At 46.9% G+C, this 72,089-nt stretch overlaps 2 protein-coding genes across 2 annotated transcripts; one reads left to right on the top strand and one right to left on the bottom strand.

The window, feature by feature from the left end:
• The first annotated feature begins 24,654 nt into the window (after positions 1–24,654).
• LRRC47 (leucine rich repeat containing 47) lies at positions 24,655–41,989 on the top strand. The gene is made up of 7 exons (XM_066607290.1): positions 24,655–25,254; positions 27,817–28,278; positions 31,794–31,910; positions 35,100–35,215; positions 38,322–38,424; positions 38,798–38,887; positions 40,929–41,989. Exons 1-7 carry the CDS (start codon positions 24,691–24,693, stop codon positions 41,169–41,171), a joined length of 1,695 nt encoding a protein of 564 aa, XP_066463387.1. The 5' UTR covers positions 24,655–24,690; the 3' UTR covers positions 41,172–41,989.
• A 14,040-nt stretch (positions 41,990–56,029) lies between these two features.
• SMIM1 (small integral membrane protein 1 (Vel blood group)) lies at positions 56,030–71,285 on the bottom strand. Its single transcript, XM_066607289.1, has 3 exons — positions 71,132–71,285; positions 66,530–66,657; positions 56,030–57,524 (listed from the first exon to the last, which is right to left on the bottom strand). Exons 2-3 carry the CDS (start codon positions 66,634–66,636, stop codon positions 57,392–57,394), a joined length of 240 nt encoding a protein of 79 aa, XP_066463386.1. The 5' UTR covers positions 66,637–66,657; positions 71,132–71,285; the 3' UTR covers positions 56,030–57,391.
• Positions 71,286–72,089: the final 804 nt, after the last annotated feature.

The following is a 72,089-nucleotide window of genomic DNA, read 5'->3' as shown; positions in this document are numbered from 1 at the left end:
CACGGGGGAATCAGGCCGTGATTCACATGTCGCACTCGCCCGTGTGAAGTTGGCCGCACTCCTATGAAAACACTGCTGTGTAAAATTGTGTGCCAAACTCTGACCGATTATTGACCATGCTTTGTCTAATTTCTCTATTGCTGATACCGGTGTACCAAACCTTCCCTTTTTACAGACCGTGGCCTGTTACAGTCGAGAACTGTTAGGGCCTCTTTCCACTGGTGAGGAAATCGCATGTTTTTCGTGTGATGCAAGCGTGAGTGAAAACGCATGATTATGCAGCCAATAAATTCAATTATTTCATTCTCATTTGCGATGTGTTAAAAAAATTGCAGCATGTCCATTCTGTTTGCAATATTGCCCATTGTTTTCAATGGGGCCGGCGGTAGCAGTGCTGTCCCCATTGAAAGCAATGGGAGAGGATCGCTGTCACAGCCGCAGCAGGGGATAACTTGGAAATGAAACCCCTGGATGCTGTCACATCCAGGGGCTTCACCTTGTTGTCAATGAGGCCGGTGACCTGATTGAAAACATAGGGAGAAGATCACGTTCCTCTGCTACTGATGGGACAGGGGATTTCTTCATCCCCACGGGGAGTCCCCTCATTACTGAACACTGTGACAGCAGTCTCATCCTCCATATTCACCAGAGCTCGCTCTGTGCAAATGTTTTTACGTGTTCTTTGAGCATTAGGCCCCCTACACAGGGGCGGAAATTTCGTGGTGGGATTTTACACAGAATCTCTGCCCGTGGCTGCTGCCATAGGATTGCATTAGAAAACGCAATCCTAGGCAGACAGACGCGATTTGTCCGTGTGAAATCACACACGGAAAACAAATCGTGGCATGTTCTATTTCTGTACGGGTCTCGCAGAGGCCTGCGCAGAAATGTCAGTGGTGACGAGCCAGCTCCTCTCTGCGCATGCGCCAGCAGCCGGCACACAGCACAAAGAGGAGACGCCGGGAGCGGGCGAGCCGCAAGGCTGTGCAGGGGCACGGGTCCGCATTCCGCTGCGAGAATTCTCACAGCGGGATTCGACCCGGCCATCTGCAGGCGGCCTTAGAAAATGAAAAAAAAATTCACTGAGGTGCAGTGTGGGAACGGGAGAGCAGGTGGGTATAAAAATTTATATATACCTCGACTCTCAGTCCCCTTCTGAACCGCACAATAGGGCCCCCTGTCCACGGGCATTGCGGGAGCCGCCACCCGGGAGCAGGAGCTGCCGCCGAATCTCCGCCGGTCAGCCCTATCTGATAGATAGGCTGACCGCGGAGAATCAGTGCAATTTGCAGCATGCTGCGAATTGCCCGCCGCGAGCGGAGAATCACAGCGGACAGTGTGCCGGCGGTTTCCTTAGCAGTGCTATGGAAAGCTTCAGTGGGCATGATTCGCCAGCGGTTTACTGCCGGCAAAATCCCACCCGTGGACAGGCACCCTAACTTAGTTTATAGTGCTGTGCTGAGGTGGCAGGTTCTCTTGTACACTTAAATGCTGGACAAATAGGGCAATGGCCCTGACAAGAGTAGCCCTGTACAGGTACCCCACCATTATATTTCCCTAATACAGTCCTGTCCCTGCAACGCGTTTCTATTAGAGATGAGCGAACACCAAAATGTTCGGGTGTTCGTTATTCGGAACGAACTTCCCGCGATGCTCGAGGGTTCGTTTCGAACAACGAACCCCATTGAAGTCAATGGGCGACCAGAGCATTTTTGTATTTCGCCGATGCTCGCTAAGGTTTTCATGTGTGAAAATCTGGGCAATTCAAGAAAGTGATGGGAATGACACAGAAACGGATAGGGCAGGCGAGGGGCTACATGTTGGGCTGCATCTCAAGTTCACAGGTCCCACTATTAAGCCACAATACCGGCAAGAGTGCCCCCCCCCCCCTCCCAACAACTTTTACTTCTGAAAAGCCCTCATTAGCATGGCATACCTTTGCTAAGCACCACACTACCTCCAACAAAGCACAATCACTGCCTGCATGACACTCCACTGACACTTCTCCTGGGTTACATGCTGCCCAACCGCACCCCCTCCCCCCCACAGCGCACACCAAAGTGTCCCTGGGCAGCCTTCAGCTGCCCTCATGCCACACCACGCTCATGTCTATTTAGAATTGCGTCTGCCATGACGAGGGACCGCAGGCACACACTGCAGAGGTTGGCACGGCTAGGCAGCGACCCTCTTTAAAAGTGGCGGAGCGATAGCCCACAATGCTGTACAGAAGCAATGAGAAATAGAATCCTGTGCCACCGCCATCAGGAGCTGCACACGTGGGCATAGCAATGGGGAACCTATGTGCCACACACTATTCATTCTGTCAAGGTGTCTGCATGCCCCAGTCAGACCGGGCTTTTTAATTCATAGACACAGGCAGGTACAACTCCCTATTGTGAAGTCCCTGTCGACCCACAGCATGGGTGGCTCCCTGGAACCCACCGGCGGTACACAGAAATATCCCATTGCATTGCCCAACACAGCTGAGGTAGTAATGTCGTGCTTAATGCAGGTGGGCTTCGGCCCACACTGCATGCCCCAGTCTGACTGGGGTTCTTTATAAGTGTACAGATGTAGTAAAAACTCCGTGTGCACCTACAGCATGGGTGGGTGCCAGGAAGCCACCGGCAGTACATAGAAATATCCCATTGCATTGCCCAACACAGCTGAGGTAGTAATGTTGTGCTTAACCCTTTCCAATCCAATTTGTATATGGTTTTCCTAGGGGGCTTACTCTTTTTCTGCCGTTATACAACGGCGCTATATGCTGGCTAAAGCCAGTACTGCATGAGCTGACACGTAGGATAGGCTCCGACAGCAGAGAGGCTGGCAATATACAGTAAGAGAACCCCGACGGACGTCTACCAACAACGGAGCTGTACAGCCTTAAACCCTAATGTCTTCACAGGTCACACAGTGGACTGGAAAGGGTTAATGCAGGTGGGTTTCGGCCCACACTGCATGCCCCAGTCAGACTGGGTTTCTTTATAAGTGGAAACAGATGCATTTATAATTCCCTGTGGACCCACAGCATGGGTGGGTGCCAGGAAGCCACCGGCGGTACATAGAAATATCCCATTGCATTGCCCAACACAGCTGAGGTAGTAATGTCGTGCGTAATACAGGTGGGCTTCGGCCCACACTGCATGCCCCAGTCTGACCGGGGTTCTTTACAAGTGGACACATGTAGGTTAAACTCCCTGTGGACCCACTGCCTGGGTGGGTGCCAGGAAGCCACCGGCGGTACATAGAAATATCCCATTGCATTGCCCAACACAGCTGAGGTAGTAATGTCGTGCGTAATACAGGTGGGCTTCGGCCAACACTGCATGCCCCAGTCAGACTGGGGTTCTTTAGAAGTGGACACATGTATTAAAAACTCCGTGTGCACCTACAGCATGGGTGGCTCCCTGGAACCCACCGGCGGTACATAAAAATATCCCATTGCATTGCCCAACACAGCTGAGGTAACGTCAGCTGTAATGCAGGTGGGCTAAAAATTAATTTGATTACACTGTAGGCGAGGGCCCACAAAAATTGCTGTATCAACAGTACTAATGTACATCCCAAAAATTGGCCATGGCCAGCCAAGAGGGCAGGTGAAACCCATTAATCGCTTTGGTTAATGTGGCTTAAGTGGTAACTAGGCCTGGAGGCAGCCCAGTGTAACGAAAAATTGGTTCAAGTTAAAGTTCCAACGCTTTTAAGCGCATTGAAACTTATAAAAATTGTTCAGAAAAATTATTTGAGTGAGCCTTGTGGCCCTAAGAAAAATTGCCCGTTCAGCGTGATTACGTGAGGTTTCAGGAGGAGGAGCAGGAGGGGGAGGAGGAATATTAGACACAGATTGATGAAGCAGAAATGTCCCCGTTTTGGATGGTGAGAGAGAACGTAGCTTCCATCCGCGGGTGCAGCCTACGTATTGCTTACGTATCGCTGCTGTCCGCTGGTGGAGAACAGAAGTCTGGCGAAATCCAGCCTTTGTTCATCTTGATGAGTGTTAGCCTGTCGGCACTGTCGGTTGACAAGCGGCTACGCTTATCTGTGATGATTCCCCCAGCCGCACTAAACACCCTCTCCGACAAGACGCTAGCCGCAGGACAAGCAAGCACCTCCAGGGCATACAGCGCGAGTTCAGGCCACGTGTCCAGCTTCGACACCCAGTAGTTGTAGGGGGCAGAGGCGTCACCAAGGATGGTCGTGCGATCCGCTACGTACTCCCTCACCATCCTTTTACAGTGCTCCCGCCGACTCAGCCGTGACTGGGGAGCGGTGACACAGTCTTGGTGGGGAGCCATAAAGCTGGCCAGGCCCTTAAAGACTGTTGCACTGCCTGGGATGTACATGCTGCTCGATCTACGCACATCCCCTGCTACCTTGCCCTCGGTACTGCGCCTTCTGCCACTAGCGCTGTCGGCTGGGAATTTTACCATCAGCTTGTCCGCAAGGGTCCTGTGGTATAGCAACACTCTCGAACCCCTTTCCTCTTCGGGAATCAGAGTGGGCAGGTTCTCCTTATACCGTGGATCGAGCAGTGTGTACACCCAGTAATCCGTCGTGGCCAGAATGCGTGCAACGCGAGGGTCACGAGAAAGTCATCCTAACATGAAGTCAGCCATGTGTGCCAGGGTACCTGTACGCAACACATGGCTGTCGTCACTAGGAAGATCACTTTCAGGATCCTCCTCCTCCTCCTCCTCCTCCTCCTCAGGCCATACACGCTGAAAGGATGACAGGCAATCAGCCGGTGTACCGTCAGCAGCGGCCCAAGCTGTCTCTTCCCCCTCCTCCTCATCCTCCTCATGCTCCTCCTCCTCCTGTACGCGCTGAGAAATAGACAGGAGGGTGCCCTGACTATCCAGCGGCATACTGTCTTCCCCCGCCCCCGTTTCCGAGCGCAAAGCAGCTGCCTTTATGGTTTGCAGGGAATTTCTCAAGATGCATAGCAGAGGAATGGTGACGCTAATGATTGTAGCATCGCCGCTCACCACCTGGGTAGACTCCTCAAAATTACCAAGGACATGGCAGATGTCTGCCAACCAGGCCCACTCTTCTGAAAGGAATTGAGGAGGCTGACTCCCACTGCGCCGCCCATGTTGGAGTTGGTATTCGACTATAGCTCTACGTTGTTCATAGAGCCTGGCCAACATGTGGAGCGTAGAGTTCCACCGTGTGGGCACGTCGCACAGCAGTCGGTGCACTGGCAGCTTAAAGTGATGTTGCAGGGTGCGCAGGGTGGCAGCGTCCGTGTGGGACTTGCGAAAATGTGCACAGAGCCGGCGCGCCTTTACGAGCAGGTCTGACAAGCGTGGGTAGCTTTTCAGAAAGCGCTGAACCACCAAATTAAAGACGTGGGCCAGGCATGGCACGTGCGTGAGGCTGCCGAGCTGCAGAGCCGCCACCAGATTACGGCCGTTGTCACACACGACCATGCCCGGTTGGAGGCTCAGCGGCGCAAGCCAGCGGTCGGTCTGCTGTGTCAGACCCTGCAGCAGTTCGTGGGCCGTGTGCCTCTTATCGCCTAAGCTGAGTAGTTTCAGCACGGCCTGCTGACGCTTGCCCACCGCTGTGCTGCCACACCGCGCGACACCGACTGCTGGCGACATGCTGCTGCTAACACATCTTGATTGCGAGACAGAGGAGGAGGAGGAGGAGGGTGCTTTAGTGGAGGAAGCATACACCTCCGCAGATACCACCACCGAGCTGGGGCCCGCAATTCTGGGGGTGGGTAGGACGTGAGCGGTCCCAGGCTCTGACTCTGTCCCAGCCTCCACTAAATTCACCCAATGTGCCGTCAGGGAGATGTAGTGGCCCTGCCCGCCTGTGCTTGTCCACGTGTCCGTAGTTAAGTGGACCGTGGCAGTAACCGCGTTGGTGAGGGCGCGTACAATGTTGCGGGAGACGTGGTCGTGCAGGGCTGGGACGGCACATCGGGAAAAGTAATGGCGACTGGGAACTGAGTAGCGCGGGGCCGCCGCCTCCATGATACTTTTGAAGGACTCCGTTTCCACAACCCTATACGGCAGCATCTCAAGGCTGATGAATTTTGCGATGCGGACGGTTAACGTTTGAGCGTGCGGGTGCGTGGCGGCGTACTTGCGCTTGCGCTCCAACAGTTGCGCAAGCGACGGCTGGACGGTGCGCTGAACTACACTGCTGGATGGGGCCGAGGACAGCGGAGGTGAGGGTGTGGGTGCAGGCCAGGAGACGGTAGTGCCTGTGTCCTAAGAGGGGGGTTGCATCTCAGTGGCAGGTTGGGGCACAGGGGGAGAGGCAGGGGTGCAAACCGGAGGCGCTGAACGGCCTTCGTCCCACCTTGCGGGGTGCTTGGCCATCATATGTCTGCGCATGGTGGTGGTGGTGAGGCTGTTGGTGTTGGCTCCCCGGCTGAGCTTTGCGCAACAAAGGTTGCACACCACTGTTCGTCGGTCGTCAGGCGTCTCTGTGAAAAACTGCCAGACCTTAGAGCACCTCGGCCTCTGCAGGGTGGCATGGCGCGAGGGGGCGCTTTGGGAAACACTTGGTGGATTATTCGGTCTGGCCCTGCCTCTACCCCTGGCCACCGCACTGCCTCTTGCAACCTGCCCTGCTGATGCCCTTGACTCCCCCTCTGAAGACCTGTCCTCCTGAGTAAGCGTTGCACACCAGGTGGGGTCAGTCACCTCATCGTCCTGCTGCTCTTCCTCCGAATCCTCTGTGCGCTGCTCCCTCGGACTTACTGCCCTTACTACTACCTCACTGCAAGACAACTGTGTCTGATCGTCATCGTCCTCCTCACCCACAGAAAGTTGTTGAGACAGTTGGCGGAAGTCCCCAGCCTCTTCCCCCGGACCCCGGGAACTTTCGAATGGTTGGGCATCAGTGACGATAAACTCCTCTGGTGGGAGAGGAACCGCTGCTGCCCAATCTAAGCAGGGGCCCGAGAACAGTTCCTGGGAGTGCTCCCGCTCCTGAGCAGGTGTTATTGTAGTGGAGTGAGGAGGCTGGGAGGAAGGAGGAGCAGCAGACAGAGGATTCGGATTGGCAGCAGTGGACGGCGCAGAACTGCGGGTAGACGATAGGTTGCTCGAAGCACTTTCTGCCATCCAGGACAGGACCTGCTCACACTGCTCATTTTCTAATAACCGTCTCCCGCGTGGACCCATTAATTGGGCGATGAATGTGGGGACGCCAGAAACGTGCCTCTCTCCTAATCGCGCAGCAGTCGGCTGCGACACACCTGGATCAGGAGCTTGGCCTGTGCCCACACCCTGACTTGGCCCTCCGCGTCCTCGGCCGCGTCCACGTCCTCTAGGCCTACCCCTACCCCTCAGCATGCTGTATTACCAGTGATTTGATTTCACAGGCAGGAAATAAATTGGCGCAAGACTGCAGGCCAAATATAATTTTTTCCCTTTTTTGAAAACGAAAGGCCCCACTGCCTCTAGTGAATGAATAATCTAAGTTTAATAACTGTGCTGTTTTCCTGCTAATGTGTCACAGAACGTGAGGGTAGCAGAGTTATTAACTGTGGCAGAGCAGGTATTTTTTTTCCCAATTAAGGAAAGCAAATGGCGAAGCCAGGAGTAAAACGTAGCTGGGTGCGTATGATTTTTAAAGGTGTCACACGCAGCCGACACGTGTCCACCGCCCTTAGGACGGACAGAGGCCGGACAAATAGAATTATTTTCCGTTTTTTGGCACCAAAAGGCAGCACTGCGTATATTCTATGAACATGAGAAGTTTAATAACTGTGCTGTGTCCCTGCTAATGTGTCACAGAACGTGAGGGTAGCAGAGTTATTAACTGTGGCAGAGCAGGTATTTTTTTTCCCAATTAAGGAAAGCAAATGGCGAAGCCAGGAGTAAAACGTAGCTGGGTGCGTATGATTTTTAAAGGTGTCACACGCAGCCGACACGTGTTCACCGCCCTTAGGACGGACAGAGGCCGGACAAATAGAATTATTTTCCGTTTTTTGGCACCAAAAGGCAGCACTGCGTATATTCTATGAACATGAGAAGTTTAATAACTGTGCTGTGTCCCTGCTAATGTGTCACAGAACGTGAGGGTAGCAGAGTTATTAACTGTGGCAGAGCAGGTATTTTTTTTCCCAATTAAGGAAAGCAAATGGCGAAGCCAGGAGTAAAACGTAGCTGGGTGCGTATGATTTTTAAAGGTGTCACACGCAGCCGACACGTGTCCACCGCCCTTAGGACGGACAGAGGCCGGACAAATAGAATTATTTTCCGTTTTTTGGCACCAAAAGGCAGCACTGCGTATATTCTATGAACATGAGAAGTTTAATAACTGTGCTGTGTCCCTGCTAATGTGTCACAGAACGTGAGGGTAGCAGAGTTATTAACTGTGGCAGAGCAGGTATTTTTTTTCCCAATTAAGGAAAGCAAATGGCGAAGCCAGGAGTAAAACGTAGCTGGGTGCGTATGATTTTTAAAGGTGTCACACGCAGCCGACACGTGTCCACCGGCGTTAGGACGGACAGAGGCCGGACAAATAGAATTATTTTCACTTGTTTTACAAGCAAAAGGCAGCACTGCGTATATTCAATGAATAATAACTGTGTTGTGGCCCTGCCTATACAATTCTTTCCCTGCAGTATCAATGGAGGGTGCAATGCTCTGCAGAAGCGATTTTGAGAAGCAAAAAAAAATGCAGCACAGCTAACAGCAGCCTGGACAGTACTGCACACGGATAAATATGGCCCTAGAAAGGACCGTTGAGGTTCTTGAAGGCTACACTCACTCCTAACACTCTCCCTGCCTATGCAGCACTTCTGTCCCTAATGCCAGGTGCAACGGTCTGCAGAGGCGATTTTGAGAAAAAAAAATTTGCCACTGCTAACAGCAGCCAACACACAGCTATCAGTGGCCCTAATAAGGACCTTTGGGGGGTCTTGAAGCCTACACTAACTACCAATTCTTTCCCTACAGCAGCTCCGGTACAAACAGCACTGTCCCTCATCTAAATCACACGGCATCTGAGGCGAACCGCGGGAGGGGCCGACTTTTATGTTCGGGTGACACCTGATCTTCCCAGCCACTCACAGCAGGGGGGTGGTATAGGGCTTGAACGTCACAGGGGGAAGTTGTAATGCCTTCCCTGTCTTTCAATTGGCCAGAAAAGCGCGCTAACGTCTCAGGGAAGGAAGTGAAAATAACCAGAACACCGCATGGTGTTCGTTACGAATAACGAACATCCCGAACACCCTAATATTCGCACGAATATCAAGCTCGGAAGAACACGTTCGCTCATCTCTAGTTTCTATCACAGAGTATTCTGGATGTCTTCCTCCTAGTCTTGTCCATGTAGGCAAGAACAAATCGCCTCGTAGATAACAACAGATTCCATGTTACAAGTACTAAAATCTCTGATATCAAACCTTTCCTCTATCTACGCTTGGATTTATTGCCATGCTTTCGGCATTTATATCCGAAACAGCCAGACAAGTTCTCTCTTCAGTACTTCTGATACTGTGAATCAAGGATTTTGCTTTATTTTTGCATCATTTGCAAGTTAAACCTATTATAATAAACGTTGGGTTGAACGATCCTGTGTTTTTCCAGTCCTTACTATCTTGATTGCAGGTGTATATTAGAAATGTGGATCCTATACCTCTCCTCTCATACTTGGAGGAAGGTGCATTGACAGGACCCGTCATCAAGCTGCCGCAGGCACGCTGAGGTTGTGACTGATCAGATGGGTGAGGGAAGCCGCAAGTCAATACAAGAGCACACTATCAGAAACAAACGAAGGACCGAAGCTGACCGGCAGGGAAGCAAGAGAGGTGAGTATTGTATTTTTATTTAACAGCATAAGAGTTATTACTTGCTAAGGGCATTTATTAACAATGAGGGCATTTTTACTGTGTGGAGGGCAGTTAAAGTACTTACTGTGTGGATCATAGTTACTATTTGGGGCACTATAGCTGGGGAGATTGTGTAGAGATGTGGAAAATGTAGGGAAATTGCTAGAAAAGCAAGGAGCAAAAGATGTCAGTGTGTCAAATTCTGCAGACACAAATTATGGCCCAGAGAAGTTGTCGTGGTGGTCTGCAACGGATAGAGAAGAAATGAGAAAGTGAAGGACTCCAGTCAGAGAGGATGTCAATTGTGATCCCTGGTTGTAATGGTACTATAATCGCTTTTATGGTCTACATAGCACCTGCTTACAGCTTACCACTGTACGGTTAGTGTTTGGGAGGTAATATTGGTCTTTGTGCATTTTTTTTCCTGAACATTATTTTTCAGGTTTTTTTCTTTTGTTTATATCGTATGTCCAAGCAGGGTTTGAACTATTAGGTGTCCAGCTGCCTTGCAACTCATTAACCCTCAGCAATTGGTGGGGTGAACGGATGGACATATGTCTTAAAGCTTGTGCCCCTGATCTTTTAGGGCTATGGAAGAACCACAGCCAGCAGACATGAAGAGAAGGGGGCAGCTGAACTTTTGCACCAAGGCCTATGAGCTTTTAGCTATGTCCCTGGATGATAAACAGCGTTGGCACAGTTCAAGGATAATAAACACAGTGATGTAACGGTACAAGGATAATGTGCAAGATCATGTCACAGTACAGGGATAGTAAGCACAGTGATGTCACAGTACATGGAAAGTATATACAGTGATGTCACAGTATAAGGATAATACACATGGGGATGTCACAGTACATGGATAATGTGCAAAGTCATGTCACAGTACAGGGATAGTCAGCACAGTGATGTCACAGTACATGGCTAATACACTTGGTGATGTTACAGTACAGGGATAGTTAGCACAGTGATGTAACTGTTTAGCAATAATACACAGTGATGTCACAATACAGAAGTAATAAATGCAGTGGTCACAGTATAGGAATAGTAACAGAGTGATGTCACAGTACAGGGATAATACACAAAGTAATGTGATAGTACAGGGACAATGCACAGTAATAGCACAGTACAGGGATGATAAACACAGTGATGTCACAGTATAAGGTTAGGGGGGTTTACACAGGACATCTATCACTTGAATAGTCACTAGAATGATTTTTGTTCACATATTCCTTTTCGCAGCCACTGAAGCGCACACCTCCCTGCAAAGTTATTGGCTAGTTGTTTAAAGACAAATGATTGCCTGTTTACACCAGATAATGATAGCGACTACTAGTGAATGAATTACCAATTGTCACCCTGCTGCTGGACGCGTTTACACGGAACAATTGTTGCATTCACTCAATCAAGAGACTGTTTGGATGATAGTTGTTCCGTGTGAAGCCAATTTCAATAAACAAAGTGATACCATTGTACAGGGACAATAATAGGGATGATGTCATAATACAGGGATAATGCTCACACTGAGTCCAGCGCCAGTATGGAGCGAACACCCACCGGGCCCGTACGGTGATAACGCACACACACCGATCAGCTCTAACATTAAAAGTACCTGCCTAATAACATGCAGAACCAAAACAGCTCTGACCCACGGAGGATTCCACTATGGACTCAACTAGGCTTCGAAGAGAACTTTTATGCGGGCAGATTATTTCTGCAGCACCCAGTGGAATTCGCCATGTGCAAAGATCTGCACCAAAATCTGCATGACAGAATTGCAAATTTGATGCATGGCGGCAAATTCCACAGTGGTGTTCAGGAAAAATCCACCTGTGTAAATGGTCCCTAAGGGAATCTGGTACTAAGATGTTAGCCGCATGTCAGAAAGGCTTCTTTATTTAGACTGTACTTAGACTTGCGATTTTCCTGCATGAGTTCTGTCTGATTGCGGGATGGACAGACGTTACACAGGAAAAGAACCCATTGATTTCAATGGGTTAATACCCAAGAGTGATTTTTCTCACTGACTGATATAATTTGAGATTGAGAAAAAGCAGCGTGCACTAATCTTCTGCGATTCTGCAGCATCGGTGCGTGTTCTTCTGCATGCATGCAAAACATACAGTAAAAAACGCTGTTGCCCATCACAGATATTCAATGCCCTATATGCATGCGCTCGTGTGACACAGGACTTAGGCTGCACTGCTGTGAGATTGAATAGTAGCAGTGAAAGCAGGTGAGGACGTGCCGTCATTGTCCCTAGCCAGGGACTGGGTGGGCTTCCCATACAATACATAGGTACTTATATAGCACTCAGTAAAGTGGAGTCTCGGTGGATTATAGCTCTCCGTTGTTCTCCCTCTAATGTACACTTTATATCCGATCCTGTGAATTACATCCTCCCATTCTCACAGGATGACTCAGGAAGCCTGTCATTTACAGATGTAAAAATACATGCCATCAAAAGAAGATTATGGTGTAATTGCTACATTCATCATTTATACGTACAAATTATCACCGAAAGTCTGCTAAGTCGCCGACCGCTGAGAGATTTGCTGTAAATGTTCTCACTTGCAGTATAAATAACTATAAATTGTAGACAGGAGCCAGACGAAGATCTCCCATCCCTGACTGATCTCAGCGCCAAATCACTACAAGAAGGAGCGGATGGGCTTCACATGCTTATCCTGGGAGACTTTGCACAGGATTTCACGTTTGTTTCACATCTCCTGATAGTCGCGTATTCAGCAGTCCTTGATTTTGGGGCCTGCTCTACTGTCCAGGGAGGCATGTCCTACAGGGGGGAAAAGCCCAGTCCTAGGTCTGACCAATGCTGAGGCCACTGGCCATAATGAACACACTGCCTGGAAGGCAGCCAGCGTGGCATGTACTACAGAAGTCAGGAGCAAGAGGAGCAAGTATATCTTTTTTATTGTACATATTAGTTATAACTATTAAATGTAGCCAGGATGGGCATTATTTATTACTTAAAGGGGCATGAGTGGCATTATTTAAAGGGACCATAAGGGGCATTAATTATGGAGGTGATAGCAAAATCTCTGCTTTAGGTATATTTTGGGTGTTTAAAATCCTTTATATTACATGAGAATGGAGCACTTCATGAACAGAATGACTATACTCATTTTCTTACTGTAATCAAGTAAGTTCTATTTATTCCAGTAGCAAGCAGAAGTATATACATACAAAGACATTTGCAACGAGGCTAGAACATGCCTCACTTGTAATAAATATAGTTTATTGTAATTTATTTATTAGCATTGCTTATTTAAACTAAACAAGAACAGTGATGTCTTAGTGGTCAGGCAGGACTTCTCTCAGGCCAAGCAGAACTATTTATCAGGAGAATTCTGTAAAATGGCCTTCTCATGGAGAACAGGCACTGATAGCATTCAAGGTTGTGTAGTCTGGTTCCCTTGTACTAGTAGTAATATCTGCAAAGTTCTCATTGAAGGAAAATGTTAACAATATAATATGGCAGGCTGAAGCATACAAGATGGAAGATAGATACAAAATGGATACATATTTATTACTCTAACAGGGGCCATAGGGGAAATTAATTATTACTGAAAAGGGCTATAAGGGGCATTGATTATGAAGGCCTTGAGAGGAAATATTTATAGCTTCAGGGGGTCATGAGCCTCAGTGCTACAAAATGGAGCCATAAGTGACATTATTTATTACTGAAGGGAGCTATGAGGGGCATTACTGCTAATACTGCCATGAGGGGCATTCATTATTAGTCTTTAGAAAATGAACTGCATGATAGATATTGCCGAAATAAAATATCTAGTCAGTATCCATTTGAAATGTTATTTTTGAGATTTCATTTCTTAATTCTAAACTACTCGACACATCCTCCAAACAAAGACTATGTACAAGACTATGTACAGCTCTGTGATATGAGAAGTAACATACATATGGTAAGAGATTGACGTCAAATTTACGAGTGAAATCTAAACCTATATTTGTACCCCCCAGAGTCGTGGGAGATTCCGTGGTCAGATGATCTAGATTAAAATTAGAGATGAGCGAGCACCAAAAACCGAGCTCATTACTCGGGACGCAATTTTCGCGATGCTCGAGGGTTCGTTTCGAGTAACGAACCCCATTGAAGTCAATGGGCGACCCGAGCATTTTTGTATATCGCCGATGCTCGCTAAGGTTTCCATTTGTGAAAATCTGGGCAATTCAAGAAAGTGATGGGAACGACACAGCAACGGATAGGGCAGGCGAGGGGCTACATGTTGGGCTGCATCTCAAGTTCCCAGGTCCCACTATTAAGCCACAATAGCGGCAAGAGTGGGCCCCCCCCTCCCAACAATTTTTACTTCTGAAAAGCCCTCATTAGCAATGCATACCTTAGCTAAGCACCACACTACCTCCAACAAAGCACAATCACTGCCTGCATGACACTCCGCTGCCACTTCTCCTGGGTTACATGCTGCCCAACCCCCCCCCCCCCCCCGCGCGCGCGCACGACCCAGTGTCCACAGCGCACACCAAAGTGTCCCTGCGCAGCCTTCAGCTGCCCTCATGCCACACCACCCTCATGTCTATTTATAAGTGCGTCTGCCATGAGGAGGAACTGCAGGCACACACTGCAGAGGGTTGGCACGGCTAGGCAGCGACCCTCTTTAAAAGGGGCAGGGCGATAGTCCACAATGCTGTACAGAAGCAATGAGAAATATAATCCTGTGCCACCGCCATCAGTAGCTGCACACGTGGGCATAGCAATGGGGAACCTATGTGCCACACACTATTCATTCTGTCAAGGTGTCTGCATGCCCCAGACAGACCGCGTTTTTTTATAAATAGTCACAGGCAGGTACAACTCCCTATTGTGAAGTCCGTGTGGACCGACAGCATGGGAGGGTCCAAGGAAGCCACAGGCGGTACATAAATAAATCCCATTGCATTGCCCAGCACAGCTGAGGTAATGTCATGTTTAATGCAGGTGGGCTTCGGCCCACACTGCATGCCCCAGTCAGACTGGGGTTCTTTAGAAGTGGACACATGCAGTTACAACTCCGTGTGGACTGACAGCATGGGTGGCTCCCTGGAACCCACCGGCGGTACATAAATATATCCCATTGCATTGCCCATCACAGCTGAGGTAATGTCATGTTTAATGCAGGTGGGCTTCAGCCCACACTGCATGCCCCAGTCAGACTGGGGTTCTTTAGAAGTGGACACATGCAGTTACAACTCCGTGTGGACCGACAGCATGGGTGGCTCCCTGGAACCTACCGGCGGTACATAAATATATCCCATTGCATTGCCCATCACAGCTGAGGTAATGTCATGTTTAATGCAGGTGGGCTTCGGCCCACACTGCATGCCCCAGTCAGACTGGGGTTCTTTAGAAGTGGACACATGCAGTTACAACTCCGTGTGGACCGACAGCATGGGTGGCTTCCTGGAACCCACCGACGGTACATAAATATATCCTATTGCAGTGCCCAGCACAGCTGAGGTAATGTCATGTTTAATGCAGGTGGGCTTCGGCCCACACTGCATGCCCCAGTCAGACTGGGGTTCTTTAGAAGTGGACACATGCAGTTACAACTCCGTGTGGACCAACAGCATGGGTGGGTGCCAGGAAGCCACCGGCGGTACATAAATATATCCCATTGCAGTGCCCAGCACAGCTGATGTAACGTCAGCTTTAATGCACGTGGGCAAAAAATTAATTGGATTACACTGTAGGCGAGGGCCCCAAAAAATTGGTGTACCAACAGTACTAATGTACCTCAGAAAAATTGCCCATGCCCAACCAAGAGGGCAGGTGAAACCCATTAATCGCTTTGGTTAATGTGGCTTAATTTGTAACTAGGCCTGGATGCAGCCCAGTTAAAATAAAAATTGGTTCAGGTGCAAGTTTCAACGCTTTAATGAGCATTGAAACGTATAAAAATTGTTTACAAAAATTATAAGACTGAGCCTTGTGGGCCTAAGAAAAATTGCCCGTTCGGCGTGATTACGTCAGGTTTCAGGAGGAGGAGCAGGAGGAGGAGGATGAATATTATACACAGATTGATGAAGCTAAAAGGTCCACGTTTTTGATGGTGATAGAGAACGATGCTTCCATCCGCGGGTGCAGCCTACGTATTGCTTAGGTATCGCTGCTGTCCACTGGTGGAGAAGAGAAGTCTGGGGAAATCCAGGCTTTGTTCATCTTGATAAGTGTAAGCCTGTCGGCACTGTCGGTTGACAGGCGGGTACGCTTATCTGTGATGATTCCCCCAGCCGCACTAAACACCCTCTCTGACAAGATGCTAGCCGCAGGACAAGCAAGCACCTCCGGGGCATACAGCGCGAGTTCAGGCCACGTGTCCAGCTTCGACACCCAGTAGTTGTAGGGGGCAGCGGCGTCACGGAGGACGGTCGTGCAATTGGCTACGTACTCCCTCACCATCCTTTTACAGTGCTCCCGCCGACTCAGCCTTGACTGGGGAGCGGTGACACAGTCTTGCTGGGGAGCCAGAAAGCTGTCAAAGGCCTTAGAGAGTGTTCCCCTGCCTGTGCTGTACATGCTGCCTGATCTCCGCGCCTCCCCTGCTACCTGGCCCTCGGAACTGCGCCTTCGGCCACTAGCGCTGTCGGATGGGAATTTTACCATCAGTTTGTCCGCCAGGGTCCTGTGGTATAGCATCACTCTCGAACCCCTTTCCTCTTCGGGTATGAGAGTGGAAAGGTTCTCCTTATACCGTGGGTCGAGCAGTGTGTACACCCAGTAATCCGTAGTGGCCAGAATGCGTGTAACGCGAGGGTCACGAGAAAGGCATCCTAACATGAAGTCAGCCATGTGTGCCAGGGTACCTGTACGCAACACATGGCTGTCCTCACTAGGAAGATCACTTTCAGGATCCTCCTCCTCCTCAGGCCATACACGCTGAAAGGATGAGAGGCAAGCAGCATGGGTGCCCTCAGCAGTGGGCCAAGCTGTCTCTTCCCCCTCCTCCTCATGCTCCTCCTCCTCCTCCTCAACGCGCTGAGATATAGACAGGAGGGTGCTCTGACTATCCAGCGACATACTGTCTTCCCCCGGCTCTGTTTCCGAGCGCAAAGCGTCTGCCTTTATGCTTTGCAGGGAACTTCTCAAGAGGCATAGCAGAGGAATGGTGACGCTAATGATTGTAGCATCGTCGCTCACCATCTGGGTAGACTCCTCAAAGTTTCGAAGGACCTGGCAGATGTCTGCCAACCAGGCCCACTCTTCTGTAAGGAATTGAGGAGGCTGACTCCCACTGCGCCGCCCATGTTGGAGTTGGTATTCCACTATAGCTCTACGCTGCTCATAGAGCCTGGCCAACATGTGGAGCGTAGAGTTCCACCGTGTGGGCATGTCGCACAGCAGTCGGTGCACTGGCAGATGAAACAGATATTGCAGGGTGGCAGCGTCCGTGTGGGATTGCGGAAATGTGCACAGAGCCGGCGCACCTTTACGAGCAGGTCTGACAAGCGTGGGTAGCTTTTCAGAAAGCGCTGAACCACCAAATTAAAGAGACGTGGGCCAGGCATGGCACGTGCGTGAGGCTGCCGAGCTGCAGAGCCGCCACCAGGTTACGGCCGTTGTCACACACGACCATGCCCGGTTGGAGGCTCAGCGGCGCAAGCCAGCGGTCGGTCTGCTCTATCAGACCCTGCAGCAGTTTGTGGGCCGTGTGCCTCTTCTCTCCTAAGCTGAGTAGTTTCAGCACGGCCTGCTGACGCTTGCCCACCGCTGTGCTGCCGTGCCGCGCGACACTGACTGCTGGCGACGTGCTGCTGCTGACACATCTTGATTGCGAGACAGAGGTTGCGTAGGAGGAGGAGGAGGGTGGTTTAGTGGAGGAAGCATACACCGCCGCAGATACCACCACCGAGCTGGGGCCCGCAATTCTGGGGGTGGGTAGGACATGAGCGGTCCCAGGCTCTGACTCTGTCCCAGCCTCCACTAAATTCACCCAATGTGCCGTCAGGGAGATATAGTGGCCCTGCCCGCCTGTGCTTGTCCACGTGTCCGTTGTTAAGTGGACCTTGGCTAGCGACGGCTGGATGGTGCGCTGAGAGACATTGGTGGATGGGGCCGAGGACAGCGGAGGTGAGGGTGTGGGTGCAGGCCAGGAGACGGTAGTGCCTGTGTCCTGAGAGGGGGGTTGGATCTCAGTGGCAGGTTGGGCCACAGGGGGAGAGGCAGCGGTGCAAACCGGAGGCGGTGAACGGCCTTCGTCCCACCTTGTGGGGTGCTTGGCCATCATATGTCTGCGCATGCTGGTGGTGGTGAGGCTGGTGGTGGTGGCTCCCTGGCTGATCTTGGCGCGACAAAGGTTGCACACCACTGTTCGTCGGTCGTCTGCACTCTCAGTGAAAAACTGCCAGACCTTTGAGCACCTCGGCCTCTGCAGGGTGGCATGGCGCGAGGGGGCGCTTTGGGAAACAGTTGGTGGATTATTCGGTCTGGCCCTGCCTCTACCCCTGGCCACCGCACTGCCTCTTCCAACCTGCCCTGCTGCTGCACTTGCCTCCCCCTCTGAAGACCTGTCCTCAGTAGGCGTAGCAATACCCCAGCCTCATCCCCCGGACCCCGGGAACTTTCCAAAGGTTGGGCATCAGTCACGACAAACTCCTCCAGTGGGAGAGGATTCGGAACCATTGCTGCCCATTCTGGGCAGGGGCCCGAGAACAGTTCCTGGGAGTCTGCCTGCTCCTCAGAATGTGTCATTGTAATGGAGTGAGGAGGCTGGGAGGCAGGAGGAGCAGCAGCCAGAGGATTCAGAGTTGCAGCAGTGGACGGCACAGAATTCTGGGTGGTCGATAGATTGCTGGATGCACTTTCTGCCATCCACGACAGGACCTGCTCACACTGCTCATTTTCTAATAAAGGTCTACCGCGTGGACCCATTAATTGTGAGATGAATGTGGGGACGCCAGAAACGTGCCTCTCTCCTAATCCCGCAGCAGTCGGCTGCGATACACCTGGATCAGGAGCTCGGCCTGTGCCCACACCCTGACTTGGGCCTCCGCGTCCTCACCCGCGTCCACGTCCTCTAGGCCTACCCCTACCCCTCAGCATGCTGTATTACCAGTAGTGCAGAAACAGAACGCTGTAATTAAATGTGCCGCTTATTGGCCTGTGGTTGGAGGCTGACTTCGCTTACGGAACGCACAGCAGAGGCAGGAAAGAATTTTGCGCAAGCCTGCTGTAACACTTAGCTGGCTGCGTATGAATTAGGACAACTACCCCCAGCAGAGACGCAGTACAGTCAGGACGGTCACAGGCAGCCCAAATTGATTTTTTTTCCCAAATTTTTTTGGAAAAGCCCAAAGCCTATATAGGCTGGATATGTCTTTCACTGTCCCTGCCTCACCACCACTACTGGCCGTGGACTATGTAAAATTACTGCAGACTGTTTCACTCTGGACAGGATGACAGCGGTGATGTAAGAGGCAACGCAGAGCCAGGAAAGAATTTTGCGCAAGCCTGCTGTAACACTTAGCTGGCTGCATATGAATTAGGACAACTACCCCCAGCAGAGACGCAGTACAGTCAGGACGGTCACAGGCAGCCCAAATAAAAAATTTTTCCCAAATTTTTTTGGAAAAGCCCACTGCTTATATAGACTGGATATGTCTTTCACTGTCCCTCCCTCACCACCACTACTGGCCCTGGACTATGTAAAATTACTGCAGACTGTTTCACTCTGGACAAGATGACAGCGGTGATGTAAGAGGCAACGTAGAGGCAGGAAAGAATTTTGCGCAAGCCTGCTGTAACACTTAGCTGGCTGCGTATGAATTAGGACAACTACCCCCAGCAGAGACGCAGTACAGTCAGGACGGTCACAGGCAGCCCAAATAGATTTTTTTTCCCAAATTTTTTTGGAAAAGCCCACTGCTTATATAGACTGGATATGTCTTTTACTGTCCCTCCCTCACCACCACTACTGGCCCTGGACTATGTAAAATTACTGCAGACTGTTTCACTCTGGACAGGATGACAGCGGTGATGTAAGAGGCAACGGAGAGCCAGGAAAGAATTTTGCGCAAGCCTGCTGTAACACTTAGCTGGCTGCGTATGAATTAGGACAACTACCCCCAGCAGAGACGCAGTACAGTCAGGACGGTCACAGGCAGCCCAAATAGATTTTTTTTCCCAAATTTTTTTGGAAAAGCCCACTGCTTATATAGACTGGATATGTCTTTCACTGTCCCTGCCTCACCACCACTACTGGCCCTGGACTATGTAAAATTACTGCAGACTGTTTCACTCTGGACAGGATGACAGCGGTGATGTAAGAGGCAACGCAGAGCCAGGAAAGAATTTTGCGCAAGCCTGCTGTAACACTTAGCTGACTGCGTATGAATTAGGACAACTACCCCCAGCAGAGACGCAGTACAGTCAGGACGGTCACAGGCAGCCCAAATAGATTTTTTTTCCCAAATTTTTTTGGAAAAGCCCACTACTTATATAGACTGGATATGTCTTTCACTGTCCCTCCCTCACCACCAGTACTGGCCCTGGACTATGTAAAATTACGGCAGACTGTTTCACTCTGGATAGGATGACAGCGGTGATGTAAGAGGCAACGCAGAGCCAGGAAAGAATTTTGCGCAAGCCTGCTGTAACACTTAGCTGGCTGCGTATGAATGAGGACAACTGCCCCCAGCAGAGACGCAGTACAGTCAGGACGGTCACAGGCAGCCCAAATAGATTTTTTTTCCCAAATTTTTTTGGAAAAGCCCAAAGCCTATATAGACTGGATATGTCTTTCACTGTCCCTGCCTCACCACCACTACTGGCCCTGGACTATGTAAAATTACTGCAGACTGTTTCACTCTGGACAGGATGACAGCGGTGATGTAACAGGCAACGCAGAGCCAGGAAAGAATTTTGCGCAAGCCTGCTGTAACACTTAGCTGGCTGCGTATGAATTAGGACAACTACCCCCAGCAGAGACGCAGTACAGTCAGGACGGTCACAGGCAGCCCAAATAGATTTTTTTTCCCAAATTTTTTTGGAAAAGCCCAATGCTTATATAGACTGGATATGTCTTTCACTGTCCCTGCCTCACCACCACTACTGGCCCTGGACTATGTAAAATTACTGCAGACTGTTTCACTCTGGACAGGATGACAGCGGTGATGTAAGAGGCAACGCAGAGCCAGGAAAGAATTTTGCGCAAGCCTGCTGTAACACTTAGCTGGCTGCGTATGAATTAGGACAACTACCCCCAGCAGAGACGCAGTACAGTCAGGACGGTCACAGGCAGCCCAAATAGATTTTTTTTCCCAAATTTTTTTGGAAAAGCCCACTACTTATATAGAGTGGATATGTCTTTCACTGTCCCTGCCTCACCACCACTACTGGCCCTGGACTATGTAAAATTACGGCAGACTGTTTCACTCTGGATAGGATGACAGCGGTGATGTAACAGGCAACGCAGAGCCAGGAAAGAATTTTGCGCAAGCCTGCTGTAACACTTAGCTGGCTGCGTATGAATTAGGACAACTACCCCCAGCAGAGACGCAGTACAGTCAGGACGGTCACAGGCAGCCCAAATTGATTTTTTTTCCCAAATTTGTTTGGAAAAGCCCAAAGCCTATATAGACTGGATATGTCTTTCACTGTCCCTACCTCACCACCACTACTGGCCCTGGACTATGTAAAATTACTGCAGACTGTTTCACTCTGGACAGGATGACCGCGGTGATGTAAGAGGCAACGCAGAGCCAGGAAAGAATTTTGCGCAAGCCTGCTGTAACACTTAGCTGGCTGCGTATGAATTAGGACAACTACCCCCAGCAGAGACGCAGTACAGTCAGGACAGTCACAGGCAGCCCAAATAGATTTTTTTTCCCAAATTTTTTTGGAAAAGCCCACTGCCTATATAGACTGGATATGTCTTTCACTGTCCCTGCCTCACCACCACTACTGGCCGTGGACTATGTAAAATTACTGCAGGACGCAATGCTCTGCACGGCCGATATACAAAAAAAAAAAAATTTGCAACACTGCAAAAAGCAGCCTCAACAGTACTGCACACGGTCAGATGTGGCCCTAAGAAGGACCGTTGGGGTTCTTGAAGCCTAAAATCACTCCTAACGCTCTCCCTATAGCAGCTCCGGCATCAGCAGCACTTTCCCTGATCTCTGTCAGAATGCATCTGTGGCGAGCCGCGGGAGGGGCCGATTTATATACTCGGGTGACACCTGATATCGCCAGCCACTCACTGCAGGGGTGTGGTATAGGGCTTGAACGTAGCAGGGGGAAGTTGTAATGCCTTCCCTGTCTTTCTATTGGCCAGAAAAGCGCGCTAACGTCTCAGAGATGAAAGTGAAAGTAACCCGAACATCGCGTGGTACTCGCCTCTAGTAACGAGCATCTCGAACACGCTAATAGTCGAACGAGTATCAAGCTCGGACGAGTACGTTCGCTCATCTCTAATTAAAATGTGTTTTTATGAAGATTTAGGTGTGTAAAGTCAATTTGGCATCGTTATTGAAATCTCCAACTAGTATGATGGGCACTTGTGTATTGACCATCATGGTTTCACTGACCTTTGTAGCCTCAGAGTGGACCATCATTCCATGAACATTTCCAAATCAGAGATTGAGCAAACAAGGAAGAAAAAAATGTTCTTTCAGAGGGGTGAATGTGGCGCCACATTCGGACATAAATGACTGAAATTAGCTCATTGCCAAAAGATCTCCGTTTATTAATAAAACCAGCTTGTGAACACGTTTCGAGATATATAAACCTCTTCCTCAGTACTCGCTGGGAATACATGTTTGGATCGCTAAAAGAGAAAGACTTTCTAACCATTAGTGATCCAAGCATGCCTATCTTCTATCATCTACCAAAACTTCACAAGGATCTCACGAATCCCCCTGGTAGACCCATTACATCTAGTGTAAGATACAGTGTCAGCGATCCAGACCTGTATCCCCAGCGAGTACTGAGGAAGAGGTTTATATACCTTGAAACGTGTTCACAAGCTGGTTTTAATAATAAACCGACATCTTTTTGGCAATGATCCAATTTCAGTCATTTATGTCTGAAGGTGGCGCCACATTCACCCCTCTGAAAGAAAGTTTTTCCCTTTGTTTGCTGTTTTATAGGTTTACCCTTTGGGTATAACGTTATATAGGGTGGGCAGCACCTTCAAAAACTAAAAGGCTTTTCAATGGTATCCTTTCAACCAAGCTGCAAGCTTCTGTTTTATCCTTTTATTTCTTCAGGAGGTTGCTCCACTTTTTTTCTCCTATTCTACAAATCAGAGATGAAGGCATTGGGATGAATATACACACAACCCAAGACTAATCTGTAATGGCCGCTTCTCTTCTATGTTCGTGGTAACTGCAGCGGAGCGTCTTCATCATCACCAGGGTGATTAGTATCCACATCCATCAGTTCCAAATCATTTTCCAACTCCGGAAACACCCCTACACTAGATGTGCTCAGCGGGGACTCTAGTAGCGCAGAACTCACCTCACGACACGCGGCCGCCTTAACTTTGAGACTCTCCCGATAAGACTTTTAACATTCAGCATAAGTGATTTTAGACTTTTTGTAAGCCTCATGAGCCGCTCTATCCTTTGATTGCTTTTTTGATCATTTTGAAGCCATTTATTAGCCATCTGTCACAATAATTTGCAAAAAAGATACATTTTTTGCACTTCTTTGCGCCACAATTTTCTCAAGTGTTCACTAATTGTTTTTTTTCACTGTATACTTGCACAGCTCACTGAGACGAATCAAACGACACCTCACACGCCACGATAACACACGTTTGGAGCTACAGAGCAATTTTAGTACCTCAAGATGGCGGTGCTATTACATCACCCAATAACGTCACACCGAGGTCAGGCTCTTGCGTGGTACATTGGTGCTTCTTCTTCACAATGACACTGTCGTCGTACGGGTTGCCTAGAAGTTATTTTGATGTTAAAACGTTCATGTTTTCGCAGCGCTCACCGGTCCGCGTACGGTTCCAAAATATAGGCATATTCTACATCAAATAGTTGGGATGCTGTGTAAAATGTATATAAATGGAAAGTAGAAAAGAATGCGATCATTTGGAAATATAACCGTATTTTATTCACAATAGAACATTCTACATTAGAAGCCCAAGTAGAGGGTTTACGAGTCATCACTACACCTGCTGGCCGGGAGACTTACCTGTCAGATGCCGCGGTGCTGGACTGTTGAAACGGTAGTCCGGCGCTGCGGTAAGTATACTTCTCTTATATAGTTTTTGGCATGAGAAAGCCCAAAACTATATAAAAGTAATAACTAGGAAAATCCCTTTAACCCTTTGCAATCCAATTTTGGATTCAGGGTTTTCTAGGGGGCTTTCTCTTTCTGGCATTATACAATGGCGCCATCTGCTGGCTAGAGCCAGTACTGCAATATGTGACATGCCGGAGAGACCTCCAGACAACAGAGCGGCCAGTAATCTACAGTAAGAATACCCTGCCGGACGTCTTCCGACATTGGAGCTGTACAGGCTTCAATCAGAATGTCTTTAGACGTCAGACAGTGGATTGGAAAGGGTTAAGGCACAAATTATAGGCTGGTCACTAAGAGGTTAAGAAGTAAAGGAGGATGTTCTTACATTCATGGCCTGCAGTCTGCGGCTCTATTGCGACCTCTGGCGTCTGAATACAGTATTGAACTGTTTCATGACGTCACGTTGTTCCCTGATTGGTGAAAGACGTCTAGCTCGCGGGCTGTAATTGACGTCCATCGCTTTGATTGGACGTGCTACTTCCTGGAGAATGACGTCCAGCTCTCTCATTGGTCGTATTACTTGATAGGTGATGACATCTCTCTATCTGATTGGCTCCGCTGTAGTTCCGTGCGTGCACGTGTATTATGGTTAGACATGATGGCCGCGCAGTGGCCGGAGGTGGAGCGGGCGGAGAAGGAGAAGCGGCGGGAGCTGGTGCTGCAGGCGGTGGACGAGCGGCTGCGGCAGAGTGATGGGCAGCTACCGGCCGCGCTCTTCTCCCTCACCCTCCTCAACTACCTGGAGGTGAGCGGCTGCTCGGAGCTGCGGGAGCTCCCGCCCGAGCTGGGCCGCCTGTGCCACCTGCAGAGCCTCATCCTGTGCCGGAACCGGCTGCGGAGCCTCCCCCGGAGCCTGCAGCAGCTGCGCGCCCTCCGAGTGCTGGACGTGTCGGGGAACGAGCTGGAGGAGCTGCCGGCGGAGCTGAGTGAGCTGCCCGAGCTGTGCACGCTCAATGTCAGCTGGAACCGGCTGCGGGAGCTTCCGGCGGGGCTGGAGCGCTGCAGCAAGCTGGCGGGGCTCAGCCTGTCCCGGAACCTGCTGAGCCGCCTGCCCCCCGGCCTGATGAGCCCCCGGCTGGCGCTGCTCGCCAACATCTCCGCCGCCGACAACCTCATCCAGGAGCTGGGCGCGGAGGTCGGCCACCTGGCGGCGCTCAAGGTACGGAAACCCCGCTGTTGTGCTGCTGCTGGGGACGTAAAAGAACGGGGGTTGTGCGAGAAGTGGGTCTGTATGCAAATAAGGGTGGTGGAGCAACACCTCTGCAGCGCCACCTATTGGAGGGCAGCATTACTGCAAATCAATGTTAGACCCTTTATACAAGTTGGAATCGCCAGATCGTTGGAATCTGCACGCTGATCATTCAGTGTAAACGAGGCCGATGGACTCATTCGCCTCTCGTTAACTTCATGCAAGCAGGAAAATCATGCTGACTCGTTAGGGTTAAATACCAATCGTTCGCGCTCACTGGCGTGACAATCCTGGAAAAATAACCTCGTTTACGCGATAATCATCTCCCATAAGAGGGTTGTAGCCTCCTAACGGCCGCCTGTACGGCTTTTGATGGGAGTTTTGTTCTGCAGCGCTGTCAGATGACAGCTGGGCCCTTACTCCAGCATCGGGAACCAAATAAACCTCCGATCCCCAGGGTTTAACCCTTTACACGCTAGTGCACCCGCGGCATGCACAAAGCAGACAGAGGGAGCGGCCTTCTGCCGTCACCCATCGGCCCCCCGCGATGTCATCGTGGGCTCTTGATAGGTTGCTATGGCACCCAGAGGCTTCGATATAGCATCCATGCCTGCCAGATACGGTGGCCTGTGAGGCTCAGACTGGACTGCTATACTGAAGTATAATGGTGTGTTAGGAGAATGAGAGGATTCATGATGTCGTTGAATGGCTGTGATTGGCTAACGCCAGACTAAGTTAGCCAATCAGAACATTAGCTTTCTGGAGGCGGGGCATTCAAGCCCTGCTTGCAGAAAGCAATGCTCTGCCAGCGTGCACGGGGGAGTGACGGCCTGCAGCAGCGCCGCCGGAGGGGAGTATTCTATTTTTTTTTTTTTTTACTGTGTTCCCGGTGTATAAGACAAAAAGTCGGGGGTCGTCTTATAAATGGTACTGACCTAATCGTACAAGAAATAAAGATAAACATGCTAGAATTGCCGATTTATGTTAGTCTTGCCTTAAGAATAAAAACCAATCAAAATGTTATATATTCCCAAAAATTGGATAAATGAAGACATCCTGCAAAAAACAAGCCCCCATTGAGCTCAGAAAAATTAAAATGTTATGGCTCTTGGAATGCAGCAACACAATCGTATCTCTAAGGCTGGTTCACACGGGGCGGCATTGCCACAAAACTTCAGTGCCGACTTTATGCACAGAACTTCTGCTGGCAACCTTCAACCCGAGCCTAACCAGCAAAGAGAACGAGATCTGCAAAAGTCTCGTCCACACGCTGCGGAGAAGCCGTTCTGGCCAAGCCACACTGAAACTGACACGCCACGCGGAATTCAGAGCCGCGGTATGTCAACTGTATTGCCGTTTCCATTGCGGCCGTCTCCTCTCTATGGGGAGAGATGGTCATAGCGGAGTTTGGGCGGCTAAGCTGCTCCGAACTGCTTTTTAAGTCTGCCTTTCTGCTGCGGAAATCTCGTGGAATTTCCGTGCGGTCTCGCTGCGGTCATTCCGTGGGATTTACGCCTTGTGTGACCGCAGCCTCGGTGAATGCATACGGGTGGAAATACCGCAGCGAGATTTCCCGCAGAATTTCCGCCTTTGCACGCTGCCATAGGATTGCATTAGTTTATGTAATCCTATGTAGACAGCCGCGGAGTACACAAATCGCAGCATGTCTTATTTCTGTTCGAGCCTCGCAGAGGCCCTCACAGAAATGTCACAGCTGACGCCGGCTCTGCGCATGTGCCTGCTGGGCGGCGGGCGGCACATAGCAGAGCAGAAGAGGTGAGCCGTGGGGGTCACTGCAGGGGCATGGCTCGCATCCCACTGTGAGAATTCTCGCAGCTAGATCCGACCCTGCCGTCTGCTTGAGCCCTTAAGAAGACAAAAAAGTTTGTGTACAAAAACTGTATAAACTTGGTACCTCCAGACTCGTGCTGACGGGGAATAGTGGTGTCACGTGATTTATTTTGCACATTGAATGCTACAAAAATTAACCCTCTTCAATCCAATTTGTATCCTGGTTTTCCTAGAGGGCTTACTCTTTTTCTCCCGTTTTACAACTGCGCTATATGCTGGCTAAAGCCAGTACTGCATGAGGTGACACGTTGGATAGGCTCCGACAGCAGAGAGGCTGGCAATATACAGTAAGAGAACCCCAACGGATGCCTTCCAACATCAGAGCTATACAGCCTTAAATCATAATGTCTTCAGACTGTGGATTGGAAAGGGTTAAATCCAAAAATAAAATAATTGCAGAGAATTATTTGACCTAGTCCTTCTCTCACAGCTACAGTTTGTTACAACGTATCAGTGTTGGTCACACACAGCAGAAGCACAAAGTTGGCCAAGGTCTATGGGCCGGCACTACATGCGTGACTCGAGCCTTATGCTGATGCATTGTAACAAACTGCCGCTGTGTGTGCAGGACTAGTCAGGAGGGAATCTCAGCACCTGGATATAATGTTTCCAGTCCCTGACAGCAAGCAGGATAACACGACGATGCAGTGATTAAACTTTCCCAACTTTCATCTTTGCTAGAGCCTGGACCTCTCCAACAACCAGCTGACGGAGATCCCGCCTGAACTGGCCGATTGTACCAAGCTGAAGGAGATCAACTTCAAGGGCAACAAACTGAAAGACAAACGTCTGGAGAAGATGGTGAACAGCTGCCAGACAAAGTCCATCCTGGAGTATCTGAGGGTCGGGGGCCGGGGGGGCGGCAAAGGGAAGTCCAAGACGGAGAACGCAGTGAAAGAGGATGTGAAGGACAAGAAGAAGAAGCAGAGGAAACAGAAGAAGGAGAGTGATGGAGAGGAGGAGGAAGTGGAAGATGTCAGTAAGATGATGCTGAGGATCCTTCACATATCGGAGAACCCCGCAGCCCTCACAGTCACCGTCAGTGCCAGCGTGAAGGATGTGCGGCCATATATTGTGTGCTGTGTGGTCAGAGGGATGAGCCTGAGGCCTGGGAATGCCTTGAAGCGCTTTTTAGCAGCACAGGTAAGTCCAGAGTCCTCTGAGATGAAGAGGTCCAGACTGCTTCAGGCCATATGGTGACTGACTGTGTGGCCAAGGTTGCAGTGTAGCCTGCCATCTGCTAGAAGTCAATGAGGTTGTGTTACAACTCACAAGGATCTGCAACCTGCGGATCACAAAATATCCAACCTTGTCAAACTTCTCTGATCTGCAGGTTGCAGGACCGTGTATGAGTCTGCCAGGTCACAGGGCTACACTGCAGTTGTTAGTCGCTGCCAAAGTCACAGTGTAGCATTATGTTAATACTTAAAATGACCCTCCGGTCTTGGACCCACAAGGATGGCTGCAACAGCTGGTGTAGACTGTGTGGTAGTATGCATCATTGGTCTCAGACCCTGCATGCTGTTGTTGTTCATCACTGCTCATAGGAGCCAGTCAGCAGCATGCAGTGTCTTAGACTAATGATGCATACTCAGGTAGTCGGAGAAGCTGCTGCAGCCATCTTTGTTTGTCCAGGATTGGAGGGTTGTGTTTAGGCCGGCTGTGACGGGCTCCGGCGCGGAAATTCCGCGGAGCCCGTCACGGAATTTGTGTTTAGGCCGGCTGTGACGGAGCCCGTCACGGCGCCCCCCCCCCAGAGACCCCATACTTACCTGCGGATCCGGCGTCCTGGGTCCCGCGTGACGCGCCGCAGCGTCATGTGACACGCTGTGCTGCTGTGGGCATCTGCCTCTGGACTCTGTAGCAAATACTGCCCCATAGCATTCAATGGCAAAACGCAATTTCATCTCCACGAGCGGAAATTGATTGCAATTTTCCGCTCGCGGGAAAGAAATCTCGTCATGCTGCGATTCTGTGCAAGCTACGTACAGACGGCTTCCATTGAAGTCAATGGAAGCTGTCCGTCTTGCGGCTTTTCTGCAGTGCGCATGCGCGGTGGAGTGCCGGTGGGCACATCCGCAGCGCTCACAGAAGACACAGGCCAGGTACGCGGGGAGCACCGGGTCAAACTCCACTGCGGGAATACTGCATGTGGAGTCTGACCCGCCCGTGCGAAGGACGCGTATGGGTATGTTAACAAGGCGGAACTCACCATAGAAAAATTCCAGGTTATGTCCGACTCTAAAATCTACGTTTTTTGTTTTTTACACAGCTATTCATGTGGATCCGCATGCAGAATTTGCCCTGTCGATGGGCAGATACGTTTTTCCGTGTCAGAAATGTGCGCGTGGATTTTGCAATTGACAGGGCAAACTCTGCATGCAGATCTGTGCCAAAAACCACAGATCTGCAAAAAGTTGCAGTTTTTGTTTTTTTTTTCACTGCGGTGAATTCTGCCATGTGAACATACCCTAAGAGCTCAGCTTTGATAAATGAGGTGCATTGTATTATGCCTAACCTGATGCATGAAGTCGTCTCTCTGGTCTTTGCACCCATGGGTCATGCTGCACTCCTTGGGCCCTGCACTAGGCATGGCACACTCATGTGTACATATTTCTAACCTGTAGATCTTTTTGGAAAAGCTGGAGACGGGTATCATAACTATTAGAACCCTCCCAGAGTTTCACTCAGCTCTTCCAGAATCCCTAATTTCAAGGACTTCTGGAAAGTTGGATGAGTTGAACCTCAGTTGGGCCTGTGACGGCAGCCATATTGGTTTCCTAATAAGTGGCTGTTACAGAAAAAAGGCCTCAATGGGATTTTTACAAATGTTGCTAAATAACACAACAGAAAATATTAAGTGTCTCTTATTAATTGATATTAAATGTTAAAGGGGTTTTCCAGGGAAAATACTAGCCTCAGGATAGACCATCAATAGTTGGTCGGCTGGGGTCTGTCACTCGGGACGCTGACCGATCAGCTGATTGTTCACCTGCTGACTGTGTAGTCATCAGCTCACAATCAGCTGATTAGTCGTGTCCCAAGTGACAGACCCCAGCCGATCAACTATTGATGATCTGTCCTGAGGATCGCAAAAAAGAAAAGTGTGCCAGCAGCACAACCTGAAAGCCGTACATGGCGAGGCGATGCTAATGCATGGCCAGCATGGAACCCAAATCACGGTTTCAGATAAAGCAACGCTTGAAAAAGCCCCTTAGGGGTCGGAACATCGCTACACGTTATGGAGAATAAAGTATACGTTTGGACTTGAGCACACCACCTATGCTGCCACGTACATCTTTATGTGCGCTATCCTGAGGATAGGTCATCAATGGTGTTCTCCCTGAAATACCCCTGTTAATGTATCATACTAAGGTAGTGAAGGAGTTAAGTAACCCTCTGGTCCTGGAGAAATAAAGATGGCTGCACCTCTTCTCTGACTTCCTGATGCGCAAGGCACAGGGATGGCTTCCGTGTACTATCCATATTTTTTTTTTCTCTCCTCATTGACTTGAATGGGCGAGTCTCATCCGTGAAACAGTTTCTCTGTGCAGTCAGTGTCTATGTAACAAAACTGTAGTGTGTGATGCACCATAGAATAATATGGGTCTGTATACTGTCCATGTGTAGTCCATTCACCCCCCCCCCCCTTTTTTTTTAACAGACTGCACAGACCAAAAAAACCTCTAGCGTGTCGGACGCCCTACGCCGTTCTCACAAAACGCTGCGTTCAAATTTGGCACCATTTTCAGCAGTTCTTTGAAGATAAGATGACTGGTCCCATGGTTCTCTCTGTAACTGGGCAGAATGCTTTTTTTTTTTTAATGGTCTACCCATTCATTAAAGAGTAAGTACACTTTTCAGAAATTTTTACCACATCCAAGAAACATGTCAAAAGTTTTGAACAGTGGGGGGTTCTGCTACTGAGACCCCCGCTGATCGCTAGAAAGAGGGAGCTGCAGCTTTCACCCGAGTGCTTTCCTTTTTCCAGCTGTCTTCGCCGCTTTTCAGTTCTTCCTCTTGGCTAATGAAGACAGCCACATAGATATCTATGGCACTTCTATAAATCTTTCAGGCCATCTTCTGCTGCCGGAAAGACAGCCGGGGAAATGTCACTTGGGTTAGTGCTGCAGCCCCCTTTTTCTAGTGATCAGCGGGGGTCTCAGCAGTGGGATTGACAAACTGTTTCTCTGACATGTCAAAAGTTTCTGAGAAGTGTAGTTACTCTCTAAGTATACAGTTGATGCACCTGGGCTTCAAGTTGTGGACTATATCACACAGGGACTTTATAGCCTTTTTTTTATATACCTTTTATTTTTCTTATTTACTTATTTTTTTCCTTGTTTAAAAATAGTCAAAAGGTAGAATATGCTATCTTTTTTTTTTTTTCTTTTTTACACCTGTTATGTAGCAGGTTGGCCACTTGATGGCAGCACACGACAGTTATTTAAGTATTCATTGGATGTGAGCGTGGTTGCGACAACTGAAAAAATATATGCCGGCGCGATGTATGCCAGACTGATATTAGCTGCTCCTTAAGCAGGACGATTATCACGCGACACTTGTATTGGTATTGATGCCAGGGTACAGCAGACGTTTCGCGTGCAGCCATGACCCTCAGATTTTAATATTCCCAGTATTACATTTCAATTTCTTAGACCAAGCTCCACGAAGACCTGTGTGATAAAAGGACATTGGCAACCATTGCCACCCACGACCTGCAGCGGGTGAAGGGTCCCTTATTGTATGATGCCAGACCACCAAAAGAGTTCACGGTGAGTTTACATTCATGTGGAGTGCAATAGATAATGGCTCTTACTCCGTGCCCGTCGCTTTAATGCAGTCTTGGACAGTCTGTGACTTTCCCTGTTGTGGAACTAGAAGTCTCAGCATGTATTTCGGGGATCTCCAATCTCAATGAGGGTTAAAGCGGTTGCATGACTTTCTAGAAACAGCGCCACTTTTGTTTATGGGTTATGTCTGGTATTGATGATCAACCTTATGCACTTGTCAATGGGCTGTTCTAATATTACAAGAATTGCGCTGTTAAGGGGGAGGTTAGGCGTTCAGGTTTAAGGGGTTTTCTATTAAATGTACAATAGTGAGGAGCTTCTTTACTTATTCACTCTGCGTTGTGCCAGCCCCCTGTTAATCCTCCTGTAAATATGTCAAACACTTGGCAAGATCATGTGGTTCCTTTTGTAAATGGGGCATGCCCCTACACACAGACTGTTTTGGGATCCACCCTATTGATAGAGGGGGAAGGAAAAGCCTACTTATAAACTTATTCATACATTTTCAGGAGTAATAACAGAGGAACACAGAGTTGTAAGGAAAGCTCCTCTATCATTGTTCCATGGGGAATACATGTATTTCTGGAAGCAGACCCGTGGGGATAGGTGACGGGACCTCTTACAATTAGTTTTACAGACTACCATCACTGGCAGCGTCTCATATATGAGGGGTTAAGTAGCTGACCGCAGTAACAGGAGCTTCCAGGAGATGCAATTACAAGGTGGCTTGATTGGCGAGACAAGCCTTACCCCGACTGTCACTCATCAGGGGTAAAACCAATCTTGTCCTGCCGTCTCTCAAAGCAGGTGTTGTGGAAACCATTCAGGACTTCGCAGAATTTCTCCTGGGGGAATAAACCCGTCCGCGACTAGTCGCAGAACATAAAGGAAGATCTCGTTGTCCTGGACGGGGCATGCAGGGGTCCTACAATAATCTTTTCTTAAGGGGGTTATCAGGTAGTAATCCCCCTACAAAAGTTCAAAAACAAAAGGGGAGATTAGTTGCCATCATGTGTAGTGATCTGCAGGCTACAGGTGCTTCTACAGTCACTCAGGAAAGTCATTGTAATGTAGGAAGGGCAGTGGTTTGTTTGTTTGTTAGTAGTTAGCCGAGATATTGTTTTTTAGAGGGGATCTCGATTTCATAAATTGGTCAAATACCCATGATCACGGTCACTGCAGTAGCATATCCCATACCGCAGTACTGGCTCTAGCCAGCAGATGGCGCCATTGTATAATGGCAGAAAGAGAGAGCCCCCTAGAAAACCATGAATCCAAAATTGGATTGCAAAGGGTTAATACCAGACAACTTACAATTACCCAGTGACAATTTTTGTTTTGTTTGGTAAGCTGAAATGACTAACTACTCATCGCTGGTCACCATGTTCTTGGTCATGTTTACATTGAATGACTATCATTTGAATTCACTTCTTCGAGTGATCATTTGGCTGATAGTCGTCCCTTGTAAAGGTACCTTCAGGAGAGGTAGAGGGAGGCAAGATGTCACTCACCTGATTGAGTTGTGCTTGGGAAGGCAAGACTCTCACAAAGGCACACTATATGGTATACAGGTGGAGGTGAAGCAGCTGGGCAAAACGCAAAACCCAAGTTTGGTCCAGCCTAAAGGGATTGCCCACAGTGATCCTTGACCTGTCCATCTCCAGCAGTCACAAAGAGCTGATTTGGGCTGCAGCTCCATTCATTTGCAGATACACTGCGCGAGACAACCCCGATGCAGGGGTTAAAAAAGAGCACCGGAGAGTGCTTACCTGAATCCCCGCGCTCCGGTGACTTCTTACTTACCTGCTGAAGATGGCCGCCGGGATCCTCTCCCTCGGTGGACCGCAGGGCTTCTGTGCGGTCCATTGCCGATTCCAGCCTCCTGATTGGCTGGAATCGGTACGTGACAGGGCGGAGCTACACGGAGCCCCATTGAGAAACGAAGAAGACCCGGACTGCGCAAGCGCGGCTAATTTGGTCATTAGACAGCGAAAATTAGTCGGCTCCATGGGAACGAGGACGATAGCAACGGAACAGGTAAGTGAAAAACTTCTTATAACTTCTGTATGGCTCATAATTAATGCACAATGTACATTACAAAGTGCATTAATATGGCCATACAGAAGTGTATAGACCCACTTGCTGCCGCGGGACAACCCCTTTAAGTATGTCATTGTTGTAAGGCTTATTTTAAGTCTGACATTGACTTGCAGGAATGCTGCCTTCCAATAGGTGGCACTGTAGAGGTATTGTTCAAGCTCTCATTTTTCTTATTTCCCAGAGGAGCATGGGAAATAAGTCTCCTCACACACCTTCCTTAAGGAGAAACGATACCCTCTTGATCCTCGCGTCTTGCATTGTGCATATTATGGGCAATCAATAGCAACCTGGTCATGGAGATACGTGCAGGGTGGTATGTTGCCTGTGACTTTCTCCATTTCATTGGGTCAGTATCGGGAGTACTGGATTTGGGCGAGTATACTGTGCCGTGATGTTTATGGAGGAACTCTGATAGTTATCTGTGGTGGAGGGGACTAGGAAATGGTACTGATGAGGGCACTAAGGCTGTTCCCTATGGGTGGCATTTATGAGGGCGTTATGTTGGAATGCCATGACACTAGTTGGTACTGCTGGGGGCGCTATGACTGTAGGCCCACACGGCCTTTGATACATTACTGTAGCATCATAAAGTGTGAACCTTACCTATTTCCGGAACTCAGTGTTTGGACTGCGGCTCCCATACCTGCATGCCTCTTAACCATGCCACTCATGCGGAACCTGAAGTGCCCGGTTTGTATGCCGTTTAATGATTTGCTGCTAATCCTGCATTGTGTGGCCCTAATCCACAGGCCTGGTAGTTAATATTTAACAAGCAGAGTGAAAACACATTAGACATTCGTCTGGCTTAGTCCTTGTCATCAGATGCACGTAGTCAGACTTAACGGGAAGCGGGTTCTTAATGATCTGCTTCTGGGAAAACCGGGTGAAAACTAATATGGCTTCCATGAAGGCTCACGTATCACCCAGCTTTCTTGGAGGTCTGAATGACAATGTACTGGTGGCCTCTCCAGCTGTTGCCATACTATACCTCTGAAGGTCATTGTGCCATCTCCGCTACCGGCTATTACATATCATCTGGTCTTATTAGTTCTATGTGGTTTTATATGACAGATTGTACCGTTGAACCGCAAAGAAATAAACGCCAAGGAGCTCGTCCGGCAGCTGCAGCTCGAGGCGGAGGAGCAGAGGAAGCAGAAGAAGCGGCAGAACGTTTCGGGACTTCACAAGTTAGTGCCTGTGTTTGGGACACTAGTCCTGCTCTTGTCTGATCTCCCATTCGTTGCACACAAACCCCACAGGAAGAGGAGACCGGACTAATGCTTCTTCCCACAGCCGTAGGCGCTCCCTTGTAGCCAGACATGCATCTTCATTGAACCTGGAACTAAACCGCAGCAGTTTTCTTGTGCTTCTAATCCCCTCCATTTACAGTGTCCTTCATGTATTAAATCCTCTGCCATTTATCTTGGCCGCACAGTAAGATTACTTCCTGAAATTTTGTTGTAAGGGGTAGCAGTGAAGACCCCGATACCGCATCACTGCTGCCCCTGTTGGTCAGTGCAGGACATTACAACAGAATACTGTGCACATGGCGTAGAGTGCTAAGACGGCAGAAGGCAGTCCTAAGCTCTCGCTCACAACCTGAAGGTTGCAAGTTCAATCCCCGCTTGGTTCAGACAGTCGGCTCAAGGTTGACTCAGCCTTCCATCCTTCTGAGGTCTGTAAAATGAGTACCCAGCTTGGTGGGGGGTAATAAATTACCTGGAAACGCTGTGGAATAAGTTAGCGCTAAACTAATAAGATTTATTTTTTATTTTATTCCATCACTAATTGACTATGTAAAGGCCCTTTTATATGGAACGATGATTGCTCAAATAAGCCAAAAGGAAAGATAAGCATTCCGTGTAAATGCAGCCAACGACGAACTATCAGTTGTTCACGTTTCATTCATTTTATGCAGGAATAAAAATAATCATTGGCTTCTTCATTAATCGTATGGGTTAAATACCGATCATTCAGTCGTTCTCATTCACTGGTACATCGGCTGGGATCAAAGCTCAGGACCAAGCGCTGTAAATTTGCTGTGCTTGGTCCTTAAGGGGTTAACTCACCATGGATCAAAAATCCTAAACAAAGACAATACAAACGCCAACAAAACTGCAAATATCTGATACTAGTAGCCGGACATTCCAGGAAGGCTCGCTGGCAGCCCCGTTCTCTGTCCTCGCGCAGCGCGGCGCTCATCTTCACGATTATATATGTTCGAGAACGAACAAAGATGTCACTGGGTTTAAGTTTGGAATATGTTAAATCAAAATGTTGCCAGTTCACTGTAGAGCCTCAGCAGATAATCGGTGGAAAGGTGCCCATTTTATAATGTTGGCCTGTGTGTTTGAGAGAGGTGGCTGCACGTCACTTGTGTGGGCTTAGATGATGGCATGGCGGTTATTGTACGGGGGAGCCCGCCACCACACTGTTATGAAAGCTACCTAAAAGAATCACAGCACAGCTTTCATTTCTTATACTCCTGAGGTAAAATAAAAGCTGTGCTGTGATTGGTTGCTATGGGTAGAATTGTCTTGACCACACATACTGTTGGCAGAATGCCGCGATTTCGGTCGCAGAGCTTTGCTGCGATTTTACTTTCATTTTCGGCTGCAGGTTCCTGCGGCCGACGGCATGTTGTAGTGTACCACCATCATTTTGATGGGTGATGAGGTGTGGAAAAATAGAGCCGACGGCGCTTGAAAATCGCAGCGCCGGAAAGTACTGTCCAGCGCCACGATCGAGCGCGTGTCTCTGAAGCCCTGTTGAAATCGGCGTTCAAAATGCTGCAGTAATGGCAGTGAATAACGGATGTGTGCAGTTGGACACTGCAGAGAAGCCGGGCCCTCCAGGCTGCTACAGGCGTCACCCACCTGAGAACTTCTGTGAATCGGCCACTTAGTAAGGACATGTCCTCTGTGAATGGTGCAGGTGTCCCGGTGTGGCCGGTTACATAATCCTCTAGTGTTCTCAAGGACTAGATTCCTGGTACAAGACGTCACAGACTGCTGCATTCCAGCATCTTTACTGGTTACCCAACCCTCAAGTAGGGCGCTGCTGCCATTGTGTGCGCCAGAGTGTCCTGTCTATGGATTAGAAGTGTCGAACATTTCAAATGCATCCGAAAAAAGCTGATGGTATGGCACCGCTTCCTTACCCAGTGATTCGCTCCTCTCCTGTGCTGGCGCCTCAGGGGCAGTAGTGCCAGACCCGGTGCAATTAACATTTCTTTTTTTTTTTTTTTTTTTTTAATAGACAGGATGTGACGGCTGCCAAGACACTTCTCGCCTTCTCAAATATCAGCTCAGTGCTAATCTGGGATGGTCTGGTTCCTATGACTACACTATTGCAGATATGGTTGTCAGACAGCGTCTCCGTAGCAACCAGTTTGCATTTAAAAGGCATGAAGAATAGAAATAAACGCAAAAATTATAAGATCCAAAGCAAGCACTTGGTCAGGAACGAGAGCGGGCTGCTCGTACCTTGTATGATAGACGTATATTACTGTTCAGGTGATTGAGGAGTGATTCCACAGCATTTACACTAGGATTATGCAGGGGGGTTCTGTTGCAGCTGCCAAGAAACGGCACTGTAACGGAACCCCTGAACGGTACCATTCACTTCTATTAGGCCCAATGTCCACGGGCGGATTTGAATTGCGGACAATCTATAGCTCAAGCCACCCATACGGAAGCATGGGGTGTCCGCACTTCAATTACCCTGTGGATTTGCAGATGCCACGTGTGGAAAAGAAATCGCAGCACGCTCCATTTTACTGCGGATTCCACGTGGATGGGCTCCATTGATCTCTTTGGAAGTGAGCGATTCGCAATTCAATTGCGGATTTGTATGTGTGCGTGCGCGCGCCCTTATCAATCCACTGGTCCCAACACTTCCTAAAAGTCTGGTCAGAACAGCCCAGATGGCAGTTGATACGACCCTCCAGCTTCTCACATCTCAATAATGCGCCCCTCTCTGACTCTGGTAATGGGGTGAAATCTCTTCTCTGCGTCGTAGAGGCGTCTAGTGGTCAACAAGCTCTATACAAGCGTAAGAACACGCAAGGAGCCTCTTAGAGCCTTTTATAGGCCAAGGAGGGAAACCTTTTTAGGGCCTCGGGTGGTAAGGCCATTCATCTAATCATTTGTATATCTGCCTGAGATGTAACTGCAGACTGAGTTTTGCAGCAAACGACAACTTCTAGGTGCTGGATTATTTTTATTTTTTTTTTTAACTGTTTATATTAAAAAAAAAAAGTGGTGATATTGAATTGTAACCTCTGTTCTCCAGATACCTTCATTTATTGGATGGCAAAGAAAACTACCCATGTTTGGTAGATTCCGAAAATGCAGTCATCTCCTTCCCACCAATCACAAACAGTGACAAGACCAAGGTAAGGGGTTGGGTCATTCTAAACCTTTTCCTTAGAAAATTCATACATTAACCATTTTATACAGTTTGCCCACTCATCTCCTGGTATACCTGTCATACTGGTGTACAGCCCCCACCAACCCACATCATAGGCCACTCACAAGCCAAGCCAGGATTCTACTGCACACTGAGGGGCAAAACCCTGAAACAGCTGTCTGTGTATGGATTCCGGCTCGGTTTTTCATTTCCAATCATTATGATATAGACCTGTATAAACAGTCGGACATTGATTTGAAGGAATGCTGCCCTACCGTAGGTGGCGCTGCAGAGGTACTGTTCCATCTTCCTTATTTGAACTACTTTTGTACTGTTGAGTAACTTCAAATATTTTCCAGATCTATAAATCCACCCAGGACCTTCTGCTTGAGGTGACCAGTTCCAGCAGCTTGCAGATCTGTAAGGACATCATGGATGCCCTGATTGCTGTGAGTCCTGCTCTTTTTCTCTTCTTGTGTTGCCTATTTTTTCTCTCTGGTGTTATCTGATATTTTTGAATTTTATTTATTTTTTAAAGAAAAGACGTGTCCTTTTTAAGCTGTTGTCGTCTATTGGGCCTTCATACTGTAATTGGAACTACAAAGGTGCACAAAAGTCTTTTAAAGGGGTTGCCTGCTTTATTAAAAAGCCAACATTCAGAGGAGACTGGAGAAAAATACTTCTCCACAGACATGATGGCGCTGCAGGTAGTAATACTGTATGAGTTCTGGTCATCGGTAATCTACTATTCACCTGCTGGATACCTGGTCAATGTGAGTTGAACACCAGGGGTCACATGACCTGTTTGGTGAGTCACATGACTGACGTCCATTACTGTGCACAGTTCAGCCATGGGCTATACCATTCTACTGTGTGTCCATATAAAAGATATACATGTGTTTAAAATTCTGCTCATGGAAAAAAGTTTTAGGATCTCCAATTCTCTAACGAAATAAAAACTGTAAAAAGCGGGCAGCCCCTCTAGGATGGTTGTACCAAGATTGAAGTTATTCTCTACTAACAGGATAGGGGATAATTTTAGGATCTGTGTGGCCTGATAGCTGGAATTCCCACCCTCCCAAGAATGTGTGACCCAAATGGCCTCAGATGAATGGACTAGAGGACCTACATGTACACCGCTGCTCCATCCATTTCAATGACCTCTTTGGAGTGTGCCATGTGCTTGTACTCTGCAATTTCTGTTGCTGTCATTAAAATGAATGGAACAGCAGCACATGTCTACATCCTTCGTCCACGTGGGGACCTTCAGGACCCCTGTTTTTGAGATCTCAGTGGTCATACCCCCATCGATCATTGTTACCCCATATTCTTTGAATAGGAAATAACTCTTTGCAAAACCCCTTTTAACCCTTTCCAATCCATTTTTTTACCTGCCCAGCTCTTTTTTTTATTTTGGGTGGGAAAGTGTATTGTAGATTCCTTTGAACTACATAAAAATTAACTTTCATGATGATTTTGATAGCTATTTTTAAAAACAAATTAAATGTAAATGTGAAAGTAAACATCAGGAAGATCATTTGTAGTAATTCTGTAAATCTATGTGTATTGAGATTACATACATTTATATAATAAGACTATTCATTTCTGATCTCTTATGATGGATGTTGGAGGCTGATCCGCATACTGTAATATACATATGCAGAACAGCCTCCACCTTTTTTTTTTTATTCTCAGTCTAAAGTGGATCACGGTGAAAATTGATCTGTTCTTTGTTTTCATCTCTCTTTAATTTGCACGGATCTGTTTCTCTGTACAATGTGTTCCCCTGAAGATGTTCTTTTTAGATGTGCCCTGTCTTTGATGGAAATGGTACACAGAGTGCACAAGGAGTGTAATTCCATCTCTTCTGATATACACAATCACGTGGCGCCATCAGTGGAACACCTTTGGCTTTTATTGTGCAGGTTCCAGGATAGAACTTCTGTACTCTAGTCAGTAGAGCTGTAGTAAACGCCAGCAGTGGTGTAGTTAATGTGTTATTGTCGGTGCCAGGATCTGCCCTGGGAGCATTAGATGGGGCAGGTGTCTTTTACAAGTATATTTGGCCATTGTAGTGTTACAAAGTTTAGAGTTCCTTGTACAAGATGTTGGTTGACCGCCACTAATGGTCACCATTACAATGTCTAAAGTGGTTGTCACCCACTTTCCATGACCCTGGTTTGCATACTCCTTCTCCCTTATTCCTCAGATTGTGTTGGGTTTCACTGACTAGTCATGTCATAAACCAGGAAGTTCAGTATGAGCAGTGGTCTCCTACAACGTATTGGATTTTGGCAGCACAGATTCCAGAAATTGAGCCACCCTTGTCCATAGGCTATGTCCATAGGCTATGCTAGTATTGAAGTGGGGCTGAGCTGCATACTCCGACGCAGCCTGTGGACAAAAGGGGTACTATTTCTGGAAGATATCAGCTGTAGTTTTCTCATCTCAAACAACCCTAATAACATTGGTGTCTTTCTCCCTCCCCAGAAAATGGCAGAACTGAATAAATTCACCCTGGAGAACAAAGAGGAAGAGGTCACTTCAGACACAGAAGCTGATGGAGGTGACGCCCAACAGCCGGTGACCGGTCCGACTCTAGAATCGGAGGGCAGCTCCCAGCTTGTACTGGAGCAGGTGCGGGTGGCTGATGCAGATGGGAACCTCAAAGTTTTGTACCCTTCAAAAACCGACCTGAACCTGAGTGCTTCATCTTTCATAGTTGTGCGTTAGGGTGCAGCGCTTTTTTCTTTTGGCTAAAAGCTGAGCAGAAAGCGAGCTGACCTCATTATAGCCAATGGGGTTTGTCCTGTGTTGTTAGGTTCGGTCCTAAGACGGCACCGTTCGGCCGCGGGGGTTCCCCTTTCCTGCTGCTTGAATGTAGCAGGTAAGGGGAACCCTGAACGCAGATGTGACACCATCCTTATTAGGAGCATCTTTTCACTATTAAATATTTATTAGGTACGTTTGCTTTACTTTTTTGCATTTGTGTTAACTCCACTACAGTACCTACGTATGCATAATCTAGTTATTATAGAGCCTGTTTATTCCTCCTCCTGTATCTTCCCCTGTAGATTCAGATTGCCTAGCAGCAGCCTAAGACCACTCTTTTCACACTGCTTTTTACCATGAGTGCTAACCACAGTACAATGCTCCCATTGATTTTAATGGGAACACTCAGACCTGCACTCGAACTCGGCATTTGTAATACTGCCACTCGAAATCGCAGTACAATGCTGCAGTTCTGAGTGGCGTTTTACTGAACACATGTTAGAGTGGCCTTAGTGTACAGAAGTGGTCACAGGAAGTACTCTGCTGTACAGTAGACTGCCTCTCCATGCTGCACAGGTGTGTTCTAGGCTCCAGCCACCTCCTTCCAACCATTGTTGGTTATGTGCCATCCTGGGATGAGGAGAAATGCTTTTGAGAGACATTGCGAAGTAAATGAAGACTGGCTTCACAGATTTTCAGTTGTTTTTTTGTTTTTTTATTTGTACTTTTCTATTTTTCTTGGTGTGTGTTTGTCAAAAATAAAGCGGCAATTAACTTTTTTTATGTGAACCTAAAAATCATCCAAGACATTTGACTACTGGCATAGGTTGTGGGACTTGTGCTACAGTGAGTTGTGGTGCAAAAATGGGTAAGTATTTGGGGTTTTCTTTTCATAGTGTGTTTTTATTATTTTAATTATTTTTTTTAAAAAAAGGGGGCTGTCCAAGGCAAATGTTTCTTTGGAAAACAGTGCGGTGGAGCAACACATGAAAAACTTCATTTTTCACCATTGAAAGTCAATGGATAAACCTGCAGTAAACCCCATACACTACCTCGTCCCTCAAAAACCATCTTATTTTCAGTCATTTCCTAACCTCCTATACACTTCAGTGTAAGATCTGGAGAAATGTGCTTAAATACTGTGTGCAAGTATCCTAAGTGAACTTCAGGTTATCTCCTCATTCCTTGAGCCATATCATAATCTAGAGTTGTTTCACAAATGGGAACACGCACTATACAATTGAAAGGGGAGCAGCTTTGGCTGCCTATGTCTAATTCCTGTGTTCCCCTTCTCACAATCTGTGGTCTATATTGGCCTTGGCAAAGACAAGTCTATGCAGCCTTTAATTGTTGCCCTTCTAGTCCGTCCACAAGACTTTATGCATGGAAAATCCTCAACGTTTACAGTAGCGGCATAGTGGATGAGATTTTGAAAATCTTGTCCATACTGTGGGGAAAAAAATAGCGGAGTGGAAATTATATCTGCAGCAGGTTTTTGGGGCGGATTCCACCTGCTCGAATGAGGGGGTGAATGCCACACCAAAGTCCACACGAAATGGTGTGTTTTTTGATGTGGCTCACGTGAATATACCCTAAAAGACAGTGTGGGTGGGGACACTGAAAACGAACAATCAGCATCTGCTACCCCAGCCTACATGAAAATTCAGTTCAGTAGGTCTTACCTTACTGTAATGTAATATTTCCTGGTATGTTATGTGGCCAGCAGCATACCGGACCTGTTGACTTCTAGCTGTAACAAAGGTCTGGGCATTTGGCAATAGCAGTTACTGGCACAAGATTGTGCAAGACTGGTTCTTCCTGAGCGCTCCATAGGACACAGCGAGACTTGGCAGCAGAATATGTTTTGTCTCCAATACATTACATGCCTCGTGTTCTCTTATCTCCAAGAGCTGTTTATTATAAGGCGAGGTGGAAGTGTTTACCTTCTAGCGATCGTCACAGCCATCTCGGACCGTTACTAGAGGGATCTTAGAAACCTGCAGAGTGAGAATGACTACTACTGATTTCTTAAGTGTGTCTAGTAGAAGCATGCATCACTATGGTGTGTTGTAGAGGATGGAGTAGTTCCCTCCGTACCCTATAAATTAAACAGTAACTAAACTTTTATTTATTTTTTCCACATAAATGAACTTCGCAAACAAATGCAAAAACTTTGTAATATATCTTAGAGGGAAAAAATGCCATTCTTGATCTAAAAGACCCTTTTCTCCACTCTCCTCTAGTGATCACTCGCTCTGAATATACTGGATAAAATCCTTTACATGGAAAGATAAGATTATAGCTGCAGGCCATAGAGGTCTACGGACAACACGTAGATGGCATGCATGTGCGACTGGGTTTTTTTCTGTTTCCCACTTTCTGCATCTTCACGGACTTAAATAGTTCAGTCTCAGCTCCAGATTGTATGAGAATAGTGCATGCTGTACTCACCCCTCTCTATCCTTGTCTTTACTGCTCTGATTTGGCACACTGAGTACTATGATTCCACATGCTGGCTTGAGCCTAGTCTATTGTGGACTCTGGCAGCACATGCACTGAAAATATGATCATATGCTTCAAGCCTAAAGTGTGGTGTTCTTCATGTACACTTATAGGACTATTCTGAAAAGTTATCTGAAAGTTTATGCTTTAACACTGCATGCACAAAGTAGTGGTTTCTGAACAGGTGCTATCCATTCCCGTCACTGTCCTATTTCGCCTCCGTTTTACTTACAGAATGTGGAAGTATCCCGCCTCGACCAAAACAGTGATGCTCGAGTTTTGGTCAAGAGACCCATGGCTAGGCTGAGACGCACTTTTCTGTTCCATATGTAAAACTGAGCCAAAATCCAACGGTGTGGTTGGTTCCTTTTCATGCAGATTTTGATTTTTGGAGTATTCTTACTGTGGTCATAATGCATTCAGTTTAGCGTGGGATACAAGTGCATTAGCAATTTTTGCAATAATCTGGTGCCAGCACACTTATGGGGAAACAACTGTCAGCCAAATCTATTACATTATAGCTAGCTTAAAGGTGCTTGTTTGCCCCGTTCAGTTAACATAGCCAAACTGCACTACAAGACACAACCAAAAACAAAAGTGGCCCTGTTTCTGTGGCAAAAGCGGGTATATTTTCTGAATCTCATACAATCACTTTAAAGGGGTTGTCCCGCGGCAGCAAGTGGGTCTATACACTTCTGTATGGCCATAATAATGCACTTTGTAATGTACATTGTGCATTAATTATGAGCCATACAGAAGTTATAAAAAGTTTTATACTTACCTGCTCCGTTGCTGGCGTCCTCGTTCCCATGGAGCCGACTAATTTTCGCCCTCCGATGGCCAAATTAGCCGCGCTTGCGCAGTCCGGGTCTTCTGCAGTCTTCTATGGGGCCGCTCGTGTAGAATGCCGACTCCGTGTAGCTCCGCCCCGTCACGTGCCGATTCCAGCCAATCAGGAGGCTGGAATCGGCAATGGACCGCACAGAAGCCCTGCGGTCCACGGAGACAGAGGATCCCGGCGGCCATCTTCAGCAGGTAAGTATGAAGACGCCGGACCGCCGGGATTCAGGTAAGCGCTGTGCGGGTTGTTTTTTTAACCCCTGCATCGGGGTTGTCTCGCGCCGAACGGGGGGGGGGGGGGGGTTAAAAAAAAAAAAAACAAAAAAACCCCCGTTTCGGCGCGGGACAACCCCTTTAAGACATGTCATACGATAACAGCTGTAAACTGTACCCCTGATATAGCACTATAAAGAAGGGGTGGCATCACTCATTGAACCCATTCAGCATCAGATGGCCTTTGCAAGTAACTGGATACTTCTTTGGGTTCATCATTAGACTGACATCTGTGACTTAAAAAAAAAAAAAAAAGAGGAATTTTATTAAGTCTATGTTGTTGAAGTCCTAAACTACCCTCAAAGGGCTTTAGGCAGCTCCCTGGCCTTTTCCTTCTCCACCAGTTAAGGCCTATTGATGTGGATATATTTTCTGTCACTAGTCAGTCCATGTTTTTACTGGCTGGATATGGATTGCAAATGGACCGATTGAATCAAATTGATGTATCCAGATGTGCATTCTTTATGCAGACTGTGTGTAAAGATACATTGCAGCATGTCCTATTTCAGTCTAGATTCTTGGACCAAAATTACATATTAAAGTCTAATAAGTACATAAACGAAAAGCAAACAATGTGCATCGGGGGGGGGGGTGATGATCCTTGTTCGCTGTGGGTTGTGACAAAACTTACATCACTTGTACATTCTTGCATCAAAAACAGATGCAACACGAACGTAAAGAAAAAAAATGCTTCCAAGGCAGCAAAAACACATGTAAAACGCACAGACGCAGTGGAAACTGTGTCTTTTTAGAGACTGAAGTTGCATCCGCCTGTGGGAATGAGTCATTATCGGCTCTTATATAGTACCAACTGGCGGTCCTGAATTATTGTCGTAAGTAATAACGGCTGCGATCAGACGTGACTTGGACGTGTAATAAAAGGAAAGGTGTTAATATGTGAATAGACTTCTGTACATAGTACATGGCTTCTGATAAGCCCTTTACAACTGTATGTACAGGGAATGGGCTGTCAGGACACTGTGGACTTTCCACATTGGTTTCCTTTATTGTTTGCTGTTGACTGTGAATCACACATAACAAACAAGATCCGCTGGAGGTACTTGCATGGAAAGAGAAAGACATGTCTGCGTTTAGTGTCACTTTTGACCACAGCCTTTCAGGTATTGCAGCCTAGCCCCATTCACTTTAAAGGGGTTGTCCCGCGAAAGCAAGTGGGGGGTATACACTTCTGTATGGCCATATTAATGCACTTTGTAATATACATCGTGCATTAATTATGAGCCATACAGAAGTTATTCACTTACCTGTTCCGTTGCTAGCGTCCTCGTCTCCATGGTGCCGTCTAATTTCAGCGTCTAATCTCCCGATTAGACGCGCTTGCGCAGTCCGGTCTTCTCCCTTCTGAATGGGGCCGCTCGTGCTGGAGAGCTGCTCCTCGTAGCTCCGCCCCGTCACGTGTGCCGATTCCAGCCAATCAGGAGGCTGGAATCGGCAATGGAACGCACAGAAGACCTGCGGTCCACCGTGGGTGAAGATCCCGGTGGCCATCTTAGCAAGGTAAGTAAGAAGTCGCCGCAGCGTGGGGATTCGGGTAAGTACTATCCGTTTTTTTTGTTTTTACCCCTGCATCGGGTTTGTCTCGCGCCGAACGGGGGGCCTATTGGAAAAAAAAAACAAACCGTTTCAGCGCTGGACAACACCTTTAACTCTCTTGCATCGCCAATCTGGCTCTTTAAACCTCTTCAGCAATGTTAATGTATATGGCCCTTTTTATGATGGAGGATGTTGGGTAGCATGATCTCACAAAACGAGCGCTCTGTTCTGCAATAGGCCATGAATATAGGAAGCTTCCTTCCTGAATTTGGGCTATTGCCATAAAGGTCGTGATGGCTCAATGATGTTGGGGACTTCAAAGTCAGTTTGGAGGAACAGCAAGCTGGAATGACACACATTAGTATCACAACCACAGAAAAAAAGTGACTGAAGATAAAAAAAAGACAAGAGTAAAAAAAAAAAATACAAAAGCCTGTGAAATCAGAAAAAAAAACCTTCCCCCTAACCCACTCGCATCATTACACACTAACTTTTTTTTCTAAACATGAACGTGTGTAATGACACATAAAACAATGAAAAGATGCCAGCCCGTCATGTGTTGGTAACACAATAAATCTCCCTCTATGTCCCAAAAAATTAAAACTATATCTTTTGGTCGATTTGTATTTAAAGGAAAAAAAAATGTTCATCCTTTGAAGGTAGCTTTTCAAAAGGTGGAGGCGTGCTGTGGACTTTAAAGAGAACATGTCATCATCTTTGAGCCCCTTCAACTACGTTATGGGGCTCGAAGGTGAGGGAATGGGGAGTCGGGAGCTCTGTTGCAGCGCTGTGTCCCCACGAACTTGACACATGCGCACACAGTCCTCTGAAAAGAGTCACATTTCGTGCCAACTTGTTGGGGACACAGCACAGCCCCAAGGTCTCCCTGTTCCTTCACCATTGAGCTCTAATAGCATAGTTTATGGGGCTTACAGACAATAAGAGGTTCCCTTTAAAAGGGTTGTCCAGGAATTCATCAATATGACTGCCATCCATGCAGCATGTGGAAACCCATCCTGGGATGGGCGACTGAATCACTAGACTGGAGGCGGTGGGGCCCACAGTCGGGAGCAGAGCCTAAGGCCACTTTTACACAGGACGACTGTCGACTGCTTCAGCGCCGCACAGCCCTCCTAGCGATGATCGCTCCTGTGCTTTCACACAGATAGTGATCATCACTCAGTGGATGGAGATCTTTTTGGTTCGCCTGCCTCCATTCACAGTAAATAGGCTGTCGTTTATAGATGAACTGCTTTTTTTACACAGGCACATGAACGATGATTTTATGGTCTCCATGAGAAATCCGATTAGCGATTTATCACTGATCGGCCTTTCACTGTATGTGTTTACACGGCACAATTATTGCGCAAACTGCTCGATTTAACGAGTAAAAGGGCCTTAATGCACATTGCTCATTACTGTGAGGGTGCATTCAGACGACCGATATACGGCGTCTCTCTCTGCAGGGGGAGGAGGCTGAAAGAGCCGGGAGCAGGAACTGAGCTCCCGCCCCCTCTCTGCCTCCTCTCCACCCCCCTGCACTATTTTCAATGAGGAGAGGCGGGATGAGTGTGGAGCTAATTCCCAGCACTTAGTCTCACCCCTGTCCCGCCTCCCAAATAGTGCAGGGAGGTGGAGAGGGGGCGGAAGCTCAGAGCACTGCTCTCGGCTCTTCCAGCCTCCTCCCCCTGCAGAGAGAGACGCCGTATATATATACGTTTTTCGCGGCGTTTTCACGGCTTTTCCGTTAATTTCCATTGACATTCATGGGTGCATTAGGAGAAAAATAGGGACACATATTCAACTGACAGTTCCTATGTTAAAAACGCAACGCAAAAAAAACGCCAGTGGACAGGAACACATGTTATCTCTGTGCCTGTGCAGGAAAAACGCAAAACGCAGGTAAAAAAACGCCAGTGGGTGCTCGCCCTAAGGCTGAAAGAGAAGTCTAACAGGAGCAAACAGTGTTGAGTTAGTCTCTACTCCACCTTCTTCCCTCTCCACTCTATAGATACATTAACCTATCCATTTCGTTGAGTTCTTATATAACTCCTTTAAAGCCCAGTAGGCCTTGGTCTTGAAAGGCCTTCTGCAGCCATGCTATTGGAATACCAAACAAAGCCTATGTACAAGAGTGGCGCTGATTCTAGCAGAACACAGGCATATTTTGTACTTTCACAAAACCCCTTAAAATAAGCAGTACTAGAAAATATTCCTAGAACAATGTGTATCTAGTCAAGGTAATCTGCTATAAACTAAAGACCGCAGCGGCACCAAGATCTTCTACCCGGATAGTTTGCAACAATGTATAGTGCAAGTAAAGTGCATCAGCCTGGAGTCTTCAGCTCGCAGTAGATTGCAGATTGCATACACCTATCACAAATTTAGCAGTGCAACGTGTCAGGGTTGTACAGGTTTTCAGACTAAATCTAAACCAAAATGTTTCCATTCATTGATAGCAAGTAGAGATCTTGAAAGCTGTGATGCATAAAAACAGATCCTCACTTCTATTTGTTATTACTAATGTACTGTATGTAATACACTGTCCTACTAAAAGTAATTGGACACCTGAGCAATCAAAACTAGTATTTATTGACATCTGATAATACTTAGTGGGGCTCCTTTAGCCCTAATGACATTGGATACTCTCCGTGGCATACTTTCTACTAACGCCTGATACATTAGTAGCTGGTGTTTAGCGAGTTTTCTCAAAGATGCATCAGCCCATCCAAAGTGGTTCAAAGAGCGTCATCATTGGACAGTTGAGCAGTAGAAGAACCTTCTATAGAGTGAGGAATCACACTAATCTTCAAGTCAGATGGATGTATCTCGGTGTGGAGGAGATCTAGTAATGGCTTTTGCATGAGTGTTTTTCCAACAGTTAAGTACAGATGAGGTTCCATTATGGTCTTTGTCCATTGCTTGTAAGGGCAAGAACCATGAACATGGAGGTGTTTATTGATATTCTATCTAGACTACAATGTGCTACTGATAATGGGGCAATAACCTGGAAGTGGTCAGGAATACTTAACAAGTCAATGCACTTTGTCACGAATCAACACTGTTTTTCATCGTTTATGGATGTTCCACAATTGGACTGGCCTCTACATCCTCAAGAGTCCCAACCTGAACCCTACTGAACATCTTTGGGACAAATTGGAACATTGGATCAGGAAAGATAAATGGCAGCCACGTTCTTCGACAGAACTTGTCAGACTTTTGTAGGATATATTGAGGGGGAAATACCAGCTGAAGTGTATCAGACATTGGTAGAAAGAGTAGAGTATCTAATGTCATTAAGGCCAAAGGAGGCCCCACTAACTATTACCGTATGGAAATAAATACTACTAATTTTTGCTCAGGTTTCCAATTACTTTTGTTAGGATAGTGTATATGAGGAATTGAACCGCAAAAGGTTTGACAGCTGACACCGAGGAATGGCAGGAAAAGCAAGTATGAAATTTATATTCGTTGGCTCAATGAGTCAATTACTTTGTGCCCATAACCTTAGCTTAAAGGGCTCAAAGTAGCAGGCAGACTCCCTTTTAAAGGGGTTGTCCAGTTGTAAACTATGATGGCCTATCATTAAAATAGGCCATCAATAGTAGAGCCACAAGGGTCTGCTGTCTGGGACCTCCACTGATCAGTTGTAAGCTGAGCTCTTGTGCTCATGCATTGATCTTACTTCTGCAGCAAGCAGACAGCGCCATTCTTCCTGCAGTGGCCAAGCTTTGCATTGCGGGCCAAGTTGATGTTCAATTCAATGCCTGTAATACCAAGCCTGGATACTGCAGTGGGAACAACGCTGTCTGCTTCCTGCAGAAATCAGTCAGTGCATAAACACAAAGGCCCAGCTTACAGATAAATCGACAGGACTTCCAGGCAGTAGACCCTCGCTGACCTACTGTTTAGGGCATGTCCTAAGGATGGGCAAGCAATAGTTTACAACCAGAAAATCCATTTTAAATTGATTGGCAAAGGATTGTAAACCTCACTAAGGGCAAATATCCAAGAGACCAAATTCTCAATTGTCTAACAACCGACTGTATATCTAACAGCTTGTCTATAAAAACATCATGTATTAGCCACTGCTGTAAAGTGGTGCTGAATGTTCACAGTACCAGATCTGCATTAATCATGATGTGAGCTAGCTCATGCGAGCCTCTGCAGAAAGAAGAGAAAGGATCTTGAGTTTCTCGCTGACGTCACCAAGGACTATAAAATGAATAGGCGTTTTGTGTAATGATCACAAATCCACAACACACAATGAAGAGCAGCTCAGGTTGAGTTTGTTTGCTGTTCCCTGGAGAAGTGAAGTGCTGTTTTAACAGCTACTAAATGCTGAGATGCTGCCGCAAAGAAAACTTGCCTGGTCTGATAGGAAGAAGAAACAAAAAAGTGAAATATCTTCTGGGAAATGTGGAGCAAACCATGGGAAAGTTTCTTCTTATCCTGCAAATCGTTTCCATAAAATATCCAGCTGTAGACCACATGAAGGCAGGAAGACCTCCTACTGTGAGGTGACCTTTTCCAGCTTGGCTATGCGAGGTCCATCAGGAACTGGAAGGTCTCTGAAGAAGAACGCTGTGACCCAAAGTCAGTTCCTACCACCTATTATGTCAGTAGGATTTGACAGCTGCTTATCCAGGCAGTCTGACCTTCTCTTGGGTGAGACTCTAAGTAGAGAACCCCTGGAAGGAGAGGAATGGGTGTCAAGCACATCTTCAAGGAAACCAGAGAAAGAAAGCCTTCAATCTGCAAATCAGGAAGATGCCTTTACTCCAGTTGATTCTGCAGGTTGTGTTGTCCGTTTTATTGCTGGCTGCTGGGAACACAAGACTTTTGGTTTAGATGACTTGAGTAGATCACCGGGCAAGAAGGCTGAGAACACAGACCTCTACGGATCATGTCTCCTGGTTCTTGCTTCCAGAAGCAGTGGTGGAAAAGACTCTAAAACCCAACAGGTTTCCGACAGCTTCAGGAGGACTGTTGTCAAGTCACAGAAGTGTCTAAACTGGAGCAAGGCCACAAGGAGAGGTCTGTCAACGTGGAGGAGCTCCAAGGACCTTAATGTTGGGAAAAAAGGCTTAGAGAAACAATCTTCTGGGGACTCAGCCTTTGGAACGGACACTTGGAGTGAGAATGCAGAGGTGGACCTAGAATTGGGGGCAGAGATGAATACAGTGGAAATGGACCACTATACCCATCAGAGGATTGTTAACTGGATCTTACAAGTCAATGCTGCTTTGTTCTCTCCTCATACATCTGAGATCCTAAAATGCAACCTCACTGAACAGGACACCTCCATTAAGATTGTTTATGATGGTGATTGATAGACAAAAACACTGAGCTTAGAGGGTGAGTCAAAAGTCAATAACCACACAATCTTATTGCTACTATTATCGGGTAGAGACGTGGTTACCAACCTGTATGGAAGCTGCACCACCTAGCCTGCCCTGACTTCTGCAGGCTGCCAGGATATGCTGGGAATTGTAGTTGCCAACAGCTGGAGAACGTTGTAAGACCATTGGGTGTATGTATGACATAGTTTAATTCTCTACCATTCTCTACAACACACTTTGAATAGGAAGGAGGTATATTTCTAACTGACTCACCCAGTAGTTCTGATCATGATCTAGTATGTATATATGTGTGTATATATAATATTGTAGTCGTTTGTCTGCTTATCAAAGGGCTTGTCTATTTTAGGCAAAACTGCTGTTTAACCTATGGGGAGTATACAAGCTGATGGAGGGTCTCCCCCTAATTAATACAGACTCTATCCATTGCAAATTATGAACCCCTATTCATTTCAGTGGGTTCCATGGGCAAGTACACAGGGGTACTCACAGTATACCAGCAGAACATGAGGCCCCAAACTGCATAGCTTCCCTACAACTGCCTGTTTTTGTGTGAACATCAAACAATCACTCCGTTCTCGGTTATGTGCCAATTGGACATGAGCGTCATGTTATTTACCTTGAACACTTTTTTTTTTTTTATATATAAATCTTGTAAAATAAATGAGAGCCATTACTGAGTTTATTCACTGGCTTGTGAAGAGGGTTTTACTACTTGTGAAATGACTGCCATTATGTAGCTATAATACTGTAAAACTTTTCAGCTTGTTCACATCTCAATTAGGGCTTCCCACCTCTCTGGTCCTATTTTTAGAGCAGAGAAACTGAATTACAACTGAAATAAACTTTATTTTTCTCCCCTCACTAAATGGGTTTTCCAAAAAAATTGAAAGCTTTCAGTTTGCTTACTTTCGGTTTCCGTCTTTAACGTAAGAAATAGCTCAGTCTATATTTGTAACGTATTTCCTGTGTTTAAAAAAAGAAATAAAAACTAAATGGAAACTGAAGTTTTCCTTTTTTTTTTCAATGGGAAAAAAATGGAAATGTTTAATTCAATTTTAATTTGGTATCCGAAAATTGAACAGAAAGATGGAAAAGCCCTATTGGAGCCCCCGCCCAGATGTGGACAAGCCCTAATTTATCTACAGGACCCATCAATACCAGATTGACTTATTTAATTAAAGTAGGAGGAGAACGTGACAGCATATACGGTGCGAAAATATAAAATCTTTATTCTTCCATAGACAAACCAGTAGCAACGTTTCAACCCAATGGTGTTCATCAAGATCATTGGGTCGAAACATTGCTACTGGTTTGTCTATTGAGGAATAAGGATTTTATATTTTTGCACCGTATATGCTGTCATGTTCTCCTTCTACTTTGCCCTAAGATTGGACCCATGGCTTCCAGTTCCTGGTGACTGTGCATTGATTGCCCCACTGGATTAGTGCTCAGGATAGTGCTGTTGGCACTACATTTGTGTCTACTAGTTAACTATTTAGTTTCTGATGGTATTTTTAACTAAAAGTGACGATACACATAAATAGAAGTAGTTTGATGGTTGAAGAACTAGTGAACGAACAATCATTTCGCAGATACAATCATACAAACGTTGGTCCAACAGTGTTTGTTACAATCAGTCATACTTGTCACACTACCAGATGAGAACTTCAAACATGGCTGACTTCTCTCCAGACGATGACTGTCTAGTCCAGCGAGTTAGGTTACATCTAACTTCCAAATCTTAAAAACTAATATCTAGTAGCCCCCATGTACCTTCAATAGCTGTTAGCTGAACATTCATTTGGCTGATAGCTATTTCTTCCAGCTCCTCCTAAACACATGAACACTCGGTTTGGCCGAGCCTCAATGTATTTTGTAGAGAAAGCTTGAGCCTGGCAGCTCTGGTGTCAGCTTATCTCCAGGGGGAACAAGAAGAGAATAGGGCAATGAAAGTCAATGCACCTGATCCTTCTATCAAGGGAAAGTTGAGAGGTCCACATCCACATGTGAGTCTTGTTTGATCCCGCCAAAATCGACTTGTTCAGCCGACTAGAGGCTAATTTCTATTGGGATCTTTATGCTGTTCAGAAGTGGTGGATTTTTCTATAGATTTTCCACAGTACAAAAATCCACACAATTCAAGGAGTGACGTTTGCTTACACATCTGTGTCAAAATCCTCACCAAATTGTAAGGGTGAACTCTGCTGCGGATCTGCATCAGAATCCGTCATATGTGAACGCACCGTTAAATTGGTTTCGCACAGCATTTTTCCTGGGGTTTTTTTTTCATCCATTTTTTTCTAGGCTGCTTTTTAGAATATGAAAAACACCAGAAAATATTATTTACAAATGTATCAACACAAAAAGATGACACCAAAAATGCTTGTAAGGGCTCACACTCACTTGCGTTTTTTTAACGCTGTGATATCGCTGTTTTTTTTATACACGACTGTCAGTGGGACTTTCTAATGTTAAAAACGCATCACACAAAAATTGCAAAGCTCCAACTTGTGATGCTTTTTTAACATTAGAAAGTCCCATTGACAATCGCGTGAAAAAAAAGTACGCAAGAAAGACGCAAGTGTGCAGGAGCCCTAAAGGGGGAAAAAAGAGCTTTGAAAAACGTGTCAAATTCATTGCATTTCTACACGCACAAAAAAAGTGAGTGTGTTAAGGAGCCATTAGAGCGGTTTTCTGACAATTTTTTTCATAGTAGACGAGTGTGCTGATAAGCTGATGATATATACAGCAGTCAAAACCATGAAACCACCTGTGTAATATTGTGTGGGCACCCCCATGCCAAAGCACTTTGTCCTGTCAGGCATGGACTGCACAAGATCTCTGAAGGTGTCCTGTGGTATCTGGCACCAAGACGTTAGCAGCAGATCCTTTAAGTCCTGTGATGTGCAGCCTCCTTGGATCGGACTTGTTTTTCCAGTAAATTCCACAGATTAGATGGAGATACCCTGAGATCAAGTCATCACTATCAACTCTTCGTCATGTTCCGCAAACCATTCCAGAACAATTTTGGTAGTGTGGCAGGATCCTGCTGAAAGAGGCCACAGCCCTTAGGGAATACGCTGCCATGAAGGGGTTACTTGGTCTGTACAATATTTAGGTGGGTGGTACTTTATATGTCAAAGTAACATCCATATGAATGCAGAACCCAAGGTTTCCCAACAGAACATTGTCCAAAGCATCACACTGTCTCTGCCAGCTTGTCTTCCTTCCGCATTGTATCCTGGTGCCGTCCCTTCCTCAGGTAAGCAACGCTGTTGACGGTCCGCAGGATGTAAAAGAAATCATGATTCATCAGACCAGACCACCTCGTTCCATGGTCAATTTTTAATGCCCGTTTTGGGTGCTTTCGGTGGTGGACATGGATTAGCATAGGCATTCTGACCAGTCTATGTTGTGATGCCCTGTGTGTTCTGACCCCTTTCTTTCATAGCCAGTAGTAACGTTTTTTAAATAAAGTGCTACAGTAGCTCTTCTGTGGGATCAGACCAGACGGACTAGTCTTTGTCCTTGCATGCATTAATGAGCATGTTGCTAGTTCTTTGGATCACTTTTGTTAGGTACTAACCACTATAGTGCATACTGTCCAGCCATCACAATTTGGCCCTTGCTAAAGTTACTCAGATCTTTCCACTTGCCCCTTTTTATCCTACTTCCAACACATTAAATTCAAGAACTGACTATGCACTCACCGCCTGATATATCTCACCCATTGGCAGATCGTGTTGTTACAAGAATCAGTGTTACTTACCTCCCCTGTCTGTGGTTTTAAAGGGGTTAAACCAGAATTACAAGCCTGTGGATAGGGGATAACTTACTGCTGAGACTTTCACTGATCCCAATGAAATGGAGCGATGGTTGTGCAAGCACTCTGCCGCTCTATTCATTTTCAACAGGACTGTGGAGATAAGTAAATGTCAAGCTCTCGGGTATTTCCGTCGGCGCCATTTAAATGAACTGAGTGCGGACTGTATATGCTCAGCCAGCGCTCTATTCACTGCGGGTGGGAAGAGTGACCACACAGTGCCAGGCAGAGGGGGACATGGGACCCCCATTCTCAGGATCAGTGAGAGTCAGCAGTGAGGCCCCCACTGATCAGCACGTTATTCCCTATCCTGCGGATAGGAGATAACTTGTAATTCTGCTACAACCCCTTTAATGTTATACCTGACTGAACATTGTATATAGAGTATATTGAATACTAAATCATTTTCCCATCATGGCCGTTTTTGGCCCTTTTTGAAGATATTTGTGCACATTAGACAGTCATTTCTGTGAAATAAAATAAGTTTATTGATTTTTGTGCTTATACAACGTGAGCTACAAAATACAATGACAAAAATTACGAAGGGGAACAGGATACAAAACGGTGACCATTATAACTTATTAAACAGTGATTGCGTGATATCATGGCTACCTCTAGTGTGCCAAGCAGGAATAGCACTATGCCCTTGTTTACAGTACATTATTCTACAGGACTATCCAGTGACACATTCCATTATCTGCTGCCCTGAAAATGTGGCTCTGTCCCCAACGCTATTACTGAAGGGCTGGTGGCGCCATCTGTGCAAGTGTGGATGACATGGCCGCGGTCCTGAGTGCTGGAATGAAGATTTCCTGGTAAGTGTGCGGATGGGATTAGTTTGGGGTCTTATTTTTCTCACTTAGTATTTTCAAGATCTCTGCTTTATGACAGTGAATGGATATAATTTATGTTCAGAGATCCAGTCTCTGCCAGCATGAATGGGCGGTGACACGATTTCCTGCGATACTTCCGCAGTGCTCACAGTGTGGAGTATTGCGGGACGGATGGCTTCCGTTGACTGCAATGCAAGCCGTCTGCGCGATTTTTCGGGATGAATACGGCATGCTGCGATTCTCCCCCGCAAGTGAAAAATCGCAGTTGATTTCCGCTCATGGGCAGGGAAGAATCTGTTAACATAGCATGTCTATGGACAGCTATTTCTGCGGGAGTTGTGGCGGGTGTCTGACCGCGAATCCCGCAGTGATTACCCGTCCGTGGACATTCGACCTTATAGAGGAATTTATCAAAGCTCTTGCATGAAATTTCTGCCCCCCAAAATTTTTGCAATATGCCTTTTTGTGCACAAAAATTTGAGACTTTCAGTTTTATGCTTGTGCCCTCCGTGGCCCAACAGATAACCAATAAGGTATGCCAGAAATTGGCGGAAATATGATGCAAATCTATGACTACTCATAGCTGGCATAGTTGTGGTCTCCATGCCAGCGCATTAGCATAAATAAAGGGAAAACGGGGAGGGCATCGAGGGAAGAATCAGTATGCTGGTGGCCATATAGAGAGATTTTGTACTCCAAGAAACCCCTTTGATGTAGGTTTCTCCCTATGAGCTAATGATACTGGTATTATGCATCACCTACACCTAGTATCAAACCAAACTACAACCCAGTGTGTCACTAGCAATAATAAAGTCTAGAAAAGCACCCACTTGGTGTAAAAATAATCATTTTTACATACATATAGTTATGGCTGTTTTACTCTCTTTACACAGAATACCGTGAATTCTATTTTGACAAGATCTTACACCCACAGACAGGGGGCGCAATTTCCACAGTAAAGGGCAGGTACCAAACTACTAACTGACTAGCACTCTATACTTTTTTGCATTTGTGCACATAATAACCGGTGATGTAGCCAATAATAAAGATAATCCAGAACACGGCAAGTCCTGCCACCACCTTCATGGCGATCCCAATCTTCCCTGTACATAGCAGATTGTTCACTCTGGGAAAACAAATGAACATATTATATTATTAAAGTCTTTTGGTAACTCAAGCTTATGGAGGTTCGAAACCTCCCGTGGAGCAGAAGAGTGTTATGGATAAAGTTATGGTGTCCACCATTTGGAAATATGGAAATATCCATGTGTATAGCCCCATAGGTTATAACGGAGCCATGTGCTGTTCATGGAATTACACACACAGCACACATCCCCCAAATACACTAGAGTGCTGAAGGCCTATATCTGAAAAACTGAGTCAGACTGGTTGCTAGGGACAAGCTGCCTGACAACCACATAGAAAAGCTTGGAGATAATAGGCTGTGTATGCATAGCAACCAGTCTGTCTCAAATGACTCAATTATCCATCTCAAAACTGGATGGGCACAAGGTTGACAGCAGATACAGTAATTGGAAAGCAAGTTTACTATCAGATTTACATTAACTTTAAAGGGGTGTTCTGATCTCTGTTTTTCATAGCTGAGATGGTAAACCTCTGCCATGTTCACCGGCCACCTGGCCTGAGCGCACGGAAAGACTGAAGTAAAAGGGAGCTATAGAGACAGCGAAGCACAGCATGCCATACTGTTTCCATAAATCTCAGGGCCATATTTGCCACTAGGCACTGGAGGGCAAGTGCCTAGGGCGTCTAGCCACAAGGGGCAGCCTTAAGAGCAGGGAGAATTATTTTCTTTATCTCTTCAATTTCCCCTGCTCGAACCTCTGCCTCCTGGAGCCTCTCCTATTCCTCAGCTACAGCAGGTTGCCGGCCGCTTCTTTACAGGATATGAATACTCCATGGTGGTATATGTATATATCTTCATGGAGAGAGGAGGGCAATACCTATCGATCCCGCCTCTGTCCCTGAATACTCACAGATCGACTATTCCGAGCTCCTCGCCACTACCAATTTGTCATAGATGAGCATTGATCGATTACTCTAGCGGGATTGCAATCTTGGAGTCATTAGAATACAAGCTGATTCATACCCAGCTTTGCTGGACTTCTGCACACATGCAAAGTAAAAGCTCAAATCACCACCTGGTCCGTTCTAACACATTCCAGTGCTCTACAATGCCGCGCACATACATATGCTGCCACCACCAGCTTGTTACAATATCACCGGTAAGCTGGAACCTGGACTATGAATTATGAACATAATGTATGGAGTTATGATTCATTTTAAAAAGGACAAGGCTTCACTAATAAATTGCAGATTTATTCTAGAAAAAGACTAGCAGTGCAAAATATATGTGTGTAGTATATGGGAATACCGTATTAATACACAACAAGACAGTATTTTAAAATAAACAGGGAGAAATGAAAAGAAAGCTACCAGATTTTGGGATACACGGCCAAAAGGGTCTGATTAGTGGAGTTCCTAGAAACAAAATGGGACAGTCCATATGCCGCAGCATATCTCCCCAGCCCCCTCTGAGGTCATACAGAGAAGGGAGGGTTGGATTCATATGAGCTCTAAAAAATCATTATTCCCCATTTCAGTCATATCTCCGTACTAGGTCCTCCGATGGGGAAGATATGCCAGCCATATTTCTATTCATGATTTTATCTACTAATTAATATCAAGCATGACACATAAATTATAACCAGGTCTGGGGATATGTAGTTTAAGGGGGTTTTGGGGCCCGTACTAAAATGTGTGTGGGTTCGTTTCATTCAACTAGGCCGCCAAATTCTGAAAATATATTTCATATTAGGCTCGGACCCTCACACAACTAATAATTCTTATTAAAAGATTTTCCCTAATCTGAATTTTCGGCTCCAGTGTGTCTACAAGCAGCCCTCTGCTAGGTAAACATTAACAAGTGCATGGTCATACAATGCAGCATCTTCATGCTAATGCTACCTAAACAAATAGAGGTGAGAGAAAAAAAGAAAGGGGGGTTATTTACATCACGGCACAGCTCTTGTCCATGGAAGGTGAGACATAGCCTGTTTTAAATTTCAACAGGCAGGGGAAAACTAAGAAACTCTATAACTGCATTCCAACTATTTCAGGTCGGCATGAGATTATACAGTGTATAAAAAAATGGGTGCTGAATAAAGGTCTAAGGCCTGACACACAGAACAAAAGGGCTGACGGCCTAATAGTTTCTATATCTTCTATATGAATGTGTGTAAATGTATGCCTGCATGTGCTCCTGTGTAGGTATATGAAATGTATGTATGGTTTGTAAGGGCAAATACACATGGGCAAGTTTTTTACCTCTTATACGGCCGCGATAATCATGGCTGTATAACGAGACAAAACGCAACCACTGATTTAAATGGTTGCGTTTTCACTATTGGGATTTCCCGTCCGTGAATACTACGGCCAAGAAAAGATAGGACATGCCCTATCTTCTCCGCATGTAGTGAATGCATTGTGCATGGAAGATCGGGCAACACCTATCTTCCCGCGTCTTTTTTTATACTCCTGCGCTCTGGTGCAGAGTTTGAAAACCTGGTGAAGGGGAAGAAATTCCCCTCATTCAGGTAGTTGTACCTATGGCAGTGTGTTTTTGCCCTAAGTCGGGAGGTATCATCTCTCCTTAAGGGGAGCACCTAGGAGGAGACTTATAAGGCCATGCAAGGTCCTCTGGGAAAAATATGCAAATTGAGAAGATAGAACAATACCCATTGCCCTAAATAAAACTGCCTATGTTTGTATATGTAACCTTATGTCCATGTGAGATAATATTGTTCTCAGTGGTTGCTTGAAAAAATGAGTGATGTCATCACTTGCTTGTTCACTCTTGTGCAGCCTGCTTAGCCAGGCAGATACATTGTTGGCTCGTTTAAACGACAATCGTTCAGTCTTTTACATTTGCTGTATGGCCACCTGCAGACGGCCGGGTCGGGTCTCACTGCAAGAATTCTCGCAGCGGGATGCAGACCCGTGCCCCTGCACAGCCCTGCGGCTCACCCGCTCCCAGCGTCTCCTCTCTGTATGCCAGCTGCCGCCCAGCCAGTGCATGCACAGAGAGGAGCCGGCCCATCCCCACTGACATTTCTGTGCGGGCCTCTGCCAGACCCGCACAGAAATAGGACATGCTGCGATTTGTTTTCCGCGTGTGTTTTCACACGAACAAATCACAGCCGTCTGCCTTGGTTTGCGTTATCTAATGCAGTCCTATGGCAGCGGGCACGGGCGGAAAATCTGCGGGAAATCCCACCGTGGAATTTTCCCCTGTGTGCAGGAGGCCTTTAACCCTTTGCAATCCTCTTTTGAATTCAGGGTTTTTCTAGGGGGCTTTCTCTTTCTGCCATTATACAATGGCACCATCTGCTGGCTAGAGCCAGTACTGCAGTATGCGACATGCTGGAGAGGCTCACCGACAACAGAGCAGCCAGTAATATACAGTCAGAATACCCTGCCGGATGTCATGCGACATCGAAGCTGTACAGCCTTCAATCAGAATGTCTTCAGACGTCAGACAGTGGATTGGAAAGGGTTAAGTGACTGAAAACGACTGAACGAATCGCTGTATAAACTAAATGATAAGTAAACGAGCCAGCGATGATTTTTATGTGTGTATAAAATGAACAATGAGCGAAAAGTGAAAGATTCATTTATCCTTCAGTCATTGACTCATGCTTAGGCCGAATGATCATTCACTGTCGCTTGTTTGAATGTTTCTTTTGAGAAATAATCGTTCTGTATAAAATTGATATGGGTACCTTCTAGAGATGAGCGAGCGTACTCGGAAAAGCACTACTCGCTCGAGTAATTTGCTTTATCCGAGTATCTCCCTGCTCGTCCCTGAAGATTCGGGTGCCGCTGCGGCTGACAGGTGAGTCGCAGCGGGGAGCAGGGGAGAGCGGGCGGGAGAGAGGGAGAGAAAGATCTCCCCTCCGTTCCTCCCCGCTCTCCCCTGCAGCTCCCCGCTCCGTGCCGGCACCCGAATCTTCAGGGACGAGCACAGCGATACTCGGATAAAGCAAATTACTCAAGCGAGTAGTGCTTTTCCGAGTACGCTCGCTCATCTCTAGTACCTTCGCATCTAGCTGAAGTGGAAATTCTGCTGCGGTAGATCCACAGGAGACTGCACCCCATCAATTGACAGTGTAAAATCTGCTGCAAAAAGGGATGCGTATGGAAACACTGCCCATACACAATGTATTGCATGTGGATAGCATATCATAGGCAGCCTATACAATTGTATAGGGCTCACGCTGCGTGCGTACACAGAGAAATAGAGCATGCTGCAATTTATTTCTCTTGCGTACCGATATGCAGTGTCTACATGCTGGTGTGCATGGATCAGTGAAAGTTTATAGGCTTTCATTGAATCCATTCACCCCGTATCGTGCGGCCGTGCAACATATGCGTGATACGCAGTGAAAACACAGTTGTGGACATGAGCCCTAACAGTAAGAAATGTGCAGCAAAAGCCATATGCCCAAGGCCAGCTTCATATGGGCGAGAAATCACACAATATTTGTGTGTCCCGGGATGCACAAATCTCGCACAAATATGAACCCCATTCTTTGGAATGGAGTCATCACATGAGCGATGTTTACCTGCATGGCACCGCGTTGTACCTGAACATGTACCTGTTTCTCTAGGGTAGATATAGATCATAGAGTCTAGAGGACTACCGTAAATAGATAGCAGGAGGTCCCTGGAGTTCCCACTCGTGTGTCTTGGTTTTCGGCCAGTCCTACGCTCTACCTGTACTGAAGTAAGAGAGGAGGGCACACGCAGCTATTGCTGGAGCTCGCGGATATTGTGGCGGCACTCGGCATGAGGATTGCTATTTATGAAAGACTCATACAAAGACTCTATTAAACAAATAGCGCGACTGCACTCAGAATCCTGGAGCACCAAAAAGTACCTCACAGGAAAGAACTGTGCTCTGCAGACCGTACAAGCTGCGGCCGGAATCAGCCTTGTTGCTGCTAATAGCCCCTGTTCCCGTTTACGGACAACCACAAAGACGGCAGCCAACACTCCGCTCTCTATACATGTACATACAACGCATGAAAGGACTTGCCTGTTCATTATTTGCGAGTGATGTGCGGTTGGACCGGCCAGAAAGTTACACTTGTTAATAAACCAGTCAAGAATGTCTGATGACTATTCCTATGCAGAGAACATCCAGCCCGCGCCCTCCCATGATGTCACGGGCACAGATTAGGGACACTAGTCCCAACATACCAACACGCCAGTTTCCCCATTTCCATTCACTTCCATTTTGGCAAGCCTGAATCCGTTTCTGTTTGTTTCCGGCATTTTGCCCTAGTAAAATGGTGTAGTTGATTGCACTATTCTGTCCGGCCAAAATGCCGGAAACAAACTAAAATCTGCCAAAATGAAACAGAAATGAGAGTCTATGGAACCGTCCAAGGAGGCCGCACCCATCAAGATGTCAATGTAGCCTTACATGCAGATTTCTAACGTATTTTGGTGCGGTTTCACTTCAGATTTCATCCTCTAATAAATAAAATAAATAAATAAATCTTAGTATTTGTATAGCGCCAACTTATTCCGCAGCGCTTGAATATATATAATCTGAAAGGTGAAATCCACGTAAAAATCTGCAGCATAAATTGACATTCTGTTGATTTAATATCTGTGCCGCAGGTCAATGTACACTGCAGATTTTACCCGCAGCGTGTGGATGAGTTTCTTGAAATCGTACCTATATTGCTTCTACTGTAAGGCTGGGTTCACACAGGGCGGAATCCCACTGAAAATCTCGCAGTTTTGCTGCAGCGAAAAACCGCAAGATTTCCGCTGGGAAAACGCAGCTTCAAATCCCAGGGCACTCTCTATGGGAGCGCTGACTGCAATGTAAAAAAAATATATAGACATGATGCGGCTGGGGAAACCGCACCACTTCTGCCGTGTTTGCCGCGACGGATTGGCTGTCCTGTGTGGACGAGATTTTTGACAAATCTCGTCCCCATGGCTGGCTAACCCTAAGGCCTTAGTCACACGGGCATTTTGTCGCGCGATTTGCGGATCGCATGACGGATGTGCATCCGCAAATCGCGTGACCGGGGCCAAAAAAATAGGCCGAAAAATCTGCTCCTAGCCACGTTTCATTAGAAACGGGCCGGAGCTGTCCAGTGCATTGAATTCAATGGAGCCAGCAATACAGCCAAGATATAGTATATATACAGTATCGAGATATAATTTACAACAGGAAAGGGGATGCAGCTGTATGTCTACTACTTGCTGCCTTTGATAGATCCATATTATTTTACAATTGTGGTGGATACATCTATTCCTGCTTTAGGCCGAATGCACACATCCGGGTCAGATTCCGTATGCGGGATCCCGCAGTGGAAACCAACCCGCTGCCCGGCCAGCAACCCCTGTGGCCTTAGGCGAATGTAAACTCAGTTCTGGAACTTTGTCTATGCAATAAACTTGGTTCTGTTATTGTATTTATGTAGTAAGCTCTATTCTGAGGGCTCAGTAGGGCTCAATCACACGGGCGCCGATGTGCCCGTGTTACTGCACAAAGAAGACGGACGCACTGCAGGTGCGGACGACTCTTCGCACCGCCGGAAGAAAGAACACAAGACCGGCAATGGAGCCGGTCATGTGTTCTTTCTGCGGGGGTGCGGAGAGTCATCCGCAGCTACTGTGCGGCCGTCTTATCGTGCAGTAACACGGGCACATCGGCGCCCGTGTGACTGAGCCCTGGCACTGCATCTACACAGGCCGCCTGCAGACGAGCGGGTCGGATCCGGCAGCGAGAATTCTCGCCGCGGGACCCGACCCAAGAGCCTGCAGGGACGAGCGCGTACTCACCCGCGCCTGGCGGCCCCGGCTCTTTCATGTGCCGGCTGCCGCGCAGCCGGCGCATGCGCAGACCGGAGCCGGCGGCCGGGTGAGTGCGAGCCCCGCACAAAAATAGGACATGCCGCGGTTTGTTTGCCGCGCGAGATTTCGCGCGACCAAACCGCGGCCGTCTGCATAGGAGTGCGTATTGTAATGCACTCCTATGCAAACTTTCAGTGGCGGAAATCCCGCGGGAAATACCGCCGAGGGATTTCCGCCCGTGTGCAGGCGGCCTAAGCTTGGTTCTATGTAATAAGCTAGTTTCTGGTATCATATGCATGTGCTAAGCTTATTTCTGTTCTCTCTATATAGTAATCTTGTTTCTGTTATCATTGTCAATGTAGTACGCTTAGTTCTGGCACCATATCTGTGCAGTAAGCTTGATTCTGTTATTATTATTTATGTAGCAAGCTTGATTCTGCTACCATAGCTATGTACTTAGCTTGATTCTGGCACTATATCTATTTAGTAACTTTGATTCTAGCACTCTGTCTATGTAGTAGGCTTGGTTCTGGTAACATATCTATGTAGTAGGCTCTGTACTGTTTCTGTATCCATGTAGCAAACTTGGTTCTATTACCATTTCTATGTAGTAAAGTTTGTTCTGTTATTATATCTATATAGTAATTTTGGCTTAATTGCTAAATGTGTATTCCTGTCCTGAGACCTCTGGCAGTGACTTAATTCCTTCTCTTTAATGAAAAGCCACGCACAGTCACCGAGCATGCATGAATGTTGGGAAGTTGGGAGATATAGTGGTCATCCTAACGAGTGCTTGGCTCTGACAGATATGTAAAGTATATGGGCAGCAGATGTAACCTGACTCACCTATAAGGGTTGTGAGCTCTAAAAGTGCCTGGGGCAGCATGAACTCTAAATATGGTCCTGATAACTCTGAGTTACGGAAACAGCATAGCGCGCTGTACTATACGGTTTACCATAGCTCCCATTCACTTCAGTTAGAGCTACATATGGAAACAGCACTCAACTCATTCAACAGATGGTCAGCAGGTTTTCCCATCTCGGCCATGAAAACCTGATAAGTTTATACCCCTTTAATGAGGCTGAGTCGCAATGCCAGACACATACCAGTGATGAGAATGGCGCTGTTTCTTGAAGAAAGCAGCCTTGTTTTTCAGATGTCCTACAACCCTTTTACAGCACGTCCACAGGGGATGCTAATGCTGTGGATTTTCTGAGCAGATCTGTCCACAGAAAATACAGACATGTGGATGAGATCTGAATAGAGATGAGCGAGCATACTCGCTAAGGACAATTGCTCGATCGAGCATTGTCCTTAGCGAGTATCTCTCCGCGTGGCAGTGAAGGTTTGGCTGCCGGCGCGGGTGACAGGTGAGTTGCGGCCATGAGTGGGGGGGGGGGAGAGAGGGAGAGAGAGATCTCCCCTCAGTTCCTCCTTGCTCTCCCCCGCTGCTTCCCACCTGCCGCCGGCAGCCGAATCTTTGCTCCCGAGTGGGCAGGTACTCGCTAAGGGCAATGCTCGATCGAGCAATTGCCCTTAGCGAGTATGCTCGCTCATCTCTAGATCTGAACCAAAATCACATGGTTCAGAATTTTGCACACAGAAATCAGTAACATGTCAATTACGGTTGTGGATTTTCACTGTGGATTTCACCCCTTTCTGTGCAATCCACTGAAACACCTCTGCAACATCTACATGTTAGACATACAGATTTTACTGGAGATTTGGGGTGACCCGACGCTGGACTTAGGGCAAATTTCTATGCTACATGGGGACTTGGCCTTACACTATGTGTGCTGGAAGCAGATAGCTATCATTGTAGTAGTTACATAGTAACACAGTCTGTTAGGCTGAAGGGAAACAATGTCCATCTAATTCAGCCTGTCCCCCCCCCCCCACCCCCACCCCTTTCCTTTGTTGATCCAGAGGAAGGAAAAGAAAAAAACAATGAAGCAGAAGCCAATTTAGCCTATTTGGGTTACAGTGGGTATGACTAGGCAGTGGCAATTTTGGAACCATGTATGTATCAAATGTTTTGTGGAATTATGAAGATCTCAAAGGCTTAGGAAAGGGGTAAACCAGGGTCACATCTCATATTTATATGCTTTTCAAGAAATAGTGTCATGGAGAAACCTTAGCTTTGGATTCACACAGTTCACATACTTGGAAATAAGACCCTTTAGGAAATATATTTGCAAGGAGCAGCTTGGACATGGCCTGATTTTACTCACCTCCTCAAGGTGGATACTTCTGTGTTAGACACGTTCACACTGACTTCATCTTGGTTTCTGTCATTCCACCGACTATATTGGACCCCAGGCGTTTCCTGTGACTGCATCCTCTAACAGCCGAGTTGCAACTGAAAAAGAAACGCCCCCAATAAATGCAATTTATAATAATGTGAAATGCTGAATTATAGTTCAACCTTTGCTTCCAGTCGTTGCAAAAACCTCAAAATGAGATTGTGTTTGTTTATTTTCCCAAGTGCTGTATTTGAATACGGGCATTGGATGTGGAAATGCCCTTTAACGCTATATAAGAACATATCAGAAAGGTCTACATATCACAGAAGCCCTACTTTTATAAACTAGACCTCCGTCTGTTTCCCTCTCATTGAGGAGACACTTCTCCCTATTGTTGTAACCTCCGTTTATAATATCCTGTATTGTCGGACATTCTCCCTCTTTATACACTATAAACATTCACAAACAATAAGATCAGGCCTAGAAGGTGACACGTAGGATAGGCAGAGCTAGTGTCGTCAGGGAAGGAATGGGTAGATTATTAAAATGGTTCGGAGTTCAAAGATTTACAGCGCTTATAGTAAAGTTCAAATCTCCTCCTCTGCTGTGGGGGCAGAACACAAACAAATACACCAGTTATGCCAGAACACATATACGGACACCCGTGTGCATACATATACAGTACCAGTCAAAAGTTTGGACACCGTTTTGAAGACATAGAAGCTATGAAGGAACACGTGAAACTAAGTTGTAAACAAAAAAGTGTTACACATACCACAATATGTCTTATAGTTTAGATTAGCTTTGCACACTCTTGGCTTTCTCTCAATCAGCTTCTTGAGGTAGTCATCTGGAATGGTTTTCATTTAATAGATATGCCTCGTCAATAGTTAAAGGAGATGTCCCGCGCCGAAACGGGTTTTTTTTTTTTTTAAACCCCCCCCCCGTTCGGCGCGAGACAACCCCGATGCAGGGGTTAAAAAAACCACCCGCACAGCGCTTACCTGAATCCCGGCGGTCCGGTGACTTCAATACTTACCGCTGAAGATGGCCGCCGGGATCTTCTACCTTCGTGGACCGCAGCTCTTCTGTGCGGTCCACTGCCGATTCCAGCCTCCTGATTGGCTGGAATCGGCACGTGACGGGGCGGAGCTACACGGAGCTACACGGAGCCCCATAGAGAACAGCAGAAGACCCGGACTGCGCAAGCGCGGCTAATTTGGCCATCGGAGGCCAAAAATTAGTCGGCACCATGGAGACGAGGACGCTAGCAACGGAGCAGGTAAGTAAAAAACTTTTTATAACTTCTGTATGGCTCATAATTAATGCACAATGTACATTACAAAGTGCATTAATATGGCCATACAGAAGTGTATAGACCCACTTGCTGCCTCGGGACAACCCCTTTAAAGGGGTATTCTGAGCTTTTTTAGCTGACAACCTCACCCCTGGATACGTCATTAGTAGTTGATGGACGGGGGTCTGCCGCAGCAGGCCAGACATCCTCATCAGTGATCAGAGGAAGAAGTTGGAGCACTGACTTTACTACCACTAAAATCAATGAGAGCATTGTGCTGCCCTTACACTTCCTGCCCAGGACCATGGTCAGGACGTCACGTCCTGAGCAGGAAGTGTAAGAGCAGGTGCTCCCTTTGATTTCAATGGGAGTGAAGGCAGCTCTCCGATTTCCTCCTCGGACGACTGATGATGACGTCTGGCCTGCTCCCAGTACAGGGGGCCAGAGGATTAGCTGATGGACTGGGGGACCCCCATCCATTAATTGCTGATGACCTGTCCAGAGGATAGGTCATCAGTTAAAAAAGCCGGGAATACGACTTTAAAGGGGTTGTCCCGAGGCAGCAAGTGGGTCTATACACTTCTGTATGGCCATATTAATGCACTTTGTAATGTACATTGTGCATTAATTATGAGCCATACAGAAGTTATAAAAAGTTTTTTACTTACCTGCTCCGTTGCTAGCGTCCTCGTCTCCATGGTGCCGACTAATTTTTGGCCTCCGATGGCCAAATTAGCCGCGCTTGCGCAGTCCGGGTCTTCTGCTGTTCTCTATGGGGCTCCGTGTAGCTCCGTGTAGCTCCGCCCCGTCACGTGCCGATTCCAGCCAATCAGGAGGCTGGAATCGGCAGTGGACCGCACAGAAGAGCTGCGGTCCACGAAGGTAGAAGATCCCGGCGGCCATCTTCAGCGGTAAGTATTGAAGTCACCGGACCGCCGGGATTCAGGTAAGCGCTGTGCGGGTGGTTTTTTTAACCCCTGCATCGGGGTTGTCTCGCGCCGAACGGGGGGGGGGGGTTTAAAAAAAAAAAAAACCCGTTTCGGCGCGGGACATCTCCTTTAATTTGTAGAATTTATTGCCTTCTTAATGTTTTTGAAACCATAAGTGTTGTTGTGCAGATGTAAGGTTGGTACACAGTTCCATACAGTGTTTAGCCCTATTCAACTACTGTTCTAATCCACATTATGGCAAGAATTATTCAACTAAGAGAAACTACAATCCATCATTACTTTAAGGCATGAAGGTCAATCAGTCTAGAAGATTTCAAGAACTTTGAAGGTATCCTCAAGTGCAGTCAAGAAAACCATCAAACGCTATAATGAAACTGGCTCTCATGAGGATCACCCAAGAAAAAGTAGAAGGAAGACCAAGAATTACTTCTATTGCAGGGGATAAATTTACTAGTGTTACCAGCATAAGAAACTGTGAATTAACAGCACCACAGATTAGAGTCTCTTTGCTCTACCTCGCCCCTCTCCATTGACATAACACAGCGGCTGTTCAGTACTGAACAGCCACTGTGTTAAGTGAATGGAGAGGGGTGGGGGAGAGCAAGGAGCGAGATCTCCTCCAGCTGCCCCACTGCGAGCCAACACTACTCGCTCCTGAGTAACAGCACGTGAGCGAGTACATGTGGGGACTAGTGTCGGGCATAACTTCAACAACTCTTTTAAGACTGTGTAAATTGTTAATTATGGGTGTTAGTGGTGTATATGGCCCAAATCACTGCAAATATCCATACTTTTAAAACATAATCTTTAATAAATATGCATTAAAACCAAGCCCCTCAGTTCAATATAGATAATAACAAATTCTCATAGATATTCAAACAATAGGCAGTAATTTTTGCCCCATAAATTAAATCTCAGATATTAAAAACGATGGCTTTATAATGTCAGCATCAATACAGCATAATAAGGTACACATTAGTTTCAATGCATTTTTATTAAAGGTTGCGTTTTAATACAGTATTTAATACGGATATTGTTATTGCTGTGATTTTGATTAAAGGGGTTTTCCCACCACCTAAAATTGATTCACAGCCACTTTGTACTTTCTGGTGTCTGCTGACCAGGACATGTGACTGCTGCAGCCAACGCTGTAGGAAGCAATTTTAAGTAATGGGAAAACCCCTTTAAGTTATTTCTGTGGGTTATCAGTTTTTGTGACTTGTTTAGTGTGTATGGCCATCTTGAAGAGGGGTGCTGGATCGGCTGGCTGTTGCATCCGCAGCTTTCCTAAATGACAAAGAATCTCTAAAGAAAGATTGAGGCCTAATGTTCATGAGCGGATTTGATTTGCAGAATCCACGTATCACACCCGCGCAGATGATCCGCAGTTCAAGCCGCCCATTGGGAAGCATGGGCATTTACAACTCAATTAAAGAAATGCAGATTTGATTTGCGGATCTTTGGATACAGAAATCAAATCACAGCATGCTCCATTTCAGTGCCGTTCCGCATGGACGGCTTCTATTGAAGTCAATGGAAGCAGTTCGATCCACGGCCTCTCCACAACTGACATTGCGTACAAGCCGCGGATTCCACGTGAAAGCAGGAGTTAAAAAAACCAAACTCTACAGCCCATGTGCACTGGCGCTTCTGCACACATCCGCAGTAGAGAAAAAAGAAGACCCCGATGGGTAAGCAGGGTCCTCGACCACGGACAGGGTCGGATTCCGCTGTGGGCTCCCACATGCGGAATCCGACCCGCCCATGGAGATGAAGCCTAAGGTGAGTGGTGGGTTGTGGGAGTGTGCAGGGGGGCGGGGGAGAAAGAGAGATATCTCCCCCCTCCCCCGTTCCCCCCTGCTCTCCACCACCACCCCCCAGGCACCCGAATCTTTTCTGACGAGCAGGCAGGTACTCGAAAAGGATGATACTCGCTCGAGTATTGTCCCTTAATGAGTATGCTCGCTCATCTCTAAAAATCATTCATCTAATTGCCACCCTGATCCCCCCTGCTCCCAGCAATTCCTAGAGTTATAATATAGACTCCCCATTTCCTTCCATATGTGCAGTTCTCAGTAGAGGTCAGTTGACCACCCTACTATGTATCTGTGAATGGCCAGCAAGTCCTACTCCATCCCGCACTGTATGCACTGTATCTATACACTGCCTGAGGCTTCCTCACTCTCTCATTCAGCCTAGTAAAGTTTGATAAAAGTTTCCCCCAGTACAGATAACTTGTTCTGCTCCTTCTGCATTAGAGCGAGACGTCTTTCTAGAACAGATGACGTTCCTTCACATTCTGTACGCTTGTAGAAGACAATTACATGACATTTACTAACTCACCTCCCTGTTCCTTGGAAGATAACTGTATCTCTTAGCAGGCGTGGAGAGGGCTGTGTCACTTCAGTAATGTGGGTCAAAATCACAGGGCTGCAATACACATGTCAGGACTCCATGCACTGCTCAGCTGACTGGAGTTAGTTCCTTTCTGGAAGGAATCCAAATTCTTTCTTTGAAAAGAGAGGAAAAAAATGAGACTTCACTGTTTAAGCCAATAGTAAACCTAGGAGCAACAGCGGAGGAGTTGTGTAAGAATGGGAAGATATTCAAAGGAGGGGGAAGTTGAATATGTGGCTCAGGAGGAGGGATAGAGAAATGTTTACTGCACTACTAAGCTCTGCATGAAAGATGCATTATTTGTATTTTGCCAACATATTCCACAGCGTCATGCATTCAGTTTACGGTGGTTTCACAGGGCTTTGCAGCAGTCAAAAACAGAAGAGGATTCAACAGGAACGGGACATACACTCTCCTACCAAAAGCAATTGGACACCTGAGCAATCAAAAGTAGTATTTATTTACTGGGGCCTCCTTTGGCCCTCATGACATCAGATATTCTCCATGGCATACTTTCTACTAGTGTATGATACACTTCAGCTGGCAATTCCCTCCATTCATCCTGCAGACATCTGACGAGTTTTCCCAAAGAAGATGCATCAGCATGTCTACAATGGTGCAAGGGGCATCATCATTGGAAAGTTGAGCAATGGAAGAACATTCTATGGAGTGACAAATCATGCTACTCCATCCTCAAATCACATGGACATACCTGGGTGTGGAGGGCGCCTGGGAAACACCTTTTGCCTCAAAAGTTATATAGGGCGGGGGTTTCTTTATGGTTTGTGGATGTTTTATGTGGCATGGTCTCAATCTGTTGGTTGTAGTGGCAAGAACCAAGAACAGCATGATGTACGTTGACATTCTAGACTATAACAAGACAACGCGCCTTGTCACAAATCAA

Source organism: Eleutherodactylus coqui, chromosome 6 (genome assembly GCF_035609145.1).
Source record: "Eleutherodactylus coqui strain aEleCoq1 chromosome 6, aEleCoq1.hap1, whole genome shotgun sequence".
NCBI lineage: Eukaryota > Metazoa > Chordata > Amphibia > Anura > Eleutherodactylidae > Eleutherodactylus > Eleutherodactylus coqui.
The sequence above is the reverse complement of the archived record's forward strand: the minus strand, read 5'-3'. Positions and strand labels throughout refer to the sequence as shown.

Coding starts and splice junctions, on each gene's coding strand:
- SMIM1 (XM_066607289.1), bottom strand. CDS start 66,636: ATGCAGTCACAGGAAACGCCTGGGGTCCAATATAGTCGGTGGAATGAC. Junction 57,525..66,529: donor GAAGTATCCACCTTGAGGAG/GTGAGTAAAATC, acceptor TTGTTTTCCCAG/AGTGAACAATCTGCTATGTA.
- LRRC47 (XM_066607290.1), top strand. CDS start 24,691: ATGATGGCCGCGCAGTGGCCGGAGGTGGAGCGGGCGGAGAAGGAGAAG. Junction 31,911..35,099: donor GACCACCAAAAGAGTTCACG/GTGAGTTTACAT, acceptor TTTATATGACAG/ATTGTACCGTTGAACCGCAA. Junction 38,888..40,928: donor TCATGGATGCCCTGATTGCT/GTGAGTCCTGCT, acceptor CTCCCTCCCCAG/AAAATGGCAGAACTGAATAA.